The 72,089-nt window shown below is 34.9% G+C and overlaps 1 pseudogene; it reads right to left on the minus strand.

The window, feature by feature from the left end:
- Nucleotides 1–30,710: 30,710 nt before the first annotated feature.
- Nucleotides 30,711–31,733, minus strand: LOC101421698 (mitochondrial fission regulator 1-like; annotated as a pseudogene).
- Between the last annotated feature and the right edge of the window lie 40,356 nt (nt 31,734–72,089).

Genomic DNA, 72,089 nt, shown 5'->3' on the forward strand with positions numbered 1-72,089 from the left:
CACTGTTGTTAGTACTCTCTCCCACTCAATTCTGTAGGTTATGGCCATATATATAATGACCTGTATCTGTCATTGCAGTGTCACTTGGGACAATTCCAAGTCCTGAAATTGCCCCCGTATTACACCACTTTGTCCCTCTTCTTGACTTCAGCACCTCCAGTGGCCACTGTCTTCACATCAATGATATAATTTCTTCCATTGCTAAAATCAGTAAGTCCAGCAGAATACCAGTAAGTCCACTCTAGTCCATAATTGTTCACCAATCCTGAGGATTCTGGGATGGCCATGTCTGTCTTGTACTTGTTTTGAATCTTGATGAACTCCCATTCATGGTGGGTTCATTGGAATTCCATGCTCATGGGGCATTTTAAAAACTCAATGTGAATGAAACAGAGAGGAAGAGTAAACATGCATATCATGTCTCCTTAACTCACACTCAAGCTGTTACATCATAGGATTTCTTATAAAACACAGTACAGAGATAAAATTATGAAGAGTATCAAGATGGTGGCAACAGAATATGGGACCAAGAATGAGACCATTCTAAGCATGGGGACTTATGTGATTCCACAGGTTCCAAGCCCATGAACCTGGCACTAGATGAAAAATTAAACTATGTCTGTGTTAAGTTTGGAAACATAGCAAGGATATGCATTCTAACCACTTCAGTTCACTATGGCCTGGAGTTTTAGCCAGTAAAATAAGGGAAACAAAAGAAATAAAATGTATAAAGGTCATATCACATTCAATGAACAAGACATCAAAAACTTGAACACTTAAGGATACATTTAACATAATATGTGTTATTCCTTTTCACTGTAATCTTTATAACTTCACCGAGAGAAGTAAAAGAACACCTAAATAAATTGAGACATATAGCATGCTCATAGATTGGAACACAACATGTTATTATGATATTAACTCTCTCTGAATTGATCTATAGACTAAATGAAAATTCAGTCAATATACCAGGAGAATTCTCTGTGAAAATTGTCAAGTTGACTCTAAATTCTATATGGAAATTCAAAGAAAATATATCCAAAATAATTTTTAGGATGAACACAGTTGGAGGAATGATGTCTTATATTTTCAAGACTCATTATATAATAATTTTTTAGCACCAGATATCAAGACAGTGCATAACTGGACATACAGATAATGGAATGGAAGGGAAAATCTAGAAATAGGACTCGGCATATATGCTTATTTTTTTACAATGGTGATATGGTAATTCAAGGGGGGGAATAATGTTTTCAACAATTTGTGCTGGAACAATTGCAAGCACATTTGGAGGTGAAAAAAAGAAGCTACTCCTTATAACATATAAACATGTGCACACTTATACAGACCCACAAGCATAGAGGAAGAGAAGGATGATGAAAATATCAGCATCAAAGTGACTCATTTTGAGTAATCAGGAAATTTGGGCTATAGCATGCTCCACTTAAACCTATCAGATTCCTTCACCATTTGTTTGTACAAAGGATCTTTATGTGCTTCCTTTCCCAATAGCCTATACCTGCATCTCTAGCAGAAAACTATGCATAGGTGGCTAGACCCAGACTGGTCTGTACATGTGAAGAACAATAATTACAATTTTTGTCCTCTTAAAAAAATGGCAGTTGTAGGTAGAAGTATAAAGACACCAACTTCCTTGCCTTTAATAAAAAATCATGATGTATTGTCTGCTTTCCACAGACATCTTCTGGGGGACTTTAAATATCTCACTTTTTCTTGGACTCTTTCATTTACTGTCCCATTTCTCCATGTACATATCAACTTTTCCTAAGAAAACGTCATAATAAATCACAATAGTCTTAGGTCTGCCTTTGAGAAATACAAACACCACCCCATTCATTCTTGTTTGTGCAGGAGATTCGGTATTTGTGCTTATGGTCCTGTTATAATTATTAATAATTTTCCATTTCACTCAAAATTGTCCCACGTCTTATGATAACTTACATGGTTACCTTATAATGAAAGGAAGTCACAACCAAAACCTCATCCCACCTAGAAGTGAGAGTTTAGAATAACGTAAGACACTCAAAAAAAAGAAAGGGTGAGACAAGGCAGGTTGTCCTTGAAGGTTAAAAACCAAAACACGTTTTGAACATTCAAAAAACTTAGCAAATAGTCTTGAGAACATTATGGGTGTATGTGGACTCTAGGAAGAAAGAGTAATTGCCCGTCTAACAAGTAAATAAAAAGAAGAAGAGTCTTTATAAAGAATGGACTATAGGTAGTATAATTGTATAATGGCACTGACAATGTGAAAATCATTCATCAATTTAATAACACAAAATGAAAGATGGTTTTGGTAAAATAGTGGGCAGTAAAAAGTTTGCTGATTATCACATTTGGGATGGTTAGGTGCCAAAGATTATTATTTAAAGGTTACAAATCAAATAGTGAAAGATTAAATGTATGTAAGGAAACAAAAGCAAATATAAGAAAGTTGTAAACAGTTACTAAATTTGGGTGATAGTATAAGTGGGAATAAGGAAATGGACACAACTTCATTTTAATGTTTAAAATAGGGAAACAAATTAATAAAGAAAAATATATTTCACAAATATAAATTCATTAAAGTAACTTCTAAAGCAAAATTACAAACATCCCTCAATATTAGAATTGCAGAAAAAGACAGAAGAAAACAGACTCCTATACTGAAGGTTTTTACACATATTAATGTATAGATATTTTGTAGGGTTTGGCTTGCTTCGTTCAAGATTGTCATGTTGGTTAACTCCGGCATTCTATCTTTTTAAAGATTGCTTTATAGTAATCCATTTTACAAATATTTCATGGTATCAGTCTGACTATTATTAATAATGCTATGACAAACACCTATGCCAATAACCTTTGATATACATATGTACACATTTCTTTTTGTTGTATCTTTCCTTTGCCTTTAAGTCAAATCTTTTGTATCCTTATATTTTTAGTGTGTTTCTGGCAGGCAGCATATAGCTACATTTTATGTTTTCAATCTGACCATATTATTTTAAAATAGAATAATTATTCCACTTATATTTAAGATAATTAGCCTTTATTATTCTTCTTGTTTCTATATTATTTTAGTTCTTTGTTTTTTGGCATACTTATAGGTAAATTTAATACATTTATTCTTCTATTACCCTCTTCATTACCCTTGTAGTTATACATTCTTATATATACTATGTTGATTACTCAAGGGATTATACTATTTCCTTTTCTTATCAAAATTCAATGTTGGTACTTTTACCTAAAACAATAAGGTCCTCATAAAATTTTAAATTACTCTTTTCCTCCCAACTTACATGCTACTGAGTTATTACAATTGCTTATATTTTAAACATTACTAGAAATTATGACTATTATTTTATATCATTGATGTTAATTTTGAGTTTCCCACATATTTATTAATTTCATTATTCCTTCTTCCTACCCGAATTTCAGAGTTTTGGCCTGGCATCATTTTCTTCCACCTGGAAAATACCTTCTGGTACAGTTTTTGGTATAGATCTGCTAGTACAAACCCTCTCAGTTTTTATGCATCTGAAAATATCTTAATTCATTTTCATTTCTCTATGATGTTATTTTCTTTCAGCACTTAAAACATTTTCATCCCATATTCTTGTGACTTGCATTATTTTTCTGTTAAGAAATCATGCATTAATCTTAATTTTGCACTTTTGAAGGGAACAGTTTGCTGTTCGCTGTTCTGCTGGGTTTCACTGTTTTCAGCTTCTGACTTTCTCTCTGTGCTTCTGTGGTTTTCTCTCTGCATCTCTCTTTATATTCTTCCTATTTATAAAGGATTACAGTAAGATGATTAAGACATGCCTTGGGTCACACCCTACTGAAGTAATCTTATCATCTACAATAGGTTTACACCCACAGCAATGGATTAGCTCTAAAACTATGGATTTTGGGAGCTGACAAAACCCTCAAACTCTCACACTATGGCTTTTCTCTCTCTGAATTTCATTTTACTTATAAAGTGTTCTAGCAATAGGATTAAGACCCATCCTGATTGAGTTGACTATTCTTTAACTGAGATAATGTCACTAAAAGGTTCTATTTATAATGGGTTTACACACACAGGAAAGAATTAATTTAAGAACATGTGTTGTTGTTTTTTTTTCTGGAGCACATTGCTCCAAACCACCAGTCTTCTTAATTTCTTTCAGCACTGATCTGTAGATATAGTTACATGCTTAGTTAAATTTTTTCCTAGATATTTTATTATTTTCATTGTTATTTTTAAAGGATTGCCTTTTTACTTACTTTTTGGGTTCCTTGATAGTGTATTGAAATATCATTGATTTTGATTGCTGATTTTGTACCTTGCCACTGGACTGAATTGACTGAATACATTTATTAGTTTGAGTAGCTTTCCTGTACATTATTCAGGATTTTCTATATACAGGTTTTCTATATACAGATTTCCATCTGCCAATAGAGATAGTTTTACTTCTTCCTTTCCAATTTGGATGGGATTTATTTTTCTTGCCTAATTGCTTCAGCTAGCACTTCCAGTACAATTGAGTAGCAGTGGAGAGAGTGGGCATCCTTGGCTTGTTTCTGATTTTAAGAGAAAGCTTGCAGTCTTTCACCATTAAGTATGATGTTAGTTGTTTTCTTTAAAAAAAAAATTTTATTTCAACTTTGAAAACTAAAACAGACAAAAAAGGCTGCTTAAGAAATTATGAAAGCATTACTTTAAAAATCTTGTTCAGGCAATGTTATCTTATTTAATCCTAAAAACAAAACAAACACAATTGTATCTCCAGTGTTCAGCAATATGAATAAATGAACACTGACTGATTAAATGACATGACCAAGATCTCCTTGTTAAAGAAGAAAATGAAAGAAAAGCTTGATCATAGTCACATCTCATAACAGTAAATCCCATATTCTTTTTTCTTATATTTAGCATTGATATAGAATTTTCTTTGTCTCTGCTAAAAAACATTAAAATATTACTTAACTATAGTTTATAAGTTATGTTAGTCATATTTTCCCCATGTATTACCATATTCTTAACACCTTGTAATAAAGGAACATTCCTGTATTTGTCTTATTAACCACAATCCTCATCTTCCACCAAAATCACCATATTTATAGCCCCTAGATTATCCCCTAGTTATCATTCAATTAGCATTAACCTCCCTGGATTGCCCGGTCAACAGCAATCACATTTATAAATCAGGAGTGTTATACTCATTACAATATGTTACCATCAACTCTACCCATTTCCACACATTTACAATCAACCCTATTAAAAATTCTACATACATGCAGAATCAATTCCCACATCTCAGCCCACATTCTGTGTCCTAATAACATATACTCTATAATATAAATCCATAAGTTTACTAATCATATATACTTGATAATACCAGCAAGAATATATAATATTCATCCTTTTGTGACTGGATCAGTTTATTCAACATAATATCCTCAAGTTTCATCCATGTCGACGTATTTATCCCTAGTTCATTTCTTCTTAAAGCTTAATAATATTCCATCATATGTGTACAATACATTTTGTTTATACATTCATTGATTGACAGGCATATAGGTTGTTACAATGCTGCTATGAACATTGGTGTGCAAATATCTGTTCAAATTCCTGCCTTCCGCCCTTCTGAATATATTTCTAGTATCAAGATTGCTCGATCATATGGCGGTAGCATATTTAGCTGCCTGAAAAACTGCCAAACTGTCTTCCACAGATGTTGCACTACTTTACATTCCCACCCATATTGAAGGAGTATTCCTACTTCTCCACATCCTCTCCAAAACTTGCAGTTTTCTGTTTTTTTTTAATAATGACCATTCTGCAAGTGAAACATGATATCTCATTGTAGTGTTGATCTGTATTTCCCTAACAGCTAGTAATGTTGTGCATCTTTTCATGTGTTTTTTTTTTTGCCATTTGTATTTTCTTTTTGGAAAAATGTCCATTTAAATCTTTTGCTCATTTTTTAATTGGATTGCTTGTCTTTTTTAGCATTGAGTTGTGTGATCTATTTATATAACATGGAAATCATACCCTTAGTGGATGTGTGGTTTCTGAAATTTTCTCTCATTGATTATGCTGCATTTTCACCTTCTTAAAAAAACTATTTGAAGACCAAATTGTTTAATTTTGAAGAGGCCCTATTTATCTATTTTTCTTTTCTTTACTCATACTTTGGGTGTAAGGTTTAAGAAACTACCACCTACCACAAGAACTTGAAGATATTTCCCTGGATTTTCTTCTGGAAGTTTTATGGTTCTAGTTTTTATATTTAGGTCTTTTAACCCATTTTGAGTTAATTTTTGTATAAAATGTAAGATAGGGATTCTCATTGTTTCTTTGGAAATGGATATCCAGTTCTCCCAGTACCATTTGTTGAATAGACTGTTCTGAACCAAATGGGTGGGTTTGACAGCCTTGTGAAAAATCACTTGACCATAAATTTGAGGGTCTATTTCTGAACATTTGATTTGATTCCACTGGCCAATCTGACTATCTATGCCTGTACCAAGCTGTTTTTACCACTGTAGCTAAGTAATTATGCCTTAAAGTTAGGAAGAGAGAGTCCTCCAACTTCATTCTTTTTAAAAAATATTTTTGTTTATTCAAGGGCCCTTACCCTTCCAGATAAATTTGATAATTGACTTTTCTAATTCTGAAAACCAAAAAAGGCTGTTGGAATTTTTATTGGGATAGTGTTGGACCTGTAAACCAGTTTAGGTATAACTGACATCCTAGCAATATTTTGTCTTCCTATCCTTGAACAGGTAATATCCTTCCATTTACTGCCATCTTCTTCTTTCTTTTTTTTTCCTTTTGTCAATATCTGCCTCAAATTTAATGATAATGATGTTTTGCTTTCATCTCATTTATTTTTATGCTGGTGGTCTCTCTGTGGCAAACAATACCAGTCTTTCATTTAGATTGGTGACACAAGCTCTCCTTTTAAACTAAATGAATTAATTAAAAAGAATGGGGCATATGGGAATCTCCTATATTTTCTATGTGACATTTGTATAATCTAAGTATCTTTTAAAAAATAAAATTATTAAATAAGTAGAAGGTATGAATGGATTTAGAGAAAATAAGTAAATAATAGTTTAATAGGGAATTTAAGAATATAGGGAAATTGTGAAGGAGATGAACAGTGGAAAAAATTTGAGATACCAAGTTTTAAATTTCTTAAAATTTGACTTTCTGATTTTAAGATTTTTTTTATAGTTTGTAGTTCCTTTATTGGGTGGTCTAATTTTAGGTAGATTTCTTCAAAGGCAAACCTTGCTATTACTCTTTTTTTAGGAGGTACTGGTGCTCCTGAGGTTCTATGGTCATGGCAGTTGGCTCTGGAGTTCAGTGCCTTGTCAGTGGGCCCTACCTGGGATTTTGTGTTTCTGAGTTTGATGGAGTTGGACTCAGATGTAACCTTTCTACACATGCCTCTTCTGTCACTTTTACTAAACCTGTGGTTGGCACTGGGGTTGGTGTATACCCAGGAGACTTGAATCTCTGGATGGGCCATGTGCCAGCTGGGCCCTGAGCCTCAACACAGTTGCAACACCTACTCTCCAGTTTGTTGGACTTACCCAGGTCAGCTAACAGGGAGATGAAGCTGGTCAGCCACCAGAACAGGGAACCAAGAGTACCTCCAACTCCAAGCAGGAGCATCACATCCCTCAACCATGTGGGATCTAAGCCCCAACTTGGTATAGAGGTGGAGTGAACATCACCATCCCAGGGTCCACAGGATGGAGGAATAAAATATGGAGTAGAGTGGACTTACTAGTATTCTACTATAGAAATATTGTAACTAGTAATGGAAGAAACTGTAGCATTGATTTGGAGAAAGTAGCCACGGTAGTTGCTGAGGGCAGGGAGAGGGAAGAAGAGATGCAATGTGGGGGCATTTTTGGGACTTGGTGATTTGTCCTAAATGATATTACAGGGACAGATGCTGTACATTATATATCCTGCCATAACCCACTGAATGGACTGGAGAAGAGTGTAAACTACAATGTAAACTATAATCCATGCAGTACAGCAGCACTCCAAAATGTATTCACCAAATGCAATGAATATGCCACAGTGATGAAAGAGGTTGTTGATGTGGGAGGAGTGGGGGGGGGGGTGTTGGGTGTGGGGTATATGGGAACCTCTTATATTTTTTAATGTAACATTTTTTGCAATCTACATATCTTCGAAAAAATACAACAAAAAATAAATGCTCAGAAAAATAATAAAATAAAAATGGGAAAATAGTAATAGTCTGGAGCAGATATAGCTCAAGTGGTTGAGCACCTGCTTCCCATGTACTTCCATCTTCTTTGGTTTCTTTTAGCAATGCTTTGCAGTTTTCTGAATACATGTCCTACATGTCCTTGGCTAAGATTTTTCCTAACTATTTTATTTATTTCATTTCTGTAAGTACAGTAGTAATGACCCCCTTTTCATTACAGTTGTTATTTGTATTTTCTCTTTTTCTTTGTCAGTCTAGCTAAAGGTTTATTAATTTTATTGATCTTTTCAAAGAACCAACTTTTGTGCTATTTCCATTGTTTTTCTCTGTTCCCTTCCCTCTGTTCTAATCTTTATTATTTTCTTGTCTGTTCACATTAAGTTTAGTTTGCTCTTCTTTTTCTGGTTTCTCTAGTTGTGAGGTTAGAATACTCTATTGAGATCTCTTTTTCTTTTTTAATGTAAGCACCAACACTATAAATTTCCCTCTGAACACTATCTTTGCTGAACCCCATGTTTGGGTATGTTGTGTTTCCATTTCAATCATCTTAAAATATTTCCTAATTTCCCCAGGAATTTCTTTTTTTCCCAACAAGATGGGTCTGTATTTAAAATTACACATACCATATGAAAATTCACCATATATTTTACTTTTACTGAAAACAAAGTATAATCCATTTTTTAACATTTAGCCATATATCCAATACTATTGCTTTAATATTAGTCCTTGATTCAGGCTTTTATTCATAAACTTAATTTATGATATAGCTTCTTTATTTCAGTTTTGTTTATTTAAAGTAAGAACATAAATATGAAACAGAAAATGCAGAAATGTCCCTATTTTTTAAGTGATCCCTCTTAATCTTATTTCATCCCTGCCACATTTGACAGATTTATGTTTTATGTACTCCAATTTATTACTTCTATTCAAAACATGTAACTTTGACCTATGTTTTAGGGAAGGAAATTCCCTTTCATACTTTTTTTTTTATTGTAGTGCATCATTCATACATGAACAAACATAAACTATGGAGATATATCCAGAGGTTAAAATGTTTCCATAATGCAAATAAGGATACAGACCTTAGAACATTAGGTCCGTTCAGAAGGGAACATTGTCCTGCACAACCCGTAACTGTTTGCAGAAAGAAACATTCGTGCCTTGCATGGCATGGGAAATAATTGGATGTGATTACTCTGGCAGAATGTTACCAAAAAAATACAGTGACTATTCTCCTTTCCCTGAGATATTCAGTATACAGGATGTGGAAGCTTGGATAGAGGCTCTTAGTCCTTGAGACTCTGAGTCCCCTGTTCCCACCTTTTCTTTATTCTTGTGTCTCTTTCTTAAGTTCTGCGGTGACTCCCATTTGAATTGTTCCTTTGTTGAGCTGGTCTCAACAATAAACCATAGCTGTATAGTAAGAATTGTGGACTTACAAAACAAACTTGCATATCATTATATAATGCTCCCATACATCATCCCACTACCAACATATTTAAGCATATTAAAATATCATCCCTGTGTCTTTTTTTCCTCCATGGTTTCTGGTAATAAATACAGACTTAATCTTATTGAACCTTCTGTATACATGATGCATTGCTCCTCTCTTGCACCTTTCATAATTCTTTGTCTTGGGTATTCAACTGATCATAATTGGTCTCAGTGTGATTATATTTGGTCTGTGCTATTTGGAATTTATTGTGCTTCTTGAATGTATATATTCATGCCTTTGTTAAATTTGGAAAGTTTTCAGTCATTATTTCTTCAAATATTCCTTCTGCCCCTTTCTTTTTTTCTCCTTCTCAGAACACCTGAAATGTGTATATTGATATGCTTGATGGTGTCCAATAGTGCTCACAGGGTCTGTTCACTTTTCCTCATTCTTTTCTTCCTTCTCTTCATCATCCTGAATAATTTCAAATGTCTTAGTTTCAAATTCACTGATCCTTCTGCTAACTCCAGTCTGGAGATAAATTCCCATAGGCATTTTTTTTCTAAATTTCTGTTGTTATGGTCTTAGGCTATGTTTGTTTGTTTTTGGTTTTTTTTTTGAAGATTTATTTATTTATTTCTCTCCCCTTCCCCCTGCCCCAGTTGTCTGTTCTCTGTGTCTGCTTGCCACGTGTTCTTCTTTGTCCGATTCTGTTGTTGTCAGTGGCATGGGAATCTGTGTTTCTTTTTGTTGCATCATCTTGTTGTGTCAGCTCTCCATGTGTGTGGCACCATTCCTGGGCAGGCTGAACTTTCTTTCACACTGGGCGGCTCTCTTTATGGGGTGCACTCTTTGTGCATGGGGCTCCCCTATGTGGGACACCCCTGCGTGGCAGGGCACTCCCTGCGTGCATCAGCACTGTGCATGGGCCAGCTCCACACGGGTCAAGGAGGCCCCGGGGTTTGAAACACAGACCTCCCATGTGGTAGACGGACACCCTAACCACTGGGCCAAGTCCGCTTCCCGTGTTTGGTTATTTCCTAAGGTTTGTTTCACCTTATTCTCTTTTTGCTTATCTACTGCTTTTCTGATATCCTTCAGTTTCTTGTATGACCATGACCTGGAGTTCTTTATTGATGGTTTCTAATATCTTTATCTTGTTGCTTTGCATGTGCTATGTTTTAGTTGCCTAGGCTGCTCAAGTAAATACCATGATATGGGTTAAGTTAAACACTGGATTAGTTTTGAGGCAAAAAAAAAAAAAAGTCTAAATCAAAGTGTCATTTAGACAATGCTTGTTCTCGAAAACTAGCATTTTGGGGCTGGCTACTGGTGATCTTTGACTCTTTAGTTTCTTCAGGTTTCCTTTGATGTTCAATTTTGGCAGCTCCCTTTGGGGCTTTCTCTCTCTATCTGAATTTCATTCCATTATAAAGGACTCCAGTAATAGGATTAAGAATCATTTTGATTGGGTGGGCTACACCTTCACTGAAGTAACCTTATGAAAATATCCTGTTTAATATGGGTTCACACTCAAAGGAATGAATTAGATTTAAGAATGTTTCTCTGTGGTATTTAAAGCTTCAATTTACCACAGGCCTTCATTTCCTGTTTCTAATGTGTCTTCTAATTTTTTGTTACCTTCCAGACTTTTTGATATTTTAATTTACTACCTCTGGAATTGAGTTCATTGTAGCATGTACTTTAGCTTATATCCAACTAGTGTTATGAGAGAGATTTCCTTGACTACTAGGATCTCACAAACAAACAACAACAACAACAACAAAACTTTTTCAGTCTTTGCACATTATCCTTTAGGGGTTCTCTTTCAGAGCTTAGCCTCCCTAACAAGTTTAAAGAATATCTCAATGTGAAACCATTCTCTTGGAATGCTCCTATTTAATTGGATCCAAACATTTCTTTTCCCTAGGAAATAGTCCTTCCTCCCATTCCAGGGTACTTCATTGTATGTCCACAACTGGCAATTCTTTGCCCAGGTAGCTGTAATCTCATTGTTCTTCTATTACGTACTAATTGTCTATTGAGCTCCATCTATATGCCCGTCTAGTTCTAGAAGTTGAGCCTACAAAAATGTCCTACTACAATCCCTGAGGCTGCCACCAAACACAGTGGCACAGACATACATGCATTCTAATATGTGCATAAGTTACTCTGCTCCTTCTAAAGCAGGAAACTGGGATCCTTTCTGGAACACAGGCTAACACTTCCCCAAGCTGGAGGGGGGGTGAGAGAAGAACCTGCAAAGGTACCACAAAGTTTTCCTTTCATTTTAAGTTGCTTTTTAAAGATTTTATTCAGTGCTTGTCCTGTTGCTGCAATCTATTAACTGTTTCCCAGAGCTCTGAAAAAGTTGGTTCTGCCAAGTTTTGTTTGTGCTTTAAAATTTCTATTGGGAAGAATGGAACTTTGCAGTATCTCACTCCACATTCTGGGGCTTATCACCCCTGCCTTTTCAAGAGTGTTTATTTTATTGCTGATTATAGATTTTATTTCTTCTACTGGTAAACCTTAAAAATTGTTGATATAATTTTCCTATCACCAATTGCACAGTGAAAAAAATACATGAGCTCCTCAACTCTCCTTTTTAAAAAATCCCAAACCCTGAGATCGAAAATTATTAGTCTCTGAGTATTCAATCATTTATCTACATGAATATGTAAACTAGAATTTTATCTTAACCTGTAAATAAGGAAGTCCCAAAGATTCTTTATCAAGAAAAATGCCCTACAATGAATGCTATTGCAAAGACTATGATAAAGGAGCATCTTTTAAAAATCTGTTGGAGTCCTAAATATATAGTGTGTTTTAGATGCATATTCTTTAATTTGTCCTCATCTGCACTGATCCAGTGTAGTGAATACATAAGCAGAAACTATTTAGTTCACACTTAACACTATTTCTGATATATGGAAAATATCAACAAATTCTTAAACACCGCAGTAAAATCAAATAGTTATTGAGGCTGGTAAAGCAAATTGTAAATTTTAACATAGTTTTACAAACCATCTGAAAGAAGTTTCGAGGCCTGTGTGAGAAAGAAGTCAGGAAACTTGACCAGAGGTGGATTACTGTAATGACATTTAATATTCTTAGAATTTGTTTGCCTTTGTTATGTTGGTATTGTTCATATAATGATCATATAATGATTTGTTTATCCTTTTCAGCAATTTAATGTATTTTAGGTTAAAGAAAATGCATATTTATCAGAAAAATAATATTAAAAATAAGGTATAATATATAGTTCTTAATAATTTATAAATATACACTAATTATCACCAAAATTATAGTATTTGTCATGAGCAGGACTAAGAATCTTTCTTATATGTGCTAGTCATTTTATTTTTAAGATACCCTATATATGCTTTTAGAAAGTTTATTGGACTTTTTATGCAGTGTTATTTTAATAGGTCAATGGGCAATTGTACAATAAAAGTAAAAATCTTGTCATCACAATTTTCCTGATGCTAGAATCTTGTCACTTGGTGTTTTAGTTTCCTTGTCTGCTCAAGCAAATAACATGAAATGGGCTGTCTTAACAATGGGAATTTATTAGCTCATAGTTTTGAGGCTAAAAGAAAGGCCAAATCAAGGCATCATCAAGGTAATGCATTCTCCCCAAAGACTGGTGCTCTGGGCTGGCTACTGGCGACCTTTGATCCTTTGATTGTCACATGGCAATGCACATGGCAGCCTCTTCTGGAATCTCTTTTCTTCCAGGTTCTGGTTTCTCCCTCTTTGGCATTCTCTCTGTTTGTCAGAATTTAAATCCACTTACAAAGGACTCTACTAATAGGATTATGACCCCTCCTGGTTGAGGTAGACCACACCGTGACTGAAGTAACTGCATTAAAAGGTCCTACTTACAATAGGTTCACAACCAAAGGAATGGGTCAGGTTTAAGGACATATATTTCTGGGGAAATTACATCTTCAAACTACCACACTTGCTTTACTTATTGCATCAATAAAGGTTAAAATCCAGTCACCTGTTACATAGTGTTGAAATAAGAGTGTATGTATAGTATAACATTTCCAAGTACTATGTTTATCTACTGTTAAATAATAATTTGCCAAGAATTGAACATATGCAGATAAAAGTGTCATTCATACATATCTTAGTCTTGGATACATAATTGACTTCTGTACAACGTTTTAAACTGTGCCAAAGCTTTTCTTTTTTTTTTTTTTACACAAATGATAATAATAAATCAAAAGTATATATTCCCAAATCCAAAGTCAACCACTTTTAGGACATAATATCTATAATTCCTCCTACTTTGGAATCAACTTCCCCTTTGTCTTGATATCATGTCCTTTTACTTTCAGCTAGGAAAACATGCAAAAATTGCTATAAAGAGACACAAAGAAGTACAGGATGATATCATTTCTCTACTAGCTTGTGAGAGTTACAGTTTGGTGCTCATATATGTTCAAATGAACTTATTCTATGGATTGCATATATACAGATTAAAACTGAATTAATACCAATAATTATTAAATATGCTATTATCAATTTGAAGTAAGTAATATGTTTACAATGATTAGATTACAGACAGAAGGCCAAGAGAATTGGTGGACTTCAGCCTCCACCCAGGTCAGAGGAAATGTTACCAAACTTACCCACCCACTGAAAAATTTTATAAAACTTGAGAAAATTGTACAGTTCAGGAAGCTGGAAACCAAGAAGAGAGGTGACCTTACTAAACTGAGTAAGAAGACATTGAAGATTAGAGCTATTGAAGTGGCTCAAATTATAATAAACAATACTGGAGCAGAAGGAGTTGCTTGTGAGAGAGGGAAAAGTACCACAGTTATTCACAGAGTGCTGGACTGAACATACGCAGGGTGAGCATGCAAGGCCTCACACACATCATTGTCTTACGGAGCAGAATAGAGATGATACGATCACTGGGGCTCTTAAAGTTCCAGACTATCCATAGTGCAGAGAACCTGTTGGACACTGACAGCCTTTCGTGAGACTCCAACAGTGACCAACAATTTGGAGTAATGATCATGTACTAGAGTAAAAGGCACACTTTATTATATGTCAATAAATAAAATTATTTGTTTATTATAACAAATAATAAAATCAAGATACACAAAATGAAAATGTTCTAGTAGTTTTATGGTTGCCTTGCAGGGAGAAAATATTTTACAAACTCCCTGCAATGTATCATCCATAAAATGTGACCAAGAAAGCAGTCACTAGCAATATGCTAATATGATGCTGACACTGGATTCAGAAAAGACTTTTAAGTAGATATTTTAAACATGTTCCACTATTTTCACTAATGTCACTAAATTTGATAAATTTTTTACAAGGAGAAAAGATGATCTCAAACGAATGGGGGAAAGGCCTCACCCAAGAGAGGAAAGAAAAGGAACCAGTACTGTAGCTTCACTATGAAACCAACAGAGAGGCTGGGATTGGCCAGTTATGCAGTGAAATCAGGAAGGAGCGCACGTCTGAGCACTATTTGGGCTCTGCAAGTAACATCTGTGAGTGTGGTGGAAATTTCTGAAAGCTGTGGTGGGAGGAAATATGAGGCAGCAAGTTCAAATGCTGGCTCTGAGAAGAGTGAAGAGGAAAAGTAAATTAAAGTGTAAGCCAAATTTGTGACCTATGGGAACTCATCATTCAATTTTCCATACGTTATAAAACACATTCCTGAATATCTAAATTAACCTGGAATATAACATGTCTGATAAAATTTACCATTTACAAGGCAATTAGAAACTAGAAACATGGAGAAGGGCACCCACCATCCAGAAACCAGTTTTAAGAAAGAAATGATTGATTTTTAACTGAACAGAATTTTCAGATATTTCCTTTTCTGGTATAAACTAGTGCTTATCATTTATCCAAGATAAAAATGTTCTCCTTTGGATAGTAGGAAAAATAGCAAAAAAAAATAGCAACAAAAGTTTATGCATCAGATTGAATTCTGAAACCCTCTAAAAATACACTGTGTTCAGACATTTATAAACATGTTATCTGTAGCTATCTGTATCTCTGTGCTTTTTGTTGGCTTTCTGCGAGCCATAGCATCAGAGAAATGTGATTATTATTTCATTACATCTTTTGTATTTCAGCCAATATTGTGCCTTTTGTTATAATTTTACCTTGAATTTTGTTTCATTTGTATAACAGTCCCTTTTTTTAGGAACCTAACACTATATAAAATCTAACACCTTTTAAATTGTTGGCATTTTAAAAATTTGGCCACTGACTTTACTAAAAACAGGTTCATAGTCATTTTATGGATGTGCTCATGTGTTTTGTTTTTTAAATTAAAAAAAATTTTTGAAGTATATCACTCATATATAAACATACATAAACATTAAGTGTATAGTAATAGTTGTGAACATACGAAATAAACATATGTAACATCATACAGGACTCTCGTGCCTACCCTACCACCAATACCTTGCATTGTTGTAAAATATTTGTTACAAATTACAAAATTTGTTGTGAAACATTTTTAACTAATGGCTAAAGAGCATTATCAAAATATTACTACTAGTATTTTCCCCTGACCCATCCTATTATTATTATTATCTTTATATCATTTATATATGAACATACATAAACAGTAAGTATATAGTAAAAGTTGTGAACTTACAAAACAAACATGCATAACATCATACATGGGTTCCATATGTCAACCCTCTACCGACACCTTGCATTGTTGTGAGACATTTGTTATAAATTATGAAAGTATATTGTCAAAATCTTACTACCACTGATAGTTCTTATCTTACATTTGGTGCATTTTCCTCCCAACCCATCCTATTATTATTTTTAAAATATATTTTTATGACAAAAAATTATAAAACTTATAAAACAATCATGCACATGTGCAGAATTTCCAAACAACATCCTGCTATCAACATACCACATTGTGGTTAATTTATTCCTGACTATTTGAGTTTTATCTGTCATATTTTATTTTCACCACTCTTTTGACACTTTTAGTTGCTTTTATTGATATAATCTTCATTTCTAGACTCTCTTCCAGGCCTGTCTGTCCTATCTTTTCTTTTCAGGCTCTAGCACACCCTTTAGTATCTCCTGAACACCAGGTCTCTTGGTTAGAAATTCTCTCAGTTTCTGTTTTTCTGTGAATACTCTAAACCTGCCATCATTTCTGAAAGATGATCTTGCCAGATATAAGATTCTTTGCTGCAAGTTTTAATCTTGTAGTATCTTAAATATATCATACCACTGTCTTCTTGCCTCCATGGTTTCTGGTGAGAAATCAGCACTTAATCTTATTGGATATTCCTTATATGTTATGCATTGCTTTTTTCTTGCTGTTCTCAGAATTCTCTCTTTGTCATTAGCATTTGACATTCTGATTAGTATTTGTCTCAGAGTTGGTCTATTCCAATTTTTTTGGATGGGAGTATGTTTTGTTTATTGGACGTGATATATATGTCCTTCAATAGGGTTGGGAAAATTTCTACCATTGTTTCTTCAAATATTCTTTCTGCCCCCTTTTCCTTCTTTTCTCCTCTGGGACACCCATGAGACATGTTTTTGCATGTCTTTTGCTGTTATTTATTTCCCTGGGACCTTGTTCAATTTTTTTCCATTCTTTTCTTCATCTGTCCTTTTGTATGTTCACTTTCAGAGACCATTCCTTTGAGCTCACCAATCTTTTCTTCTGCCTCCTCAAATCTATTATATGATTTGTGTGTTTTTAATTTCATTTAGTGCACCATTCAGTCCCATAACATCTGCTATTTTTCTATGTATGCTTTGAAATTCTCCTTTTTGCTCATCCAATGTCTTCTTAATATCCTTAATCTCTTTAGCCATGTCATTGAATTTATTAAGGAGATTTGTTTGAGCATCTATGATTAGTTGTCTCAATCCCTTGATGTCATCTGAAGGCTTATCTTGTTCCTTTGACTGGGCCATATATTCCTGTTTCTTGGTGTGGACTGTAATTTTTTGTTGGTGGTTTGGCATCTGGGTTACTAGAGTATTTATTCTGGGTGCAGTTTTTCTCTTCAGTCTAAGGCTTCCTGCCCTTTCTCCCTTGCTGGTTTTGCATTAGAAGCCAGGATGTAGTTGGTGCTTTAAGCTATGGAGACTCAAGCTTCCCTCATTGCCCCAGGGACTGATGAATCTTCTCCCAACTTTCTCTTTTGCCAAGGGTAGGGACAGAGTCAGGGACAGCCATGTGAATAATCCAAGCCATGCAAGCTAGATTGTTGTTTCCCAAAGAGACTGATGAAGCTTCACTCCCCATTCTCTCCTGCCTGGGGTGGAGATGGAGCTGCAGATGTGGGCAGCAATCTGTGCAGTGCAGATCCAAGATGTCCGCAGCTTCCCCTGTAGACTTCCCATTATTCAGTCTGTGCCAGCCAAATGTACCTGCAGTTAGCTGGATAGGCTGGTGCAGTATTCACCACCCTCCTTCCTGTCAGAGGTGGGGCTGAAGCCTAGGCTAGGGCTGCAAACCAATTTGGGTTTAAAAAACTGTTTCCTACCTTCACTGTGATTTTTGGTCAGCCTGGTTTCCCCTCGTGTTGGGGGTGGAGTCAAAATGGCAGCCACTGGCCTCTCTCCAACATGGACATGTTCATACACTAGCTGTTCCTAGGACTCGACTCTAGTCACCTGAATTCACCAATCAATAGCTTAAATCGGTATCCAACCATCTCTTCCTCCCCCATTTTTATGAAATGGAGCTTCAAATTCCAGACACAGAATATCTTCTGGGGTGGCCTGTGCTGCCAAAGTAGGATAATCACTGCCCTCTGCTGCTTGACCAGTAATTTCCTGGAGAGGCTGGTGCAGGTCTCCGCAGCTTCCTCCCTGCCTGAGGAGGGGTTGGGAACTAGGCTAGAGCCACAATCTGACCTGGATGGAAGGAAAGAAGCTGGTCCCCACCAGCACTGTGATTTTCAGTCCACCCCAAATCCCCTCATACCAGATGTGGAATTAAGATGGCAGCTACCAGCCTCTTTCTGACTTGGATGGGTTTAAACTAAAGCTGTTCTAAGGATTATACTTTAGCCTGCTAAATTTATTCATCAGTAGCTGAAGTTGGTGACCAACTGTCACTTCCTCCCCCATTTTTTTGGGAAGTGGAGCTTCTAATTCCAGTCACAGAACAGCTCCTGGGGTGCTTATGCCTCCAATGGAGCATGGGCACTGGTCTCTGGGGCATGGAGCACTCTACTTATGAATCTTCTCGGCAAATAGTGAAGTCTCCTCCTTCCATTCCTTCAAGAATGTGGCAGGATGCTCTTCTGGGCTCCTGGAGCTCTCAAACAGGTGCTTCAGCTAGCTTCCAATAGCTCTGAGTGTTTACTAACTTCCTGGTAGCAGGAGCTGACTGTCGGAGTGCCTTACTCTGTCACCATCTTACTGGTTGTCCTGTGCCAAATTTTTTTATCTATTATGTTTTAAGAATTTGCCAAGAGAAGATAAATGCCACTATTTTGGAACATGGGAAACCTAGGTATGGTGACTAGAGTCTTTTTGTCATCTAAGGCAGTATTCTATTTTTTAATCAACTGTATTGAAATGTGTTCATAAACCATACAATCCATCCAAAGTGTACAATCAATGATATTTGGTATGATAACTGAGTTGTATATTCATCACTGATGAATAATGTTTTCATTATTTCAAAAAGGTAAAACCCTACCTATTTGTAGTCCCCTCTCAATCCCTCTATCCTTCTCCTGCCATACATTATTTCCACCTCTAAAAATCTATTTGTATTTATATTTTGTATAGGTGAAGTAAAAAAATATGTACTGCAGTGTGCCTAGTTTCTGTCCCTTAACATAATTCTTTTTTTATCATTGAGGTAAGAATATTAGTATATTACTATACCCTACAGTCCATAGTTTGCTTTGGTTATATTTTTACCCAAGTGCCTTCTTATTATTAACATTACCATATATTTGTTCTGTTACAGAGAAAAGCATTGTTATATATGCAATTTTAAACATACTCATTTTCCACATGAGGGTTTTCTATGCTATATGGAGAGTATTTTAATTTTTAGCTTTCCTTCCATACACAACCTTAGATACTCCTTTCAACTACTATCATACCCAAATATTAGTGCTGTTAATTACAAACAGTATAATGTACTTTAAACATTTCTATCCATTTCCAAATTTTGCAAACAACCCTTTTGCCAATTTTTCACTGCTTTCTGATCTCTATCTTCATTCTACCTCCTGGTGACCTATATTCTAACTTTAACTCCATGATTATGTTCATTATATTTAGTTTGTACTAGCAAAATCATATAGATTTGTCCTTTTGTGTCTGGCTTGTTTCCAACATTATTTCCTCCAGGTTTATCCAGACTTTCACATCCTTCACCACTTCATTTCTTCTTATAGCTGTATAATTTTCCATTATGTACATATACTGCAGTTAGTTTATCCATTTATTGATTGATGGACACAAGGGTTTGTTTCTGTCTTTTGGCAATTGTGAATAATGCCTCTATGACATCTGAGTGCAGATGTCTGTTTGTGTCCCTGGTCTCAGTTCTTCTAGGTATGTACCTAATAGTGGTATTGCCAGGTCATATGGTAGATTAATATTTAACTTCCTTAGGAACTGTCAGTCTTCCACAGTGGCTATACCATTCTACACTCCTACCAACAATGAATAATTGTTATTTCTCCATGTCCTCGCCAATATTTCTAGTTTTTGTTTTTTTATTTGTGGCAATTCTAACAGGTGTGAAGTGATATCTTCTTGTAGTTTAAATTTGTATTTCCCTAAGAGTGAGTGATGTTGAACATCTTTTATCTTTTCATGTTTTTTCAACATTTCCAATTCTTCTTTGGAAAAATGTCTATTCAATAATCTTGCCTATTTTTTAATTGGACAGTTTGACATTTTATGGTTGAGTTTAGGATCTCTTTATATATCATATTTTAACCTTGTTGGATATGTGATTTCCAAATATTATTTTTCCCATTGGCAAGGCTGCCTTTTAACTCTCTGAATAAAATCCTTTAAGATGCAAAAGTGTTTTATTTTGAGGAGGTCTCATTTATTTATTTATTCTTTTGTTGTTCATACTTTGAGTATGAGGTCTAAGAACCCACCTACTACCACCAAATCTTGAAGATGCTTTCCTTCATTATCTTCTATGAGTTTTATGGTCTTGACTTTGTTATTAAGGTCTTTGATCCTTTACGAGTTAATTCTTATATAGGAAATGAGATAGGGGTCATCTTTTTTTATTTGGTTATGGTTGTCCAGCACTCCCAGCATTATTTTTTGAAGAGACTTCTCTGTTCCAGTAAAGTGGATTTGGTAGGCTTGTCAAAAATCAGTTGACTGTGGAGGTGATGGTTTATTTCTGAGTGTACACTTCAAGTCCATTGATCAATATGTCTATCTTTATGCTAATACCGTGCTGTTTTGACCACTGTAGCTTTTTAATATGCTTTAAGTTCAGGAAGAACGATTCCTCCATGTTTGCTCTTCCTTTTGAGGATATTTTTTGCTATTTTGAGCCCCTTTCCCTTTCAAATAAATTTGGTAATTGAATCTTCTATTTTTGTAACATAAACTCTTGGAATTTTGATTGGGATTGTGTTGAATTTGGGTAGAATTGACATCTTAACAATGTTCAGCCTTCTAATCCATGACCATCGAATGTTCTTACATTTCTTTAGATTGATTTCTTTTAGCACTGCTCGTAGTTTTCTGAGTCCCTTATATTTCTGGCTAATTTAATTCCTAAATATTTGATTCTTTATGTTGCTATTGTAAATGAAATTTTTTTCTTGAGTTCCTCCTTAGGTTGATCATTACTGGTATATCAAAGCACTACTGATTTTTCCATGTCGATCTTGCATCCTAAACTCTTTTATTAGCTCTATAACTTTATTATAGATATTTCAGAATTTTTAAATATAGGATCATATCATCTGTGAGAAGTGAGAGTTTTGCTTCTTTTCAAATCTGGAAGCATTTTATTACTTTTTTCTTGCTTGTTTCTCTAGTTAAAGTATCTAACACAACATTGAATAACAGGGTGAGAATGGGCATCCTAGTCTTGTTCCCAACATTAGAGGGAAAGTTTTCAACACTTCCCCTTTGAGTAAAATGTTGGTTGTGGGTTGTCATACATGGTTTGTATCATGTTAAGGTATTTTCCTTCTATTCCTATCTTTCAAAGTGTTTTTATTAAGAAAGTATGCTGGATTTTGTCAAAAGCCTTTTCTGCATTAAATGAGATGACCATGTGTTTTTGTTTTCTTCAATTTGTTAATGTGCCATATTGTATTAATTGATTTTCTTGTTGATCTACTCTTCTGTATCAGGAATAAAACTGACTTGATCATGGTATATAATGCTTTTAATATTTTGTTGTTTTTGATTTACAAGTTTTCTTGACAATGTTTGTATCTATAATCATTAGAGATTGGGCTATAATTTTCTATTCTTGTAATGTTTTTTAACTGGCTTTAGTATTAGGGTGATGCTTTCTTCATAAAATAAGTTGGATAATTTTCCATCCTCTTTTATTTTTTGGAAGAATTTAAGCAGAGTTGGTATTAATTCTTCTCAAAATGCTTGGTAGAATTCACCTTTGAAAATATCTGGTCCTTGACTTTTTGTTGGGAAATTTCTGATGACTGATTCAATCTCTTTACTCAACAAATGAGTTGAGGTCCTCTATTTCTTCTAGAGTCACTGTAGCTGGTTTGAGTGTTCTAGGAATTTGTCCAGCTTGTCTAGGTTGTCTAATTTGTTAGCATAAAGTTTTTCATATTATCCACTTTTGACCCTTTTAATTTCTGTGGGGTCAGTAGTAACATCCTCCTTTTCATTCCTGATTTTATTTCTTTGCATCTTCTCTCTTACTTGTTAGTTTAGCAAATGCTTTGACAATTTCATTGATCTTCTAAAAAACAGCTTTTTGTTTGTTCCTTCTATTGTTATTTGTTGTTGCTTTTCTCAAATTTCATTTATTTCTGCTAAAAACTTGGTTATTTCTTTCCATCTGCTTACTTTGGGATTAATTTGCTGTTCTTTATCTAGCTCTTCATGGTATGAAGTTAGGCCTTTGGTTTTAGCTTTCTTCCTTTTTAATATACATGTTAGGGTTATAAATTTCTTCTCTGTACTGCCTTCACTGCATCTCATAAGTTTTGATAAATTGTGTTCTCATTTTCATTTGTCTCAAGATATTTGTTAATGTGTCTTGCAATTTCTTCTTTGACCTACTGATTGCTTAAAAATGTGCTGTTAATGACCATATATTTGCAGATTTTCCCATCCTGCCTATTATTCATTCCCAGATTTATTTCTTTATTATTAGAAAAGGTACCTTGTGTAATTTCAATGATTTTAAATTTATTGAGGCCTTTTCTGTGACCAATATATGCTATCTATCCTGGAGAATGATCCATTAGAACTTGAGAAAATGTATAACCTACTTTTATAGTATGCAATGTTCTATATATATCTGTTAGGTCTAGTTCATTTATCATCTTGTTCAAATTTTCTGGTTCCTTTTTGATTCTCTTTCTAGTTGTTCTATCTACTGAGGTGAGTGGAGTATTGAATATCCAACTATTTTTATAGACACATCTAGTTCTACTTTCAGTTTTGCCTGAATGTGCCTCATGTACTTTAGGACACACTGGTTAGGTACAGACATATTTATGATTGTTTTTTCTGCCAGGTGGATTATCCCTTTTATTTATATGTTGTGGTTTTCTGCATCTCTTATAACATTTTTGCATTTAAAGTTTTTTTGTCCAAGATTAGTGTGGCAGTTTGATATTATTTATGAATTCCAAAAAGAGATATTATGTTTGTAAACTGGTCATTTCCTCTGGGCATGATACCCTTTGATTGTATTAAATTCAAAGGTTACTTTAACTTGATTTAATTCAGATTAGGACTTTGATCTGACCATCTCAAAAGGGCACTGAGTCCCTGCCCCTTGGTGGTCAGACACACACAGAAAAAGACATGGCAGAGAAAGAGAGACAGCTCATTAGACAGGCAGTGACCCCATGAAGAATGATGAGCCTGATAGTCTACAGACGACCTTGTGAAGAGAGCAGAGCACCTGAGCTTGGAAAGAAGTGAGTCCTGGGAAGAGAGACAAGTCTTATGCCAGCCTATAGCTGAGATCAGAAGAAGTTGGGACCATGGAGCCTAAAGAGGAAGAAGGAAGCCCGAACCCTTGCAGTTGTTGCCCATGATCTTGCTTCAACTTGTGGCCAATGATTTTGAGTGAGAAAGTACTGCTTATGATACCTTGAATTGTACTCTTTAGGGCCTTATGATTGTAAGTTTCTATCCCAAAATAAATATCCTTTATAAAAGCCAACGGAGTTCTGGTACTTTGCATCAGCACTCCTTGGGCTAACTAATAATTAGTGTAGCTACCCCTACACTAATGTGGGTGGTGTGAGAAATCTTTTCCAATTTTTCACTTTCAGCCTGTTTGCATCCTTGGGTTTAAGGTGAGTTTCTTGCAAATAGTCTTTGGAGGGCTCATATTTTTCATCCATTCTGCCAGGCTGTGTCTTTTGATTGTGGAGTATAATCTGTTAATAATCAATGTTATTACTGTAATTGCATTACTTACTTCAACCATTTTATCCTTTGCCTTTCATATATCATATATTATTTTGGTCTGTCTTTTTACCCTTTGGGGTATCCTTTCTGATAATCTTCATATATACATTCTCCTCCAAGCTTCTCTTTCCTATCTTTACCTTACAGGTTGCAGAACTCCCTTTAGTAATTTTTGTAGAGCTGGCCTCTTGTTTATGAAACTTCTTAGTTTCTGTTTATCTGTGAATATTTTAAACTCATCCTCATTTTTGAAGGACAATTTTGCCAGATAAAGAATTCTTGGCTGCCAGTTTTTCTCTTTCAGTATTTTAAATATATCATACCACTGTCTTCACTCTACCATAGTTTTCAATAAGAAACCCTCACTAAGTCTTACTAGACATAATTTTTATGTGATAGATTTTTTTTCTCTTGCTGCTTTCATAATTCTCTCTTTGGCATTTGAAATGCAGAATAGTACGTGTCTCAGCATAAGTCTACTCATATTTATTCTGTTAGTAGTATGTTGTGCTTCCTGGATGCATATATTCATGTCTTTCATGAAAGCTGGGAAATTTTCAGCCATTGTTTCCTCAAAATCTCTTTCTGCTCCTTTTTCCTTCCTTCTTTTTCTGGGAATCGTATGACACATATGTTGGTGCGCTTCATGCTGTCATTCAATTCCTCGAGCCCCTGCTTAATTTTTTCCCATTCTTTTCTCTATCTTTTCTTCTGCATTTTCAATTTCAGTCATTCTGTCTTCTAATTTTCTTATTCTTTCTTTTGACATTTAAAATCTGTTGTTGTATGTCTCTAATGTATTTTTTTATTTTTGTTGTTTATTTTTTTGTAATGTATTTTTAATCTCATCCATTGTGTCTTTCATCCCCATAAGCTCTATTATTTTTCTTTTCAAGCTTCCCAATTCTTCTTTGTGCTCACACCCAGTGCCTTCTTAAAGTCTTTTATCTCTTAGCCATATTTTCCTTCAATTCTTTGAAGGATTTAGGAGATTTGTATGTACATTATTGATGAGTTGTTTCAAATCATGTGTCTCATTGGGTATTTTAATTTTTTCCTTCTCTGAGACATTTGTTCCTGTTTCTTAGTAAGTCTTGTAAATTTTGCATCTGATTATGACTGTGAATTTACTCTGATAATCAGTTTATCTCTCTTGGCCAGGGATTTAGTGTTGACTGGCTTGGGAAGGAGTGCAGGAAAGATATCAAAGAGCCTCTTTTATTTATTTTCCCCATTGGAGTGTATTTTCTTGGAATGCCAGCAGATGGTGTATTTCAGCAAACATCTCTGCTCGAACCTTAGGGAGGAATGTGTTCACTGGACCATGCACAAGTAGGTGATGCAAAAGCAGTGTCCTGGAGAGTTCCCTCTCAGGGTGGGCAATTCTGAGCCAAACCTCACAATTTAAAATTGCTGATCAGAATCTGTTCTCCCTTGAGTACAACATCCCTTTTCCCAAGGTGTAAAGAGATATTCTTACCTGTCTGTTGGCAGCAGCCAGTCCTTGTCAGTAAGGAGGCTGTTTGCTAAAGTAGATTATCTTTAGCTCTCTGCCTCATCCTGGGTAAAGGCAATGGCATGGCCATGCCTGGTCAGGAAGGGTGGGACCCGAAGGATACAGCAGACCAAAAAACCTGGATCAGCAGTGGGCTGTGACCTCCCTCTCCTCTTTCCTAATGAAATGGACCCCTTCAGCCATCTCAGCCCATAGCTGCTGGTTAGCAATCAGAGAACCTTATGCTGTCTGCACCAAGAGTGGGGTTGGGCACCAGCAGTTACAGTGGTCTGAAATAGTCATGGATTGTCCCACAAAGTCTCCTTTTCTTTGTTCCTCTTTCTTCTGGGTGCTGCACAATCTTCCCCTGGTCTCCTAAGTCCTAGAACTGTTCATCTGGACAGTTTTTGCTTGTCCTTTAGCTACTTTTCTGAGAAAGAAATGAGCCCTGCACCTCTCTAATCCTCTGTCTACACAGAAATCCACAATATTTTTATTTAATAATAATACCACTTGCTGAAACCCTGCCTTCTACCGTGTTTTTCCTTGTTAGTGAAAATTTTAAATATTGCTGTATTTTTGACACTGTGCTTTGATACTTTTATTATTACTTTTTTTTTTTTTTGCTATGGGAAAAATAAGTTGTGACTGAAAAGATTAAAAGTGAAAGCCATACTTTTTTTTTTAAGGATAGACATTGAAAGTTCAGGACAGTGACATACAGTTAAGGTTCTCAAGTCACTTGTAGTAGTTTGATATTGTTTATGAATTCCAAAATTAGATATTGGATTATGTTTGTGAACTGCTCTGTTCCTCTGGGCATATTAGATTGGACTGGATTCAGGAGTTTCACATTTACTTGATTAAATAATGATTAAGGCTTTGATTGGGCCACAGCAGTAGGACATTGAGTCCCTGCCACCAAAGGAACAAGGAACAGAAAAAGCAACATGGCAGAAGCAAGAGTTGAAGTTTTAATACTGGAACCCTGGGAAGTAAATATCCATGAAGAAGATATGTGAGGATAGAGTTAAGTCTCCATTAGAGATGGCAGAGGCCCTGGGAAGAGAGATGATCATTAGCCCAATAGTTTACAGCTTATCTTGTGGAGAGAACAGAGTGGCTGAGCCCAGAAAGAAATGAACCCCGGCAGAGAGACAAGGCTTAGCCCAGCCTACAGCTGATATTGGAAGAAGCTGAGACCATGGATCCTTAGGAGGAAGAGGAAGCATGAACTCTTGAAGACATTGGTAGCCATCTTGCTGCCGCACATGGCAACAGACTTCAGTGAGGGAAATAACTTAACCTTTATGGCATAGTAACTGTAAGCTTGTACCCCAAATAAATACCCTTTTATAAAAACCAACCAATTTCTAATATTTTGTATCAGCACCGCTTTGGCTAATAAACCACTTTTAATTGTATGTCATTGTTCTGAACTTAGTCATGCATCCACACCTAACTGCATTGAATACTGTGGAATTCCATCTTTACTTTGCATATGCCCAGCTAAAAACCCACTATCCTATTAATGCATGAGAGAATGGAAACACAAAGCAAAGGATAACTTACAGTCTCTCTCACACTCATCAGTAGAAGGAAGCCCACTACTTTCAGATAAAAATTGGGATTTTTCTCAGCTAAGTGTGAAGCAGAATAGTCGTCTTGTGTTACACTTTTGATTGTATTTTTCATATTCACAAAAGTTTCTTCTGTTTATAAGACAGAGGCCATCACAGCCATTTAATCTACCATTTCACCAAGGAAATTATTCATAATAAACTCTCTAAAAAGTTAACTGACCATGAAAGTAACATATAGAAAATATTTTTTTTAAAACAGATGAAAAGAAAGCCACTCCATAATGTCAACTTTCCAGACAATAATATCTGTTAGCATTTTGGTGTACAGCTTTCATATTCTTTCAAGTTATTTCTTTACAAACATAATAGTGTTAGCATAAAAATGAAATTATACTATATAACTCTTTTAAAATTAGTCTTCAGAATGCATCTTTTCATTATCTGATAGAACTACTTTTCCTCTTTTTTTATGTTTAAAGATAATTTAAATACAACAAAATTCACCAATTAAAAATGGTCAAAATTTTCACAAACTTTATGAAAAACATTAAATAGAACTTATATATCTAAGCAGTCCAGCTGAAGCAAGCAGGAACAACACAAAAGAGCCATGCCAAGTAATATCATAGCTAGAATTCCAGAATCCAAAGATAAAATGAAAAACACAGAAGCAACCAAGAAAGAAAAAAAAAAGTTTACATTTGGGGCAGACCATGATAATTGACATTTTATCATTAAAAGTGGAAACCAGAAAACAACGGAATAATATCATTAATGTGATAAAAGAGTAACTGGCAAAATATTCTTAAAAATAAGGACTAAATAAAATTACTTTCAGGCAAACATAAGCAAAGGTAATTTTCAGTAATAGTGAACAACATGAATTTTTAAAGATGGATGGCTTCAGTCTCAAGAAAAATGACATGGAATCAAAACTGATTGACAGAAACAATGAAGAGTATTGAAATAATAAATATATCCTAATATTTAAATATGCGTTTCTCCTCTCTTTCTTTAAAGTACAAATAATTGTAACATTGCGTTGTAGAGATATGAGACTTAGTACCATCATTTTTGGAAATAATAACACAGAGGAGATAGGTAAGTAGAATTTTATTGTTGAAAGATTTTTTTCCAGGAAAATAAAACAATTTCAGAACAGTAACTTTCTTATGTTGGCATATTGGCCAAAATTCAATACTGATACAAATATAAATTTCTTAGGAGGCCAAAATATGTATGACAGGAGAACTTTTTGAATTTCTATTTAAAGGCAGAATTTTAAAACTATGTAAAACAATTAAAATTATCAATAACGTGTAAAATAAACCACAGTTCACATTTAAGCAGAATAAACAATCTATGTAATTTCCTCAACTAATTTTTAATATTTAAAACACTATACATATTTTCAATAAAATGTAAGACAGCTAGCTCTCCACTTTCCAAGAGCACCTAAAGTTATGCTGCACAATGTAATTCAACACAATAGAATTTTTTTTTAAGATTTATTTATTTATTTAATTTCCCCCCTCCCCCGGTTGTCTGTTCTCTGTGTCTATTTGCTGCGTATTGTTTCTTTGTCCGCTTCTGTTGCCGTCAGCGGCACGGGAAGTGTGGGCGGTGCCATTCCTGGGCAGACTGCACTTTCTTTAGCGCTGGGCGGCTTCTCCTTTCCGGGCGCACTCCTTGCACGTGGGGCTCCCCTATGTGGCACGGCACTCCTTGCGCACATCAGCACTGCGCATGGGCCAGCTCCACACGTGTCAAGGAGGCCTGGGGTTTGAACCGCGGACCTCCCATGTGGTAGACGGACGCCCTAACCACTGGGCCAAGTCCGTTTCCCAACACAATAGCATTTTGACCAGAGATAGTTTATAGAAAACTCTCACCTATTCAATATTTCATTATAAAGCTAATATTTTAACCAATATTAAAATTTAAAACTCCATTATGCTGACATTTCCAGAAGTATTGTTAACTTAGCAACAAATCATTTTACCAAGCTATTTATTAAATGGGAATAAAGATGGTACATTTTGGTTTTTAATTTGAAAGGGATTTAATTGAATAATTTGATTCCTCACTACTTGACAACTACATTTTCTTCTTCAGCACTGGGTGGCACCGAGGTGAAAACCTCATCATGGTCCTCTACTTCTCTTTAAAAGCTTTCCCTTTTTTCAGCAGTGAGCATCATCTTGTTCTTGCTCAAAGCCCTCCACAAAAATGTGAGAGAAATGTAAGATGGAAGTTCTGTTCAAGGCAATAAGAGTCCAACCTCTAGTATTTCACTGCATCAGCCAATATTATACCAGCTGTTCTGTCTTTGTGTAGTAAATTAACATTGAAAACTAATGTCGACAACAGTACCCCTACTGCCATCATTACTAATTTTTTAAATTCGCTTTTTATTTATTTATTCTATTTTCTACTGTAATATTTCTTCCCCTCCCCCAACCCCTCCCCTGCTGTTTTTGCTGTCTACGTCCATTAAACTGTGTGATCTTCTGTATCTATTTCTCTTTTTTGTCCTCTCTTCTCACCTTTCTCCTCTAGGATTCACCAGGATTCGATCCTGGGAACCTCTGATACAGAGAGATTCCCTGTCATTGCATGACTTCAGTTCATGGTCTCTGCTGCACTTCACCTTGACTCTCCTCTTTTCTCTCTTTCATTTCATCATCATCCTGCTTGCTCACCATGTGGACACTTGGCTTGTTGCACAGGCATTTGGCATGCAACATGGGCACTGTGTGGGCACTGGCTCACCACGCAGAACTTATGTGGGCACTCAGCTCATCACTTGGGCACTCAGCTCACTGTGCAGACACTGGCTTGCCACGTGGGCACTGCCTCACCACACAGGCACTCACTCACCATACTGGCATGGCTTTCTCTTTTTCTTTTTTACCAGGAGGCCCCAGATCCTCCCTTATGTTAGGCGGAGGCCTTATCACTTAAGCCACATCCACTTCCAACTAATTTTCATATTAACTGTTTTATATACAAGTATATGCATATAAAACATTAGTACAGGTAAATTCATATTTAGGAATTTAAAAACCCACACTAACATGCACAAATATCCTGAGTTCTCAAATCAATACAATTGTTTTCCTGACTGGAAACCTGAGCATCCTAGCTATTCATCAAAAATATCAGAATACTGGATAGCTCATTAACTTCATGCTTTTGTTATTGCTTATACTCTTAAGTAGTTTTAAAAGAAGGCCACTGAATTGTCAGATACTTACTCAGTAAAGTTGATTTCTATTGGCCAAACTTAGTCCTAAAAACCAACAGCTGAACCAGGATGATCTTTCTCAACTCACTATTTAGAAATTTGAAACATTTTCAATTAGAGACTTCATTTTTCCTGTAGACTTCAACGTGTGTGAGACCCAAAAAACACTGTTTCTGAGGTGGTCTCTGAGGCTGACTTTGGAATTGCTTTTTCACCTTCATTTTGGGTATCGCTTTGATACTGATGAGCAAATTTCTTTTTCAGAGTCTCTGCAATGAGGGCAGCAGGGTCAGTAGGGTCCATTGGTTTAAGCTTTACATCTTACTCTGACCATTCAATAAAATGAAGTTTCACACTGTTCATATCTTTAAGAACTTCTAGCATATTTGGCATGTCCTGTTTCTTTGGACTCTTCTTAACCAATGTCTTTCTAGCATTAGCTTTTTCTCTCTCCACTCTCTAATCAGATCAATAGCAGATGTGCTTTGGTGGAGCCATGCTGGAGGGAGGGGAGGTGGTGGTGATGGCAGTAGCAGCGGTGGTGGAGGTGGGACAGAGGGTGGTGCTGTGGTAACAGATGTGGTCAAATCTAAGTCACTTGCAGTGAGATTCTGCTGATCTTGTAGGGTCACAATTTCGGCAATTTGAGCTCTGAGAGTGGCAAGTTCATTTTCAAGACCACTGATCTTTTGCAGTGCTTCCTCATTTGCCAGTGTTGTAGTCTTCAGTTGAAGCTCTTTTTGAGACAGGTTTGGTAAGGAAGTTTGCCTGTTTGGGGGCTTATCAAAGAAAGGACAGTACTCCTGAAACTGTTGCCTTGACCTGACCTCTAATCTTAATTTTTTTGAACACTTTCTATCTTTTTGGATACCCATTCAACATCAGCAAAAGATGCCACTGCATCCTTTCTTTGGTGATTAGGACTCAATTCTGTTGCAGGGCTAGTAAACTGAAACTGAACTCTTGGACACTGAATCAGAGATCAATTAGTACCAATTTTCCTTATGATACTTCATGATGAACCAAATGGCTTTCCAGATCAAAGTACCAATTGCATACTTACTCCAGCTTGTTGAAAATACATCTTAATTAGGTGCTTAATACAGCCAAGCATTCAGATGGCAAAGTCTCCCCAAATTTGCATTTCAAGTACTTCAAGTATATGTAACAGTACATGGTCCAAAAGTTCACAGGGCCACGTGGCAGCTGGTGACTTCTTCACCTCCTCTGTCTAAGCAGTTTCTGTTGGAAGTTTTTAAAATATTTTAAGTCAACTTATACAACAGTATGTCCAAGTAAAATTTCATATATATATATTTTTCCTTTTTGGAATTGTAATCCCAAGTGAGAACATTAAAAAATACAAAGCATTAGATGAATTAGTTGTGGAAAAAGAGCAATGGAGTAACTTAATGAGGATATGAAAAATTTACAAGGAAATAACTACAATGAGATGATTTTATTGAGGAATTTTATCAAATGTACAATGATGAAAATAAGATAAATCTTATGAAATTCTTTCAGAACATGAAAGAGGAGGGATGACATTCCAGCTATCTTTAGTAGGCATCATATACCTAATACTAAAGCTATATAAGTATATAACAAGAAAAGCAAACAAAGTAACAGGAGAATCCAACAATATGTAAAATAACTGTACATCTTGATTATGTTTGGAACACCACAGGAGTTCAAGTTTGATACAGTACTCTAATATCATTCAATGTAATTGACAACGTAATGAGAATAAAAGAGGAAAAGGAACAACCACATCAATACAGGTAGTAAAAGTATTTGACAAATATCACCATCTAAAATCTCTGAGCAAATTAAGAAAAAAATGCATCTTTGAAAAGCACAGATAATCTCATACTTAATTGTAAAGCTTGAATGCTATCTATAGCAGTTTGATATTTTTGATGAATTCCAAAAAAGAAATATTGGATTATGTTTGTAAATTGATCTTTTCCTCTGGGCATATGAAATTATATTGGATCCAGAGGTTTACTTGATTACTTAATCAAGTAAATCTCTTGTGTCTGTGGGGTGTTGAGTCCCCACCATTTGGTAGCTGGAGACTTGCAGATAAAACACATGGCAAAAGACAGAGTTGGAGGGTTCTAGATGTTGGAGTTTTGATGTTGGAGTTTGATGCCAAAACCTTAAACTGGAGTCCCAGAAAGTAAGCTCACAGAGGAAACAGAAGAAAGCCCCAGGAAGAGAGGAAACCTGAGCCCAGGAAGAAGCAAGCCCTGGGAAGAGAGGAACTCTGAACCCAGAGAGAAGAAAGACCTTGGAAGAGAGGAACCCAGATAGTATGAATCCTTACAGATGTCGGCAGCCATCTTGCCCCAAAACATGAAAATAGACTTGGTGTGGGAAGTAACCTATGCTTTATGGCTTGGTATCTGTAAGCTCCTACCCCAGATAAATACTCTTTATAAAAACCAACCAATTTCTGGTATTTTGCATCAGCACCCCTTTGGCTGACTAATAAAGAACTTGGTACCAGGAATGAGGTAGTGCTTTTGCAATTACCAAAATGATGGAATGGTTTTATAAATGGGTAATGGGCATTTTTTGGAGGAATTGTGAAATGCTTGATGGAAAAGGCCTAGACTGCATTGAAGAGACTATTGATAACAATATGGATTCTAAGGAGGCAATTTATGATGCCTTAGAAGTAAATGATGAAACTATTATAGGAAATGAGAGGAAAGGCAATACAGATTTTAAAGTTACAGAGAACAAGATTAACTCTTGGTGCTTTATAGGAGGCAGATTTTGAAAATGGCAAGCCTAGGCATTTAGTTGAAGAAATTTCCAAAGTAAACCTGGAGACTGCAGCTTGGCAGTGGTATGATATAGTACATTCAATGCAATCCCAATAAAAATCAACACAGCCTTCTTTAAGGAACTAGAAAAACTAACTATGAAATTTATTTGGAAAGGAAAGAGGCCCCGAGTAGCCAAAGACATTGAAAAAGAAAAAAGGAAATTGGAGGAATCACACTACCTGACTTCAAAACATACTACAAAGCTACAGTAGTGAAAACAGCATGGTAAGGAAAAGATACACAGACCAATGGAATTGAATTGAAAGTTCTGATATAGAACCTCATATATATAGCCATATAATATTCGATAAAGCCACCAAACCCTCTCAACTGGGAGAGAATGGCCTATTCAACAAATGGTACCTGGAGAACTGGATATCCATACGTAGAAGAATGAAAGAGGATTACCATCTCACACCTTATACAAAGATCAACTCAAGATGGATCAAAGACCTAAATATAAGAGCCAAGACCATAAAGACCTTGGAAAGCAGTGTAGGGAAACATCTACAGGACCTTGTAATAGGAAATGGCTTCATGAATATCACACCAAAAGCAGGAGCAGCAAAAGAACAAATAGATATATGGGACTTCCTCAAAATTAAAGCCTTCTGCACCTCAAAGGAGTTTGTCAAGAAAGTAAAAAGGGAACCTACACAATGGGAGAAAATATTTGGCAGCCATATATCTGATAAGAGACTTATAACTCGCATATATAAAGAACTCCTATATCTTGAAAATAAAAAGATAAACAACCCATTTAAAAAATGGGAAAAGTATTTAAACAGACACTTCTCCAAAGAAGAAATACAAATGGCTAAAAAGCACATGAAAAAGTGCTCCAAATCTCTAGCTATCAGGGAAATGCAAATCAAAACTACAATGAGATACCATCTTACTCCCATAAGATTGGCAGCTATGAAAAAAACAGAAGAATACAAATGCTGGAGAGGATGTGAAAAAAATGGGAATACTCATCCACTGCTGGTGGGAATGCAGAAGGATCCAACCATTCTGGAGGACAGTTTGGCAGTTTCTCAAAAAACTAACCATAGTTTTGCCATATGGCCCAGCAATTTCACTGCTGGGTATATACCCAGCAGAACTGAAAACAAGGACACAAACCGATATATGCACACCAATGTTCATAGCAGAATTGTTCACTATCGCCAAAAGTTGGAATCAACCCAAATGCCCATGAACAGATGAGTGGATCAATAAAATGTGGTATATACCCACAATGGAATACTACTCGACTTTAAGAACAAATACACTACAAACATACGTGATAACATGGATGAATCTTGAGAACCTTATGCTGAGTGAAGCAACCCAGGCATTGAGGGACAAATATTACATGACCTCAATGGTATGAAATAAGCAAGCTGCCTCAGAGAGCTAGAGACTGGAAGATAGGTTTACAGGAAATTGCAGGGTGGAGGAAGGATGTGAGCTGACGTCTGCAGGGGTGGAATCTATGATGAGCTGGCGGTAAGTATGAGCACAAAGAAGAGATAAAATGGGGGCAAGGGGGGCCTTTGGGTGGGGCTTTGCGGGTTTGAGGGGGGTTGGGGATGGGCAGATGGGTAATATTGCCCAAGAAATTGGGGGGAGGGAGGGGCAACATATGAACATAGGAGATTGTCAGGTGTTGGTTGAGAGTAAAATGCTGAGAAACCCGTATCAAAATATAATTAGGAGGGTTACTTGTTTAGGATGCTCGGAGGGGATGGTCTGACGCAGGACGGACTCCTGGGGAGTGTCTGAGTGCTCATTTTGCCAGGGTGGGTTGTACCATTGGGTAGAGACCCAAGTAGTGAGAGTGGGGGTGGACCCACATCCTGGGGAGGACTAATGCCATCAAATAGAGGGAACTGTATCTCTCGAGAGAAAGGGTGGCTCCCAGGGCATTAGGGCAGTTGAGCAAGTCAGGCCCTGAACACTGTTGCAAGTATCTCTGGATGTGGCTCCTCGGGAAATGGAGATTGGCTGTCCCTGTGGGCCCCAAGGGGAGGGGAAAATGGATGTTGAATGAATGGAACCAAGGTAAATGTGGGGGTAAGAGAGGAGTTTCACAAGAGTACACAAGGATGGATATAAAACATGTAATATTACACCAAAAACATATAGGGGACGACAGACTAATAATGTAAGCCATAATGTAAAACATAGGATAACTGAAAAATTAGGAAAACTGTATAGCCTAAAGTATGGACCACAATGTAAGCACAGATGTCACCTTGTTTGAAAGCTATTGTCTCAGAGTCTGTACATCAGTTTCAGTAAATATGATATGAATAAGTTAAAAGATTATCACTGTGGAAGGGAAAAGGTTTTATGGTGGATGTGTGGGAGTACTGTATATTGTATATATGAATTACTGTGATCTAGGGCTCTTGCGAAGAGAAGCTCAATAATTAGGAAAAAAGAAAAGAAAAAGATAGGATGTAGAATTTTTCCAAATCAATATGTATTCTATATCTAACCTTTAAACTCATCGCTATATTCCATTTTACTAGTAAGGGAACCTGACATTATACTGGACTTCACTTTTCAGGAAGTTTTGGATCACAGAGTGGTTCAACAATGGCAGCAAAGGAATACTGGTATGGGATGTTATTGACAGGCAATATATGGTTGACAGGGAGTTTTACAGGGCATGTCTCCAGGGTGCATGGAAATGTTTGGATATACTCATAGTGGAAACAATTAAAAACAACAGCTGGGGGGGGTACTGGTTTACTGGCCCGGGGGGGGGGGGTCTCTGTCATGGTCCCTAGGGGAGCAACAGCAGTCCCCCAGGTACAACAGTAAGGACCAGGAAGGAATGAGGGTCCAACAGTGAGCCCCTGATACTAATGACTATGCTTGTGAGCCTATATACCTGAAATAAGAACAAGGCATAGAGTAGCACTGTGCCTAAGAGTTCCCTCCTGGCAGCCTCCGTGTTACTCAAATGTGGCCAGTCTCGAAGCCAAAATCAGCATGTAAAGGCAATGCCTTCCCCCCAGCATGGGACATGACACCCGGGGATGAGCCTCCCCGGCACTGAGGGATCACTATCAAGTACCAGTTGATGACGTAACTAGAAAATTATCTTGAATTAAAGGTTCAACACGGACCAGCAGAATATCCCTGTCTACATATAATAACAGGAATTAAAAATGCTGTTTGACCTAAAGTAAGGGGGAAATGGAAAAGACAAATGAGTTCATATGGCTATGAGTTTCTAAAAAAAGAGTCTGGAGGTTGTCAGAAGGATTGCCCTTATGCACACCTGAGCAGAGTCTCAGAGACAGATAAAGTAGATACAACCCCAGATATTGGTCCTTTTGAGGGCTAAAGAGACCCACAGGTTCTATGATCATGGCAGATGGGGTTCACTGCCATGCCAGTTGGCCCTTCTTTGGAGCTGGTGTTTCTGCGTGATGGAGCTGGACTCAGATGGGATCTCTTTTCACAAGACTTTCATGCTACTTTACTGGAATTATAGTTGGTGCTGGGGCTTAAGATATATCTATGGGATTTGAATCTCTGGACTGACAATATGATAGCCAGGCCCTGCGCCTCAACAGACTTCAGCTCCTACACTCTGATTTATTGGACTTACTCCACTCAGCTAACATGGAGTTGAAGAATGTCAACCACCACACCATGGAGCCTAGAGTGCCTACAACTGAAAGCAGGAGGATTGCATCCAATATCCATTTGCAATCTAAACCCCCTCTTGACATAGATATGGAATGGACACAACCAAGCCAAGGTCCACAGGAAAGAGGAATACAGTAAGGATCAGAGTGGACTTAATGATATTCTATTCATGAACTATTGTGGTTAATAATCGAGAAAATGTGGCATTGATGTGGAAAAAGTGGCCATGGTGGCTGCTGGGTGCGGGGGAAGAGAGGAATGAGAGGAAGAGAAGAGATGTGGAGGCATTCTCGGGACTTGGAGTTGTCCTGGGTGGTGCCCCAGGGACAATTGCCAGATGTTGTATGTCCTCCCATGGCCCACTGGATGGAACGTGGGAAAGTGTGGGCTATGGTGTGGAACACGGGACATGGGGTGCAGCGATGCCCAGAGATGTACTCACCAGATGCAATGGATGTGACATGGTAATGGGGGAGAGTGTTACTGTGGGTGGAGTAGTGGGGTGGGGGTGGTGGGGTCGAATGGGGACCTTGTATTTTTTTAATGTAATATCTTTTTAAAAAATAAATAAATTGAGTAGAATTTGGGGGAAAAAATCAAATGTATCTCTATACATTTTCAAAGGAAAATAAAATTAGGAAATTACCAAAAATATAAAATATTTCAAGTGACTTTAATAAAAAGGTGTAACTAATCTCTACACTGAAAAAATCCAAAATAGACTGAGAAAGTGAAAAATAAAATTCAGAGTACAGAAATAATAAATCTTAAAATATCTGTTCAAATTACTTTTCACAGAATTCATCAAGGAAATTTAATGGGCAAATGGAAAGAATTATTAACAAATATTATGGAAACAAATGGATACATGTAATGATTCAATATCCAGATATATGTATTTTATATTTATCATATATTATATATTTGCCAACATAAATATATATATATATATATCTAGATCATGATCTCAACATTACATATTTTAAAAATTTAAGATATATCATAGAACTAAATGGTAATGTTAGACCTATCAGGCTTTTAGAATAAAACTTGCCATGGTCTTTTCAACATCTTGAAAACAGCGAAGTTTTCTTGGAGAAAAAAAAAGAACACAAAGTAATAACCAGAAAAGGATAATAGCTAAATTATACTTTACCCAACTTAAAATTTCTTCTCAGAAAAATGAATTGGCAAGCCACAGACTAGGATAAAATGTTCACAAAATATACATCCTACTAAGAGCTTGTATACAGAATGCATAAATAATTTTATAACTCAACAATAAAAATATAAAGAACCCAAGAAAGGGTGGGTAAACTGAAATAACACTTCACAAAGGAATATGAATAAATGTCAAATAATAAAAAAAAGGAAAAATTAGGAGCATCATTAGTCATTGAAAAATATATATTAAAACCACAATGAGATACCACTATACACCCATTAGAATGAATAAGATCTAAATGGAAATGGTTAAAATTTAAAAGTCAACTCTTGACAAAGATGTGGAGCAATGAAACTTGTTCACATTGTTTGTGGAAATGTTAAATGATGCAGTCACTTTGGAAAAAAATGGTTTGCAATTTCTTTAAAAGTAAATATGTACTCACCTTATAATCCAGCAATTTCTCTCCAACAGAAATTAAATTAAATGTCCCCAAATTATTGTATAAGCAGTTAATTCATTATAGACAAAGATGAATACATCATCAGGAAAATAGGTAAGAAATCATGGTATATTTATACAATGAGAACAGTAATAAAAAACTGAACTGTTGCAACGTGTAATACTATGGATTGTTCTCAAAAACATTATGTTGAATGAAACAAACCAAACACAAAAGACTGCATAGTGTATGATTCCATTTGGTGAGATTAAAAAACTGACAAAGCTAATTGATAATGATAGTAATTGGAACACAGATGGCATAAGCCATGGTTGAGTATAGACTGGGAAGAGTCATGAGGGAAATTTATGAGTTGATGTAATGTATACCTTGATTTGGCCATCACTTACACTAATGTTTACATTTGCCAAAAGTCATCATGTTTTACAGTTAAGATTTGTGCATTTTCCTATATATAAATTTTACTCCAATAAAATCCAAAACAAGCAATATTTGGTATAAAAGAAATTGAGATTTTAAGAACATAGATTTAGAAAGCTGTGCAGTTGTTTCCAGAGCTAGGCTCCTAGACTATAAATTCTGGTTAATTTCTCTTAATTCAAAAATCTGAGAACTAAGATTAATAATGTTCTTACACTAAAGCCCTGAGAACAATTAAAGTTCTTAAAAGGATGGGAAATAAGGAAGCAGTCTTGTAAAATGTACTCTGACTTAAGCAAATTTTGTTTAGTAGAGGGAAAATGTACTGTGCTAAGTAGTATGGAAGTTCAGGATATTTGCATATTGATTTCATTTAAAACTTGAAAGCCTTTGTCAGAATTTTATATTACCTTTAGAATGTCTCTGGTAATCATTGGAGGAAAGAGATATGTAAATGGCCAGATTTCTTCAATTTTTATGCTTTATAATTCTAGAAAGACTATCTTTCCATTAAGAACTCTGCACTCTGAGACTGATGTTCAAAAATGGTGGAAGAGACAGCTCCAAGTACCCATCCCTTCATAGAAACATCCAAAAATTAAGTAGAAACTGTCAGAAGCAACTCTGTCAGAACTCAGAAAAAGTCAAATTTTTACAGTCCTCGAATGTTGAATCAGTGGAAAGGCAACTTTAATAGTAGCAAAATTGTGTGGTGTTTTTTTTTTGCTCATATCCCACCTTTCCCTGGCTTGGCAATGGTCTTCAATGTGGCAACCTATCTTTCCATTTTGAGACCTTAGTTCCTGGCTCAAGAGAGAACTAAGAAGACCTTATTCTCAAAGAATTTTGTTCTAACCTGTCTGGAGGGTTTACCTGATGCAAACTGTTTGTTTAAATTTGTCTTTGAATTCTCATGAGGCAGAAAATCTGTGGAAATTCTTTGAAAAAAAATTGAAAGACAATCAATAGATATCTGAGACAAAAGATTATGGGCATGGAATAAAACAGAAACCTCAAACCCTGGGAGTAAAACCTGGAGATAGAGATGCTTTGGGAAATTAAGGTATTCAAAAGTGCCTGTATTTACTGGGGTATTTAGAAAACCATGCGCATGCCCAACACAGGACACGTGCTGAGAATATCATAAATATAACCTCTGGCTTAGTTCGAGGCTCATTGCAAGCAGGAAGTAAAGGTTAAGGCAGTGTTGTAAATGATCTGGGTAAGCTTTGAAGGAATGCTGCAGCACAGAAACAGTCTGCAAAGATGAGGAAATATGAGAGTATTTTTTTGCTTTGCTTTGATTTGTATATTACTTTTCTTCTATCTTTCCCCCTCTTTTTTATTTTTATGGTTCCTTGTGTTCAAGGAAGTCTATGTGAAAACACTAGCTGACCATTAAGCTAATGGAACAGAGACTTCAGAGACCACCTGTGACAAAGAATATAGACGAAAAAAGGAATTTTGTAAAGTTGCAATACAAACCAAAAAGCAACAAATATTAACTCTGTGGAAAGGAAGGGTTTAATATCCCGGTTTACCACATTATAATATTCAAAATGTCTAGTTTAAAAAAATTATGAATTATGCAAAGAATCAGGTTCAATTTATCCAAGTAATTAACAGATACTGTTCTAGAGGAAGCACAGATTTTGGACAAACTAGACAAAGTTTTTAAATTAATTAAAATCAAAGAACTATAGAAAATAAGGAAAATGAGGTGGTCAATAAACAGAGTGCTCAATAAACTGAAATCATTAAAATAAACCAGATAGAAATCTCTTGAGTTGAACAATGTCAAAATTTTCTGAAAGAGAATTCAAAACAGCACTGAACAAACAGACAAAAGAATCAGTGAATTTGAAGTTAGTTCAGTTGAATTGATCATCAGAAGAGGAGAAAGAAAAAATGAATGAAGGAAAATGAACAGAAACTAAGAGATACGTGGTACACCATCACATATGGGCAATTCATAAGAATGGAAGGAAGAGGGGCAGAAAGAATATTTGAATAAATAATGGCTACAAAATATCCTAAATTTGATAAAATATACAATTTACATGTTCAAGAAATGCAACCAACATCAAGGAGATAAATGCAGAGATCGCCATTGATGAACACTACAGCCAAATTTTTAAAAGCCAATTGTTCCACTAGAGTTCAGAAAGAAACACAGATATACAGCTCAGTAAAATGACATCAAATTCTCTTTATTAATGAAAAAAAAGAATAAGCAGAAAAATGCTTATTGTGTTCGTATCTCTCAAAACCAGCAGTTGGAATTAGTGAGATAAAAGTGCATGAAAAAAATATTTTTAGGAGTGATGTTTCCATAACTTTTTGGACTACCTTTTTCTGTTCTTTTATTTTTGTAAATTTAAAGTAAAGTTGTTAAAAAACCCACAAACGATTAAAAGCCAAGAACAAGGCAACTACAGAGACCTGAAAGAAGAAAGGTGATATTTTCAATGAAAGAAATAATGAAAATTAATTCTATATCCAGCAAGAGGCAAGGAGAAATTCTCCCTTACAGTTTTCAAATGGAATGTGGTCATGCTGATACCTTTATTTCAGACTAATACCCTCCAAAAGTATGAAAAATTTCTGTTGTTTAAACCGTCTACTTTGTGGTACTCTGTTATGGCAGTGTTAGGAAAGTAAGGAATATTTGCTATCAAGACTAAGGGATACTCCTTCCTTGCCTCTTCTTACTTTTGGTATTTGCTGGCAATCATTTGTGTTCTGTGCCTTGAAGAAGCATCACAGTGGTCTCCGCCTCATCCATCTTCACATAACCTACTTCACTGTGTCTGTCTGTGTCCATATTTTCTCTTCTTATAAGGACATCAGTTTTACCAGATTATGCTCATCCTAATTCAGTTTGACCTCATGTTAACAAGTCACATCTTCAAAGACCTTATTTCTAAATAAGATCAAAATCAAGGGTTATGACCTGAACATGACCTTTTAGAGGGGCACAATTCAACCCATAATAGGTTCTGCGACCACTGATTTTGGAAAAAATAGTCCCTTATCAAATGGTGTTGCAATACTTGGAACAACAGTCTTTACACAAAAGAATGAAGTCTGACCCCTACCTCTCACTTTATACAAAAATTAAGTAAAAATGATCAATGAAATAAATATAAGAATTAAAACATTTGAATTCTTAGAAGAAAATGTAGTGGTAAATCCTAATGACCTTGTATTTGGCAATGGAATCTTAGCTATGACACCAAAAGAAAAAAATAGTAAATTGTACTCTATAAAGATATAAAAAATAGTGCAGGTGCTGCAGGGACAATTACCGGACATTGTATTTCCTCCCATGGCCCACTGGATGAAATGTGGGAGAGTGTGGGCAATGATGTGGTGCTCAGAGATGTGTTCACCAAATGCAATGAATGTCTCATGATGATGGAGGAGATTGTTGCTATGGGGGGAGGAGTGGGGTGAGGGGGGTGAGGGGTATATGGGGACCTCATATTTTCTGAATGTAATAAAAATAAATAAATAAAAAAGAAATTGAAAAAATAATCTACATGATGGAAGAAAATATTTGCAATTCATATATATGATAAGGATCCAATATCCAGATATGTAAGGAACTCTTACAACTCAACAACAAAAAGACAAATAACCCAATTAGAAGAGAACAAAGGACTTGAATAGACATTTCTCCAAGGAATATACCCAAAGGGCCAGGAGGTACATGCAAAGGTGCTCAATATCATTAGCCATTAAGAAAATGCCAATCAAAGCCACAATGAGATACTGCTTCACATCCACAATGATAGTTACAATAATAATAAAATAAAAGTAAATATGATAAAGACTATAGTTAGTAGTAAGAATTTGACAATATTCTTTCATAATTTGTAACAAACAGTGCAATGTGGTGGTGGAGGGTTGACATATGGAATCCCTTTATGACTTTATACATGTTTGCTTTGTAAATCCACAACTTTTACTATACTGTTATTGTTTTTTATGTATAAATTATATAAAATAATAATAATAGAGTGAGTTGGGGGAAAATATTTTTGTTATTCGGAATGTTTTGGGAATTCTTTTTCATCATTAGTTAAAATATTACACAGCAATGCAAGATATTGGTGATAGGGTGAGGTATGAGAGCTCTCTATGACGATACAGATGTTTGTTTTATGTGTTCACAACTATTACTATAAACTCATTGCTTATGTAAGTTTATTTGTGTTTATGTATGACTGATATACTTCAATAATTTTTTCTAATGTAAAAAAAAAGTGAATATAAAAAGCATTAGTGAAGCTGTAGAGAAATTTGAAGCCTTATATATCGCTGGTAGGAATGTAAAACAGTACAACTGTTGAGGAAAACTTTGGTGTTTCCTCAAAAGGTTAAACATAGTATTATCATATGACCCAGAAATTCCATTTCTAGGCATATTCCCAAAAGAATTGAAAATGGTACTTAAAAAATGTATGTAATGCATGATTCTCATTAGCAAAAATATAGAAACAACCCAAATATCCATCAACGGACCAATGAGCAAACAAATTATGATATATACATGTTATACAATATTATTAAGTCATAAAAATGAATGAAAGGAATGAAGTATTGATATGTGCTACAATGTATACAAACTTCAAAAACATTAGCCTAAAGTGAAAGTAGCAGAAAAAAGTCGCGTACTTGTGTGATTCCTTTTCTTTGAATATACAGAATAGGTGAATAAATGGTAACAGAACACAGATTGATGATCACTAGGAGCTGAGGTGAAGAATGATGAGCTACTGTTTAACGGATAGTGGGTTTCCCTTTTGGACTGATGAAAATGTTTTGGAAATAGAAATGGTGGTTCCAAATACCTGTGAATATACTTAATACTATGGAAATTTTCACCTTGAAATGGTTAATCTTTTGTTATGCCAATTTCACATCAATGACACATTTGATTTTTGACAACTTCATTATATAGGAACAGTAAGCTTAATTGGTATCTAATTTTTATTTTATATTTCAATATTCACAATATTTTTTTGGAAATATTTTTATTGTGTCAAATTTCCTAAGAAAATAAATTGTATGCTCCTTGTGGAACTAATTTTAAAATAATTAGAGAGAGAAAGAGAAAAAAAAGTATGTCATGCATGTTATCCTAAAATTAAAATTCAATTTTAGCTTTATGAAATTTAATTTTATGTTTGTTTCTTCATTATGCTGTGTAAAAGGGAAAAATATGCAAAAAGGTGTTCAGGGCTGGGAACACATTCTGCATTTGGAGGAAACTAATGTTTATCTTCTTCCAGACATTTATGTGTAGTCAATAAATCACTTAATCTCCTTTAAATTATTTTGCACAATAGTGCCTAACTAATGTAGGGCCAAGGTTAAACCTTCTATTGACAAGTAGTAAGCCCTCTCATTAAACTTAATCTATTATACTGTAAATGTCACTCCCCCAGGCTCTTCTGCTAATCAATACCATTACTATCTTTCCTTGTCAGATGAGATACAGTTTGCTTATGTGATAGTATTGACTCCACTGCTATTAGAAGATAATAACATTCACATTGAACATTTTGCTATTTCCTTTTAACAAAAACAGATGAATATATTATTTAATTATTTTAAATCAGAAATTCATGACTTGTAAAGATATGAAGGGCTCTATTTTGGCCTTATTAACAAGCATAATAACATTTTTTGAGGAGGGCTCTACTTTCTCTCTCTTTCTTGAGTGTCCTTGTCCAAACATGTACTATAATTTAAAACACAGTCACACTTTCAAAAGTGTCCCTCTATGAATGTAAGCGGTGTGACTCTGGATTTGGTACATGGAGTGGACCAAATTGAAATATGCAGAAAATCTTTATTGTTTGTATTAAGTCCTGCTGGCTTGGTCTAAAAGAAATGCAGACATCTCAAAATATGAAAGGACTTCTAGGCCTCCTGCTTTCACATCAAGAAGTAGTCTGAAAAATATGGTGTATCCAAAAAGGGTATTTTTCTAGTACCTTCTTTAGAAATGGCCAAAGAGAATGAGAGATATAAGAATATATTACAAGTCATGGAAAAAGAAAAAAATAGACCGAAGGGGCAATCCCAGGAAAGAGAAGAAAGGATATTTAATGATTTTCTGTCTTTAGAATAAGGCAAGGTTTCTCAAAAATTGGCTCTATTGATAATTTGGTCTGGATGACATTTTGTTTAGAGAAGTTGTCCTGTGTTTTCCAGCATATTAGCAGCATTCCTGTCATCTATAAACAATAATCTATAGCATATAGTCCCTCAATTTTGACAGCAAAATTACCCCAGACATTGCCAAATATCCTTGGGGAGCAAAATCATCCTGGCTGAGAACTAGTAGAATAGGAATTTACTGTGCAGGAATAAATAACTGTGGCCAAGATAGCAGAATTTAGTACATTCCATTACTGAACCCCAAATTTTCATTTGCCATGGGACTTTTCAATCCTTCTTGCAACAGATGTAATATCTTTGGGCCCAAAAATTTGGCCGTGTTTGGCCAATACAATAAGGCTAAAGGGACCATGGCCAGTTTTGAGGGGACACATTGCAGGGCCTGGAGTAGGGGATCAGAGCCCAAGCTGAGTACAGAGGGGTGGAACTCTTTCATTTATAGTCATCTAATAGATTTCTAGCTTTGACATAGACACATATCCATGATGATGAAATAAGAAATTGAGAAGTGGACTTGGCCCAATGAATAGGCTGTCCGCCTACCACATGGGAGGTCCGGTTCAAACCCCAGGCCTCCTTGACCCGTGTGGAGCTGGCCCATGCGCAGCGCTGATGCGTGCAAGGAGTGCCCTGCCACGCAGGGGTGTCCCCGGCATAGGGGAGCCCCACGCACAAGGAGTGCACCCTGTAAGGATCGCCACTCAGTACGAAAGAAAGTGCAGCCTGCCCAAGAATGGCGCAGCACACACGGCGAGCTGACACAACAAGATGATGCAACAAAATGAGATACATTTTCCTGGTGCCGTTGATAAGGATAGAAGCAGTCACAGAGGAATATGCAGCAAATGGACACAGAGAGCAGACAACTGGGAGGGGGGGCGGAGAGAAATTAAAAAAAAGAAAATGATGTAAAGTATTTTAAATAAATGGATATGAGAAATTTGCCTCTTGTGTTCAGCTTGTGAGCCAGTCACTGCAAGTGTTAAGTGTTTGTATTTGTTTTGAAATAGGAATTGTTACTTTATTTTAGCTGATGGTTTCTTAACATCTGTCAAGATGATAGATACCATGGAAAACAATGGGCTTAAAGAACAAGAAGATATTCCTGGGAGCTGCAGTAAAAAAAAAAGTTATGAGTATACAAGGGCTCCCTGATTTAGTCTATTTCATGACAATTTGCTCCATAAATAGTGACCTTATTCAATAAAGGATATAATGTAACTAATTATAACTGAAGCTGGCTTAAGCACTAGAACAGAGTCCTGGAGATGCCCTAATGGGCCAAGAATTAATCATTCAGTTGATGGATTGTGGAGGCGTCTAAGTAATCCCAGGGATACAGCAAAGGCAGCTGTCTTGAGGCAGAGCAATGGTGTGCATCAACTACTTACCAAATATATGTTTAGATAAGTTTATTATAAGCCCTTTATCTATAAATAAATGATTAAAATTACATTTGCATAATTGTTTATAGATGAACAATTAAATTATTCACAGCTAAAATAGTGGGAATAGTTATGAACCAGGCGCTGCTGTAGATGAATTAATCCTTCTCTTTTATCTTTATTGAATTATCATATTTTTTCGATGCTGCTCTCATATCTATTTGAGGATATATCATATTAATCTCTCCCTGGATATCTAAAATTAATTTTAAATGATCATATTTCATCATTGAGTATCAAAGATATATATTTATAAATCACAAGTTGAAATTTATCTATTATTATTTATGTTCTATTAATTGCATTTGATAAATAGTTATTGTTCAGAATCTCACTAGCATTAAAATTCTGAGTGTCAGCTTCAGAGGTTCTCAATTAGGGGCATTAGAGCCATACTATGCTGCATTTGGAAATAAAGGGAAATATTTGTGATTGTCACAGTGATTGAAAGATGAGTGGAGGTCAGGAATGCTAAACATTTTTCAATACATAGTTTTGTCCACAAAGAAGCATTGTCCAATTCAAATACAAAGAATGTTCTCTTTGAGATCTACTGATCCATTGTTCTTGGAGCTATGCAAAGATTCAGATGAAGGAATGTAGCATGTTGAAAGATGGACTTCAGTGTCAAATGAGTGTATAATGTTTGCAAGTCGTTTGGTGTATTATTAAATTTAAGCATTTAATCCACTAAATTTTATTTATTTTTCAATGAACAAGATTACTTGTATATAATAATTATTTCATAAATTATACATTGTTTTTACTAAGAATTTAAGTATCTGACACAGCAAAGGAAAAATCTGTTATCTATCTACACATCTAGCTAGCCTTCTTTCTTTTCTACATAACTACAACTCTAACTGTAATCAGTACAGTAAGGTAATGGAATATAATTAGACAAATGTAGGAGAGTTGAAAACTCAGGAACAGCTTCCAGTATAAATGATAAAAAGGGAATTTACTATATTGCAATGTTAGTAGTTCCATTCCATTTAGAAATGACTGTTTAATAAATTGTGGTGGTATAAAGCACTAAACATGTAGAAAAAATAAATCTGAATCTGCACATTATATCATAATCACTAATGCATTGTACATGCATTACAGTCTCTGTATCACTAGGGTATCATCAATTCAGGCCTCACAATGTTTGAGAGAGAAATTTTTGCAGGTAACTTTTTTTTCCCAATTTCTCTACTTTGGAGAATTGATATGCTTGCTGCTTCCTAGAACTGATGGGAGAAATTTTTTCTAGCCCTTAGTGACGCCCTACTATTTGGGGTAGCTTGGTTCCATTGAACTAAGCACAAGCAAACAGGTTTTACAGGTTTTTATTCTGCATAAACTCCAGGGTTTTACCAAAAACTTGTATCAGTATCCCTGCTTCCCTTATGAGACTTTAGACTTCATTTCTTCTTGAATACTCTGATACTGAATTCCTTCTTTGTTTTTTTCACTGATGTGTTCTCTCTGTTAGTTACAAGTATGGCATTATATTAATATTAAAATGTGTGTGTGTGTATCTGAAGCAGATAGGCAGTTCCTGCATCACTCAGTCCATATTGATAAAAAGTCAACTATATGCTAATCTGTTTATATATTGTTCCTATAATAGCTATTCATTGGAAATAGGAAAGGGTTGCAATGTGTCTTAAGTGCCAATTTCAGAGTATTCTATTAGTTTTTAGTCATTTATTTGGGTACAAGTAGCAACTGTAAACTGTGCAAGAAAATAAAAGCTTAAAATTGAGAACATTACATCCATTGATTATGAGAATTGCGAAAACGCAATCCTTAGGATACTCTAGGGAAGTGAAAACTCACCTTAGCTCACAGGATATCTGTTTTTTCTGAAAGAAATGGTCGAGAATCACTGCATAGCAATTTATAGTTTATAAGCCCTTTATATAGATATATATATAATATCTTTTGTTCTTCACATTAATCTGTTGACACACACATATAATCACTTTTGTTCTTCACAATAATCTGTTGACATAAGTATTATTCCTTCAAATTCCAACTATAATAGAATGTGGCATAAAAGAAAGAGGCTTATTGTAGACTGTATTGCCAATAAGCAGCAGAGCCATCATTCAGACCCAGGAGGTTTCCTGATACTAAACTTATGATCTTTCCACTATAGCACACTACTTCCCAGATAAATCACACTGCGGGCTTCCCTTCTCTCCCTCCCTTCCTTTCTTTCCTTCTTCCTCTTCTCTTACTTTTCCTTTGGTAGCCCTTAACTTGGGCAATTATCCTTTAGAGGAAGTTAGATGACTTTCTAATAGAAATAGAATAGAGCTGAAGTTTGCTGAACTGGTAGTAAATTAACAGCAAGCTTTAATGCTCCAAGACTTAACTAGGTATTAATGAGTACAAATTGTATCCATTCAATAGAATATACAAAAGGGACCACATTTTCATTCCTCTTCAATCAATATACATAACATAAAAATATTATTGGTCAGTAAGAATGAATTTAGTGTATTTATTTTAGAGTATTTTCCGTTTAATAAGCATCTTTTCAGCATTCTGCTGGCAAGTACATGACTTTTTTTCTCAAATTCTGTTCTTCAAGCAATACATCTTTTAATTCTTAAAAGAGAAAGTGCCTGTTCAAATTTAAAAAAATTGCTGCACATCATTTTGAAAGTATAAAAGGATAGCAAATATTTAAAAGACTAAATAGTGTTCCTTTCTGAAAAAATATCTGATTGTTCTTTTCTGTGGTTGATTAATGACATAAAACATGATTAGGTCTAATGTTGTATTGATGTATCACAGTTTTAGGCAGAGTTAATGGTATAGTTAGCTTGAGCCTGCCTTTCTTTCTTTGCTCATTTTCCAAGCTGCAGTGTGGCATAGCCCTCAGTCAATACAGCAGCTCCCACATACACAAGCATTAAATTGAACAGATGAATGGCAGCATTTTAAAGCAGATCTGATAACCCAGGCATGCTTGTGGGTTTCAAAGAGGCCATATCAGATAAAAAGAATTACCAGACACTTGTGGGTTGACATATTCTTCTAAAAAAGAATGTTGAGAAATTATTTGAGCCATAAAGAATGTTCTCCAGAAGACCAAATACTGCAAAAGAATATTTCTGTTTCTCTATAGCATCACACAGTATTTAGTGTTTATTTCAAAATACTCAAATGGATTCATTCATACAATAGTTTCATGTAATAAGATTTTGGCCTGGTATATTAGTCAGCCAAAGGGGTGCTGATGCAAAATACCAGAAGCCTGTTGACTTTTACAAAAGGTATTTATTTGGGATAGGAGATTACAAACACCAGGCTATAAAGCATAGGCTACTTCCCTCACCAAAGTCTATTTCCACATGTTGGAGCAAGATGGTTGCCAACATCTGCCAGGGTTCAGGCTTCCTGGGTTCCTCTGGGCTCAGCTCCTCTATTTTCTCCACAAGGTCAGTTGTAGACTATGATGCTCTCTAGGCTTTTCCTCTCTTCACAAGTTCAGCTGTAGATGAACAGCTCTGTCTCTCCTCTGGGGTTCCAACTTAAGACTTCAGCATCAAACTCCAACATCTAGTTCCAACATTTAAAGCCCTTGCATCAAAAGCTCCAACTCTGTCCTTTGCCATCCCTTTTATCTTTATCATGCTCCTTGGTGGGTGGGGACTCAACACCCTAATGATGTGACCCAAACAAAGCCCCAGTCATAACTCAATCACACCCAGGTACAGACCAGATCACAAAAATAATCCAATATTTATTTTTGGAATTCATATCCACATCAAACTACTACACCTAATATGTCTAAAAATGACTTAAATCTCCCACATTTGGTCAGCAATTAAAGACTTTAATCCTAAAAAATATATTTTAAAAATATTTTCTCTTGTAGAAGGTACTAAAGGAAAATGCGCTGTTCAAAAAATGAGTTCATAAATCATTTAATTATTCACTATTCAAAGAATGACACAGAATTACCTGAAGGCTGTCTGAATTGTTTGTGTGTATGTGTGTGTGTAGGTGTGTGAAAAAGAGAGAGAGATAAGCTAGAGAGATACAGAGAGAGAGAGATGGATAGATGGAAACAGTGGAGAGTCTTGTATACCTGAAAATAGAAATGCTACTCTAGACTTTGATGATTAGCTGAACATAACATCAACCATCATCTGATTTTGGAAGGGAAGAAATTCTTTAATGACACTGATCTTTTTAATCCAACACTTCATGTTAAAACACTTCAAATTAATATCAAGAACTGAGTTGAACTTTTTCTTTTGAAATTAAAACTTAGCCTAGTGTATATATATACACTATATAGTGTATATATATATATAACCTAAAAGTTACCTCCTGAGGGCATCCTTGTTGCTCAAATGTGGTCTCTCTCTAAGCCAAACTAAGCATATAAATGCATAACTTTTCCCTGCCCCTTCTCAGGATGAGCCTCCCTGGCACTGAGGGCTTATTACCAAGCACCAACTAGCAATGCAACTGGAAAAAGACCTTAACCAAAAGGGGGAAAGGGTAATATGAATGAGTTTGTATTGCTAAGAGATTTCAAAGTGAGTCAGGAGGTCATTCCAAAAGTTATGCTTATTCATGTCTCAGCAGGTTCTCATTGACTGCTACAGCAAATATTGCTTCAAGTAGTAGGACTCCTGAGGGCTCTAGAGACATCCAAACACGATAGGTGGGACTGACAGCTCAGAAGTTTGGTGCCCTGCCAGTGGGCCCTACTTTGGAATTTATGTTCCCAAGTGTGACAGAGTTGGAATCATTTGTGGTTTCCCTACACTCTTCTGTCCCTTCTACTTGAACCTATACTTAGTACTATACTTGATAGGTATATGTCTAAGAAACAAATCCTGGGTGCCAGTAGGGCCCTGAATTACAGCAGAGTTGCAACACCTACTCTTCACTTCATTGGATTCAACCAGGATAACTAAAAAGGAGATGATGTTGGAAAACAACCATCCCAAGAGACAGAGAGGGTCTGTAACTGCAAGTAAGACATTTTCATCCATCTTCCTCATGGTATCTAAGCTCCCTCTCACTTAAAAATAGAGTGGGCATCACCAACCTCAAATCATCAAGATTGGGGAATGAACAATGGACTAAAATAGACTTATTGTTATTCTATTGTGGACTTATTATTATTCTAGCAGTAAAAGAACTTGTATCATTGCTATAAAGGCAGTGGCCACGAAAGGATCTGAGGAAAAGGAGACAGATGAATAAATGTAATATGGGGACATTTTTGGGACATTGGAATTGTCCTGTATGGCACTGCAATGATGGATGCAGGCTATTATATATTTTGTCATGAGTTACAAAATTTTGCGGGACAGATTGTAAACTATAAAGTAAACTATAATCCACAGTGGCAATGCTTCAATTTGTGTTCATCAATAGTAACAAATGTACTACACTACTGAAAAATGTTGCTAGTATGGGAAAATGTGGGAGGGGGAGAGAGTGGGGCATACAGGAATCCCCTGTTTTTAAAGTAGCAGCTATGTAATCTACATTATCTTCTAAAATTTTTTTTAAAAATATATTTTAAAAAAGAACTAAGCTGGGCTGAGAGAGCAGAGCTGAGTAGTCAGATGTTGAGAGTAGTATATGAAGACAATCAAAGGCAAAATGGAAGTAGCAATAAAGCCTTTAATCACTTACAGCTTTGGTATAAGCAAGAGGTTAATCCAGAGTGAAAGCACTGACTCCCCTCTGTTCCCCTGCCCACCAAAGAACAGTACCACCACTAAAGGGGCAGATGAATCAGGACAGACATGGAGGATGTCTCATTGCAGCAGTACACTCAATGAACAAAAGGCTCCTACAGTTTAATGGACCTATGAGAGAGGAGAAGGAGGGGACTAGGAGTGGAGAAATAATGAATATTGAGTTAAGAGGTAGAGTTAAAAGGTAGAGAAAATTGTTATCAAGGTCTCCCCATTCTCTGCCAATAAGATTTCAGCAAAGGTACCTGAGAAAGGTTTTGGCCTAGGAGTGCAGATATGTGTGAGACAACGGGCAACCAGCTAAGGGCTCTGAACCCTTCACTGCAACTTCCCTCAGAGACTGCAAAGCAGTGGCTAGGCACCAATATGTATGGGAAGGACAGATTTTCCAACCAAAGGTTTTGTAAATGCCTATGGTTATGTCTGAAAAATCAGACATAAAATTTTGGTCAGGAGATGAATACCTCAATTAGAAATATATTTTTCATTATTGAAATAAAATATACCTATCAATGAATTTACCACATATGCTCATTACATTAAAACATTATTATGATTCTCTTTTATTAAAAACCTACATTGGAAGATGGCATTGCAATAGGTCAGTAAGTCTCAACTCTCTTATAAAAAAATGGAAGAAGGGCAAAAACTGTCTACTGCTCTTGTAGACCAAGAGAGTGATGTGTGCATCATCCAGGAGGGAGAGAGATGAAGAAGCTGAAGTGAAAATTTTGAGTTACCCCCACAGCTGGGAACAGTGTACATCCAACACCACTGAGTGAATAGTCTTGGTTAAATCCATAGGTGATTATCCAATTGAGAGGGGAATGGACACTTTCATCCCTGGGAAGATGGAGGGTGCAGCCGTGGGCTGAGAGTGGTTTCTTTTCAGTGAGATTGGACAGCAGGGCCCTACACTGAATCATGGCTCTAGCTGGCCCAGAAAAACAAGTCAGTATAGGTTAAGAGTCCCCTCCTTGGAAAGGATTACTGAGGAGTATCATCTGCTGGCAGGCCAGAAAAGTGAGAGAGAACAAAAGCTCTGGAGTCTCTGGGAATCCTGAAGTAACCCTTCTCCATTATTCCCCCCATTGCACCTCTCTAGGAAGCCAGAGGTCACCCTTCTTTATGGTCTCCCTCCATGCAACTCTCTGGGAAGCCAATGTCAGCCCTTCTCTATGGTTCGATTACCATCACCACCACAACCATCACCATCACCACCACCCTTCATGTCCCTATGACCCTTTGGATCTGGTGTGCACACTGTTAGTGTGTCCCTAATCATGTTAAGATAACTTAAACAGGGGAATTTTAAAGACTTCACTTAAGTGGAACCAAAACTGAGAAGAAAAGCTGTGAAACAAAACCACTAGACAAGAGAGAGAGATTGACCATCAGAGTAAATTCACCAACATAGTCAGATGCCTAAACTTCAACAAAACATTACAAGCCATAAGAAGAAACAGGAATATGACCCAGTCAAAGGGACAAACTAAAAATCCTAGTGAGACACAGGAATTAAGACAACTAATCAATGATATTCACACAAATAAATTAATTCAAGAAGTTGAAGAAAAATATGGCTAAAGAGAGAAAAGATATTAAGAAAACACTGGATATGCATAAAGAAGAATTTGAAAGCTTGCAAAGAAAAGTAACTTATCTTACAATAATTAAAGTCATAATGGATGATATTAAACATTCATTAGAGGTATGTAATAGCAGATTTGAAATGGTAGAAGAATAAATAAGTGAAATGGAGAGCATGACATCTGAACTTGAAAAAATGGGAATAAAGACATAGAAATAATGGGAAAAAATAAAAGTTTCTTAGGAAATTGAGTGACAGTGTGTGACACATATACATAATCGTTCTGGACTTCCTGGAAGGAGAAGAAAATGGAAAAGGGGAAGAAAGAATATTGAGGAAATAATTACCCCCAAATTCCCAACCTTTATGGAAAATATACTCTCAATATTCAGGGACAACAAACTCTAAAGAGAATAAATCCAAATAGAATTACTCAGAGACCTCTACCATTCAGAATGTCAAATGCCAGAGATGAGGAGAGTATTCTGAAAGCAGCAAGAGGAAAGCAATTTATTACATACAAGGGACACTCAATATGATTAAGTGCCAATTTCTCATCAGAAACCATTGAAGCAAGAAGGCAGTGGTATGATATATTTAAGATATTGAAAAAGAAAAGACTTGCAAGTCAAGAATTCTTCATCTGGCAAAACAGTTCTTCAAAAATGAGAGTGAGTTTAAAGTCATCACAGATAAGCATAAACTGAAAGAGATTGTCATCAAGAGGCTGGACTTACAAGACATTCTAAAGGGAGTGCTCCAGCCTAAAAATTAAAGATAGGAGAGAGAGGCATGTAGAAGGGCATATAAATAACGTAAATAAAAGGTAAAAAGACCTGCAATAATAAGAAAATGGGAAGCTAAAACATAAAATGGAAAAAGTAAGTTATGCCTTTACAGTAACAACATTGAATGTTAATGCATCAAACTCTGCAATCAAAAGACATAGACTGGAAGTGTATATTAAAAAATGGGCTATCTATATGCTGTCTACAAGAGACTCACCTTAGATGCATGGACACAAATAGGCTGTAACTGAAAGAATGGAAAAACTATTCCATGCAAATAGTAACTAAAAAAAAGCTATAAGATCTATAATAATATAGAACATAATAGATTTTAAAAGCAAACTGTTGTAAGAGGCAAAGAAGGTCACTATTATTAAGAAAATGGACAATTCACCAAGATGAAATAACAATAATAAATATTTATGTACATAACCTGGGTGCCTCAAAATATATGAGACAAACACTGACAAAAAAAAATTAAAATAGACATCTCTACAATAATATTTGGACACTTCAATACACCACTCTTACCATTGGATAGAACATCAGAACAGAAGATAAATAAGGAAACATAAAGCTTAAATAATATGATAAGTAAGCTGTACCTAACAGACATATATACAACTTTGCACCCCAGAACAGCAGGATATACATTCTTCTCAAGTGCTCTTAGATCTTTCTCCAGGAAAGACCATATATTGTGTCACAAAACAGGTTTCAGTAAAATTAGAAAGATTTAATTATATAAAACATCTCCTGGGGGAAACTGGAAATCAATAACACATGGAAAAGGGAAAATTCACAAATATAGAGATTAAATAACACACTCAAACAATCAGTGAGCCAAATAAGAAATTGCGAGAGAAATCAGTAAATATCTCAAGACAAATGAAAATGAGAATACAACATATCAAAACAGATAGGATTCAATGAAAGCAGTGATGAGAAGGAAATTTATAGCCCTCAATGCTTACATGAAAAAAGAAAAAAAAAGCTAAAATAGAAGACCTAACTGCAAACCTGGGTTACTAGAAAAATAAGAGTGAACTACTCTACAAGCAAAGAGAAGGAAAGAAGTAACAAACATTAGAACAGAAATAAATGAAATTGAGATGAAATTAAGAACAATGAGAGAGAGAGAATTAACACAACCAAAAGTAGATTTATTGAGAAGATCGACTGACAAAGAGAAAAAGTAAGAAGATTCAAATAAATAAAATCAGAAATGGAAAGGAGAGACATTACTATTGACCACACAGAAATGAGAGTGATCATAAAAGTATACTATGAACAACCATATGCCAACTACTAGGCAAGTTAGACAAAATAGACAAATCCCTAGAAAGACTCTAACAATCTACATTGACCCTAGAAGAAATAGAACACCTCAACAAACCAATCACAAGTAAAGAGATTGAAACAGTCAAAAAAAAAAAAAAAAACAAACCAAAAAACTCCCAAAGATGAAAAGTTCAGGACCAGATGGCTTCATGGGTGAATTCTACCAATCATTCAAAGAAGATTTAATACTCATCTTGCCAAATCTTCCAAAAAACATTGAATAGGAGGGAATGCTAACAAACTCATTCTAAGAAGTCAAAATCACCCTAATATCAAACCTATATAAAGATAATATGAAAAAAGAAAATTACAGGTCAATTTCTCTGAGGAATATAGATGCAAAAGTCCTCAACAAATTACTTACTAATTGAATCCAAAAGCACATTAGAAGAATTATGCATCATGATCAAGTGGGTTTTATCCCAGGTATGCAAGTGTGGTTCCAACAAAGGAAAAACACTTAATGTTATAAAGTTCATTAATAGATCAAAGGAAAAATACACAATCAATTTGAATGATGAAGAAAAGGCATTTGACAAAATACCACATCCTTTCTTGGTTAAAAACAATCCAAAAGATAGGAATGTAAGGGAACTTTCTCAACATGATAAAATGCATATATGAAAAATCCAAAGGTAACATTGCATTCAATAGTGAAAGACTGAAAGCTTTCCCACTGTGATTAGGAAAAAGAAAAGGATACTCACTCTCACCCCTCTTATTCAATATTGTGGTAGAGGTTCTAGCTAGAACAATAAGGCAAGAAAAAGAAACAAAATCACCCAAATAGGAAAGAAATAAGTAAATTTTTTTGCTATTTACTGATATGACCCTATACCTAGAAATTCCTGAAAAATCCACAACAAAGCTAATAGAAGTAATAACCAAGTTCAGCAAAGTGACATGATGTAAGAGTAATATGCAAAAAAATCAGTAGCATTTGTATACATTACTAATGAGCAAGCTGAAGAGGAAATTAGGGAAAAAATTCCATTTAAAATAGCTACTAAAGGAATCAAATATTTAGGCATAAACCTAATATAGGAACACACATGGCCTGTACTCAGAAAACTACAAAATATTGCTAAAAGAAACCAAAGAATACTTGCATAAATGGAAGGATATTTCATATCTATGGACTGGTAGACTAAACATTATTAAGATGTCAATTCTACCCAAATTGATTTACTGATTCAATGCAAGCCTGATAAAAAACTCCAACAGTCTTTTTTGCAGAAATCAAAAAGCCAGTTATCAAATTTATTTGGAAGGGTAAAGGGGCCCCAAATAGCCAAAAATATCTTACAAAAGAGGAAGTTAGAGATTTCTCACTTTCTGACTTTAAAGCATATTACTCAGCTATAGTGGTAAAAAACAAAACAAAACAAAAAAACCCAACTTGGTACTGGCACTAAAAATAGGCATATTGACCAATGTAATTGAATTGAAAGTTTAAAAATAGACTCACATCTATGGTTAATGATTTTTCACAAGATTGTCAAAATATCCAGCTGTGTCAGAAAAGTCTATTTAAAAAAATGGCACTGGAAGAACTGACTATCCATAGCCAAAAGAAAGAGCCCTATCTCACACCTTATACAAAAATCAAATAAAAATGCATCAAAGACATAAATATAAGAACTACTACTATAAAATTCCTAGGAGAAAACAGGGAGGCAACAGTTTCTTACACTTTACACTGAAAGCCCTAGCAAGAAAAGAAAAAAGATATGAATATGACCCCATCAAAATAAACCAAAATTTTTTCTCAAAGGACTTTATCACGAGTTTCTCAGCATTTCAAGTTGTTGTTGGTGGGGTGACGTATGATGTATGATGTTATGCATGTTTATTTTGTAAATTCATAACTTTTCCTATATACTTATTGTTTATGTATGTTCATGTATGAGTAATATACTTCAGTAAAATTTTAAGAAAAGACAACATACCTGATGGGAAAAAATATTTGGAAACTATATATTGTATAAAATATTAATATCCAATACAAATAAAGAAATCCTTCAACTTCAAAACAAAAAGATAAAGACCCAATTTAAAAACAGGCAAAAGACTTAAATAGACATTATTTCCAAAGAGGAAATACAAATGGCCAAAAGCACATAAAATGATATTCAATATCACTAGCTAATAGGAAAATGCTAATCAAAACTACGAGTTATCATTTCACAACTTAGAGAATGGATGTTATTATAAAAACAAAAACTACAAGTGTTGGAGAGGATGTGTATTAAAAGGAACATTCCTTCACTGTTGGTGGGAGTATTGAATGATGCTGACTCTCTGGAAGACAATTTGGTGGCTTCTCAGGAAGCTACATATAGATCTGTCCTATGACACAGAAATCCCACTACTAGGAAAATACTCAGAAGAACTGAAAGCAGGGATGTGAACTGATATTTGATCACTGATGTTCATAGCAACATCATTCACAATTACCAAAAGAAGGAAACAACAAAAGTGTCCATCAATCAATGAATGGATAAACAAAATACAGTATATACATATGATGGTATACTATTCAGCTGGAGGAAGAAATGAAGTTGAGATGCAACTCTCATGGGTGAACCTTGAGAACACTATGTTGTGGGAAATAAGCCAGACACAAAAGTACAAATACTGTATGGTCTCCTTAATATGAAATAAATACAATGACTAAACTCATGGAGTTAAACTCTAGAGTATAGATTACTAGGAGATGACTTAATGTATGTAAAAATTTTAATAAGGTTGATTGTAAATGTATGGACATGGATAGAGTTGATGCTAACACATTATATCAAGTATAACACTGCTGATGTTATAGACGTGATTGTGGCTGAAACGGTTAGTCTTGGAATATAATTGTCAATTGAAAGGAATCCAGAGGCAAATCTAGGGGTTATATAACATAGTGGTGGATGAGGACTGTAAATAGAACAAATAGAAGAATGTTCCAAGAATAGAACAGATGTATGTCTTTATTACAAGACGTTAAGAATATGGTGGTACATGTGAAAATACAGCTACTGTAACTTACGGACTATTGTTAGAAGTATTGTAATATATTTGCAGTAATGGCAAAGAAGGTGCTATAGCAATGCTAAGGGTAAAAAAATAGGGGCATAATGGGGTATAATACCTTTCCTTTTTGAGTAATGAAAATGATCTAAAATTGACTGAGGTGATGGCAGTACAGTGCTGTGATAAAACTGAGAACAACTGAGTGCACACTTTGGATGGATTGTATAAGGCATGACGGCATATAATACAGCAAACCCTGTGGTAGATGACGGAATGTGATTTACGGTACAAATATGAGAACATTCTCTCATGAAATATAACAAATATATAATATTCCCACAATATAGGGTGGATTGGGGGAAAAATATACCAAATGTAAGCTCTGGACTATAGTTAGCAGTTACATTTTCATATTTTTCCATCATTTGTAACAAGTGTTCCACAACAATGCAAGGTGTTTGTTGGTGCGGTGATGTATGGGAATCCTATATGTTATGCAAGATTATTTTGTAAACTCGTAATTTTTCTAATAATTTTTTTTTACAAAACTACATTGTATCTAAGGAACTAAAGGAATGAACCTTAAAAGTGAGGGAAGCGAGGAAGGAATGAGCCTAAACATCACACCATCACAGTAAGAACAGAGGTGTTTTCAACAACAGTTGATCAATAAAAGTAAGTTTAATGAATAAATGGTTATTATAAAAGTTATTATGTGAAAGGTATAGTAATAATAAAGAAAATGTTCTTATTCAAGTACTTTTTTAAAATTCTTCCTTTCATCCATGTAATAATATGAGATTGTTTTCCCAATGTTACATTTCAATCCATCCAGTTCCCCTAACATTCTCTGCATCTCTTCCTCCCTTTCTTTCTTGTATCTTTGCTCCTTCTACTCAAATTTGTTTAACTTTCCATTACAGTATCTAATTACCCCATTCTCTCACACACAAATAAAACCTCAGGGATTTAATACAAAGATGATTCTGTAACCCAATTTTCAGCTCAAGAATAACACACAAAATAGGTATGCCGTTAGTGGGCCTTACCTTGGAAAATATGATAACCCATCTTCCCCAATACAGGAGTTAGACTCCTTTATAGTTTTCCTCTGCATGGTTCTTCTATCCCATTTATTTTAGCCTATAATTAACACTATACTAGTTAAACATATGCCCCAGAGATTTACATCTTCTGGCTGTTCATATGCTGGGTAAGCCCTGAATCTTAGCAGAGTTGCAGCCAATACATACTCACCAGTTCATCAGACTCACCCGGACAACTTACAAAAGGATGATGATGGGCTAACCCCCAACTCAATAAGCAGAGAGTGTCTTCAACTGAAAGCAAGATATTTCCATCCATCTGCCCCATGAAATCTAAGCCCCCTCGTAATGTGAATCAGAGTTGGGCATCACCATCCCCAAATCCTCAAGATAGAGGAACGAACAAATATACGATGCAAATGCAACTATGAAGTCAAGTAGACTTATTATTATTCTAGCAATGGAAAAACTTTAGTATTGATATAAAGACAGTGGTTACCAGAGGTTCTGAGGGGACTGAGAGGGAACAATAAGTGTTTCCTATGAGGCATTTTTGAGATATTGGAATCATTCAGTTTGATATTACAATGATGGATGCCAACCATTATAAATTTTGTCAAAACCTATAAAATTGTGCTGTGCAAAGTGTATCACATAATGTAAACTATAGACCATGGTAAATAGCAATAATTCAATATGTGTTCATCAGTTGTAACAAATGTACCACACTAATGAAAGATGCTTCATTGGGGAAAATGTGGAAGGCAGTGGTGGGGTATTTGGAGTCCCCTATATTTTCAATTTAACATGTATTTAATCTAAAGCTCCTTTAAAAATAAAAGTTAATTTTTTAAGTTGCCAACCTTGTTTGCTGATTCAAGGATGGTTTAATTATTTGGAATTTATTTTTATCTTATTATATCATTCATGTTTGTTATTATATCTTCTGATCTGAATTATTTGCTTATTTAATATGTTGCACATTGGGTTTAATTTCTGGGCTGTACTTTCTTATTGTAAGAGTTCTGTGTTTCCCTCACAGCCATGAGTAAGTGGTTTCAATTCTTACTTCCCCTGAAGTTAACTAGGGTACCAATTCCTAAACTTCTTGTTAAAAATTCATAATTTGATATCATGATTTTGTTTAAAAATGAAAGATCATAATTTATTTGCCATAAAATATGAGCAATGTATTCAGGAAATATTAATTGAAATTGTTACCTGATAAGAATATATGAAGCAAGTGTTAAGACATACTTCTGTTCAAAAATTTTGGTTATTTACTATGCTTAAAAAACAAAGAAGAATTGAATGGGAAGAAATAAAAGGTTGTGCATAATGATAGTAGAATAAATATGAAGCTAACTAAGGTTATTATTTTTTATAGTTTATCTTATCCTCTTTGAATGATTATTCAAAATCTGGCTTAACAATCAGCTGATATGCAAACTATTGTTTTGATGATTATCATCGGAAGAAAACTAAGAGAGAAGGAAAGGTCCAGAGAAAAATATTGATAAAAACATTGGGTACATAAAAAAATCACTCTGGTTGTATTGATTTAATTCATTTTTCTATGCTTGACCGAGAACAATCAATAATCAAAATCATCCATTTATTATTTTGACATTGCCGTTTGGAAGGTAATTAACAATACTAATTTATGTAATTTACTTAGCCCACCAGGAAGTTTCATAACTCACATATGCTGTTGAACATCTGTGTATTTTAACTTTACAGCTATGGATGCATTTTATTTACATTTTAGGCATGGGTACTATTATTAGTAAAATATTTTAAGGTACTACAAAACAGATATGAGTTTCTTTTTGAGTTTTTTTATTTGAAGAAGCTTAAAAAGTATTTTCATATTTTAAGTGAAGTTAATGAGTTTTTCTTCTTCTAAGATAACATATGTAAGGCTATATCTTGCAAGCAATGGAGCCATAGAATTTAATGGAGATTAGGTTGAAGAAAAATCTTTGGAAGGTCTAGAGCAATATTATCCATTAGCAATACAGTACAATCAAGTTAAGTAAGTTTATATTGTCTAGAAGCAACATTAAGGCATAGTAAGAAATGGGTAAAATTAATTTTATATTTTTATAACCCAATATATTAATATTATTATATATAAACCTGTAATCAATATAAAATATAAATTAGACAGTTTACATTTTTTGAACAGTCTTTGAAATTGATGTGATTTCACACTTACATTACATCTCAATTCATAGCAGCCATAATTCAAGTGCTCAACTGCCACACGTAGGAGGCTCTTGATCACCATACTGTACAGCATGGGGCTGGGCCAGCTGACTCTCCAGGAACAACTCCTAGAACAACTCAGATCTGGTTCACCAAGAAAAAAATTTACCTTTGTCAAAATCAGGAAGCTAGGCTAGCAGGAATCTTCTTTGCCAATTTGATTTGAGAATAACACAACTTTAAACACAATCCAGATATCAGGGGAAAACCAGTTAACCTGGTGGCTGTGGCATGCACTCCTTTAGTGGCAATCCAGAGGCTAAAAACTACTGCCAGATCTGTTAGATTTACCATGTTAATACTGCTTCCACCTCCTGTTTCCCAGATGGTCAGTTCCAAATTGTAATTCTCTTCTTGCACTGATTAGTCAATGGTTGATCATAAATTCCATCCAGAACTTTATTTGAAAATACTTATGAAAATGTACTATTTGCCTAGTTGTCCATGCACACACATAAGAATTTTATTAATATGGAATAAAGGGAGAATGGAAGGGAGAGCAAGAGTTAATCTCTGCTTCCAGTTCACCCCTCTAACAACTCAAATATTCATGCACACCCACCCTTCCTGATATACACTTACATCCTTTCCTAAGGTAGGCAACCCAAATGCCCATCTGCTATTGCATTCCACTTACCATCCAGGAGCTCAGTCATGTCTGAATACAGCTTTTCCTAATTTGGTGGCCTAAAAAATAATAAACACATTTTATATGTTCTATTTCCCAATATAAACACTCTACACAATATTGGAGTAGAGAAAAAAGTATTAGTAATAAAATATCTTTTAGAACCCTCAAATTCAGAAAATGTGAAATGCACACGAGTCATTATAAATTATTACTTATAAACATTATCAAATCCTGATGGGCAGGATGGGAAATAAGTCCCTTGCTTGGGCCATCTGGCTGCCTTGAATTTGCTCTTTGAAATAGAGTGCCTTTGTTCATTGTCCTCTGTGGTTTTGGCTTTACCATTGAGTCCTTCTTCCAGGTCAATTATCTTCCATAGTTTCATCTGAAGTAAGTAATGAAGTGAGTGGCTTTTGAAGTATTGAACAGTATTGGGAATTGAAGAATTATTTTATGATTTCTTTGACATCCAGCTACTGAATTTTGTCAGTTCCAGTTTTAATGATTACTGTTTATCATCTTGTTTAAATATTCTTTCAAAACGTGAAGATCAATATTTACTTACTAATATCTATATTCTACCCAATAAGGTGACCAACTACCCTCCTCGCTCCTACCCCCACCCCAGAGTTTCCCCGTGGCACACCTAGTTTTAAAACAAAGTCTCCTGGAAGCCCCTCAGCAAAATGGAATACTTGGTCACCTTACTGCCCATGCCCCTTTCTTTGTTGACGCCATCTGAAATCATGAATGTTTTAGTGTGTTGGCTGCCAATACAAAAATACTATAAGTGGGTTTGCTTTTATAGTGGGAATTTATTAGGCTAAACCTTACAGTTCTGAGGCTGAGAAAATTTCCAAATCAAGGCATCTCACTAAAGTTCTGCTGTTTTACTGATCCTGGAGTCCTGACACGTGGCAAGGAAAAATGGTGGCCAATCTATGCCTTCTCTTCCACGCTCAATTTCTCCCGAAGTTCGGGTGTGGGTAATCAGACATATGGCTCTTATTTCCCAGGGTTTCCTCCTTTCAGCTTCAGGTTGCTCTGTTGATTTCAATCTCTGGCTCTCTTTAAGCCTCTTGGGGTTTCTCTGTCTTTCTGTGGCTGTAGGTCATCCTGGAGTCCTCACTCACATGGTAGGATAAAAATGGCTTTATCTGTGGCTTTTTTTTTCTGAATGTTGCTCCCATTTATAAAAGACTCTTGCAAGAGGGCCAAAACAGATTTTTTTTTTAAGGTATAAGGGACATTAGTTTACTAACCTCCAACATCTGGGTCCTCAGTGTAGGATACCTGATTAAGCTATGCCACGTGCTTAATTTATAATATTCTATATCTAGCAGATGTAGGGTGCCTTAGTCTACTAGCCTATTATAACAAATTACCACAAAGTGGATACCTTAAAACAACAAAAAGGTATTATCTCATAGAATGGGGGGTTGAAGTCTGAAATCAAGGTGTTGGCAGAACCATTCCCCTTCTAATGTGTGTTGGATACTTCTGAAGGGGGTTTGCTTCTAGCTTCTGGTGGTTTGTCAGCAAGTTGGGGGTTCCTTGGCTTGCAGTGTAGCTTGCCAATCTGCTTTGGTCTTCATATAGCCATCTTCTTTAGTGTTTCTATGTGTCTTCTTCCCTTCCTGTAAGGACAGCAGTCATATTGGATTGGGAGCCCATCTTATTCTAGTATGAACTCATCTTAATTTAATTAATTCAGTGGAAAGGACCCTATTTTGAAATAAAATCATATGGGGAGGTATTGAGGGTTGGGGCTTCAACTTATCCTTTGGGATACCCAATTGAACTTATTCATTTCCAGGTAGTACAGACATGGCTTACAAAGAAAAGTGATGGGCATACTACATTTACATGATTTTATTTAGTGATTTGTTTGCTCAAGTGGAAAGTTTTTACTCTTCTGGTTGATAGTATAAAAGCTGTTATCCTAGGGATACTGGAAAGTCAATCTGTGGCTAAATACTTTTCCAACTTTGAAGTTTGAAGTACTCAAAAATAAGCAGTGTAAATCTGAAGATTTAGGTGATGAAAATTTTAATCTGTAATGATTATAGTTCCCCAAAACTGTGACTGATATGTTAAAGGAAGCTGATAATTATGCAGTTTTCCCTCTCCATTTAGTCTTCTTATGATACAAAATAAGTAAAATATGTGCCCTCCAAATTGCTCATATAAGAACAATCATTTTACCAATTTATATGATTCTAGATCTTACCAATCAGAATGTAGCAAGTATTCATCTCTGTCACAAAACCATGTGTGCCTCCCCTTCCCACTGCCCCCAACAAAGGGCACCTGGGGAAACTGTTTTATTCTAGAGAAAACTTCATTTACCAAAGAGATCACAGTCTAACCATACGGTAAAAGACATACTGAAAAAATAAGTTTTCTTTATAGATATACTTCATGAAAAGTATAACTGGATAATGTTTGAGATAGTCATGTATCTTTTTATAGGGCTTCATGTATGCTGCACAGATGCCACCTCAGGCTGGGGTAAGGAGTGAGAAGCCTATAGGTTTTGATTCTATAAGAGTAGTCCTGCTCCCTGAAAGCTCCCAGGAAAGATGACGTGGACTCTGAGAAAGATAGGTTTATGCTGTCATTGGAAGAAGAGTCATAGGCAGAATCAAAAGATTTCTAGGTTCCAAGCATGGCCCAGGAGCAGACTTGGAAGGATTGAAAATATGCAAGTGATGATCAGTTATCAAATGAAATATGATGACAGATGAGAGGGCTACCACTTCAGATGCTGTAGAACTTTTTAAACTAGATTGTAATATATGTCTATATTATCCTGATGGCTGGGGGAGGAAGAACCTCAAATTTTCTGAGTCCAGCAGGGTAGGACATCTGAGTTGAAATTTATATGTTTTTAGAAATGATTTTGAGGCCTGGGAGCCACAGAGGTGGGGATTCCACTACAAGACAGATGTGTCATGTAACTTCTTTTCCTCAGTATTGCATAGTATTTTCTTCTGAATGCTGGACCTTGCTTTGCAGCTCTGGAAAGACCAATCCATTCTAGCTCAGCATGAAATGGTTCTGGAGTCTCTGTGTAAACAAAGCCCAGGGCAAGGTGAGCGTTTTAAAAGAGGCTGCAATCATTTTGAATTATTTTAATACTTGTTTCCAAGGCAATTCAGTGCAACGAAACACATTAAAACATGCTTTACACAAACTGTGTGTACAACTCCCAATTTCTAGACACTTGTGCCTGAATATTCAGAATGTCAACAGAATTCGGTATATGGCATGGCTGCCAACCTCATTTCTTACATGGTTCTTACATAGTTAGCACATCAGGGGATTCAAAGGGGAGACAGATTAGAAAAGAGCTAAAATAAGGGGGAAACACTATCTTCTGCATGCATCCAAGTGTTGTTTCAAAATTAATCAAAATTGAGATACTTGTTCTGAATTGGTCTGTGTTTACAGATTCATAATTACATATTTTACTTGTCAAATGTGCATGAAGTTGAGTGGCTTTAATACAAATGTACTTTAGAAACTGACAGGTTAGATTTTATTAATAGTTATCAGTTCTCAGTCATTTTCCTTTTAATTCAAGGTATTATTTAATTTATCTGATATTTAAGGAATAATACTCCCTGATATGATACTTTATAAATATAGTATATATTACATATCACATATTGTATACTATATCATATTTAGATTGGCTTATATATATCATGTATAATATACTATATTGCATATTTTATAATACATACTATGTGCTATATACTAATACTGTATACTATATATCATATAATATATATTATAGTTTATATAATATATATTTATATTTATACAGATAATGTACAGTACTCTAATATTGCATGAATCCTGCTATCCTGCTAATGGTATAATATATAACAATTGCACATTTATGAGCTCACAAATAGGAAAACAGTTTATAATTTCTATTATCAAATCAAAACTTCTCTTTGATAAATAAGATTTTAAGAAATAGACATGGAAGAAAATTTGGCTACTAATAATATAAACCTACAATTCTTCTGAGTGTTAAAGGTTAATTATGAACTTGATCAAATGTATTCTTTCTTTAATCTTAATAGTTTTACCTTTAAATTCTTACTGAGATATAACTTGTTTTTCATTTGGGATGTTTTTTGTTTCTTCATTATATGAGGCAAATTGCTCAACATTAGAAATGATTTATAAAACTATTTGCCTTTATCTCAACATTATTATAGTGTAGGCACAATTTTGTTTCTTTTATCCAATTCTTTGTTAATACTTTGCCATATCTAAAGTTTGTTCTTTATAATCATTTAAAATATTAATTTAAACCTATGTATCCCTATAGTTTTCTATGTCCTTTTCCATGATGCTATTTTCATATGCAGTTTATTATATTAAATCCAATTAAATAATTTATTAATTTCAGTTATTTTGACCATTTTCATATGGCAACAATTAATGAAAAAACTCAATATCCTAATTATTATTCAATGTCAATTCAAATTAAAATGGCAACGTAACAGACTGTAGCCCCCAAAGATACCCAAGTTCTAATCAAGAAACCAGTGAATGCTAATTTATATTGCAAAAAATTCTTAAATTAGAATCTTGAAATGGGGAGATTATCTTAAATTATCCAGGTGGGCCCAAGTACATGCATTCTTCTATGAGGTTGTCTGAGGGAAATTTTACCTCACTCAAGAGGGGGAGGCAATGTGGTCACAGAAGCAGGTATTGGAGTTGCTGCAGCCACAAGCCAAGCCATGCATTTTATAGTTATTTTCATTTGTTGACAGTAAAACAATTTTCTGATATATGGCTTCGTTTAAACCAAAATACACTGTGATATTTTTCTTCAGCAAAGGCAACTTCTTTTTCTCTATAACATGGTCTTATCTTGCAAAGAAAAATCATTAAAATGAAAATATATAAGCAGAACGGCTCCCTAATATTTATACTAATGAAAGATCAATATTTTAAAATATTCATTGTTAATTTTATTTTCAAATTCTATTAATTGTTTTGTTTCTGAAATAAATCATAATTTTATGGACTATAAAAGAAATTATAAAATGTATTTTTTACTTCCAGGAATGATATGATATGTTAACAGGATATATACATTTATATAATAATGATGGGCTTGAAAATATAGGATGCCATAAGAAGTTCACTGGATTTTTATCCAGAGATAGACTTGAAAACAAGTTTAGCATTGATTAACTGAAAGTCCATGAGAAAATATTTTAAATTTCTTCAAACATTGTTTGGGCATCTGGAAAATGAGAATAGTTATATTTGCCAAACATTTTGGCTTCCTAAAAGATTAAACAAAACATAGCTGTGGAATTTCCATGAAAGCACTTCTACAATGTAAAACACACTAGGTATGTCTGGATATTAATTAAATTAGACAAATTCAATTTCACATTTGTTATTGTAATCTTGATGTTTGGAAGGCCAAGGGGATGACATTAATAAATAAATAAAAAGCAATCAAAATGTGAAAGCTAACAAAGCATACGAGCATACAAATAAATGATGAGTCTTATATAAAGCAAAATGACAGCTCAAATTTATATATTTATTCTCCTTGAAATGCATTTTTTTATCTTCCAGTTAGGCTATTAAAATGACTATTTTTAATTACTAGCATTAATAAGAAAATCTAGAAAGCGTATAAGATATATATGAAAAAACTAATATTGCTCTCTATACTACTAAAGTTCTGGAAATGCAAATGATGAAATATGCACTTTCTGATAAGAATGGAACAATAATACACTTAGGAATAAATGAAATTAACAAGGCATAAGGTCTAAATATGGAACTATAACATATCACTAAAAAGCACAATGGAAGACTGGTAGAAAGATAAACTATCATTTGTAGGCAGATGTATTGTTATAAAAGTACCTATTCTCTAAAAATTAAGATACATTATATGAAATTCTAATTGATATCTAGTTGTATGAGAGGAAGTTTTAACATCATAATCTTAAAGTAATTTTAGAATAGTGTAGAAATGTATTGAAAAGTAAAATAACAGTAATAAATTCTATAACATAAGTAATATATTCTAATGTTGTGATAACCAAACCAGGGTTGTATTGACAGATTTAGGTGGCTAAATCAGTACAAATAAGCCAGAGAATTAGGAAATAGATCTATGCATACATGTAAATTTAATATATGAAATGCGGGCATTTCAATTCATGGGAAAGGTTAGTTTTATAAATTTTTCAGGCATATCTAGGTATTCATCTGGAGTAAAATAGAATGTTGCAACTGAAACACAAATATACTTTATATGACTTAAAGTCTCAATCACAAAGTAACAAACAAAGCAAACAAACCATTATTAGAAGTTCTAAAACTCTATATGTAAAATGTAGGCATGAGTGAAAGCTTTTAAACCATGTTTAGGAAAATACAAACATTTGTATTATTAAAACTTTAAAAAATCAGAGCAGAGAAAAGTAAAGTGCATAGAAGTAAAAATATGATATATTTGAAAGACTGTATTAAAATTAGAGATTAAATATTAACCTCCATAACAAATAATGAGTGCTTACAAATTGCTAGAGGAAAAATCAACCTAATTTAAAAATTAGAGGAACAGATTATACAAATTGGCATCTAGATGAATAATTCTAAATTACCTGTGAATGTTAGAAAATATTCTTACAGTGGCTGTTTTTAAGTAGGAAACTAGCCCTATTCCCCCAGGCCCCGCCCCCCCCAAAATAACAAAACAATATAAATAAACAACAATGTGGTACTGCTTCAACTATAAAACTGAAAAAAAGTTAGACGAAAAAATCTTATGGTCACATTAGGTAGCAAAAACAAGATTCTCTTTCACTACTGGTTAAAATGTGAATGGTCCAAACTTTCGAAAGAATTTATTTAAGAACATATATTAAAATTTGTAATGCACATATACTTTTTATTTACTAAGTTTAATCTTATGCTTCTATCCCTTAGAACTAAACTCACTTTTATGTGTAAGGATATGTAATGCTGCATTTTCTATAATGAAGAAAAGAAGGAAAAATGCAATAGAACTCTCAATTTGAAATGGATATAAAGTAGACTTCAAGATTCCTAGATGTCATTCATTTTGAATCTCATTTTAGCACAAACAATTGGTTTGGAAGAAACAACTGTTTTTAAAATCATTCTATTCATTATTACACTTAAAACCTGTTAGAGTATTAAAGTGTGAGAAAACAAAACAATTATAGCAAAATATTTGTACAATATGAATATTATGTTTGTTGAATATTTTGCAACTATAAGGTATTCAATAGGACGACATAATAATTGTAAGTATAATTACATGGTTTGAGAATACCTGGGTAATACATGTTTTAATCAATTTATTTCATAAGTCTCTACAGGTAGATTTCTATGTCCCTGCTTTTGCCTTGTGGTTGTTAATAACAATAAAAGTGACTTCATTTAAAATTGCATAGTATTTCATAGATTTGGAAAGTGTCCTGTTACATATGCATGTAACATTTAACAGATAAACATGGGAAAGTATTTGAGTGGTACTTGTTTACACAGTGGAAATTTCTGTGTTTGTAAAGATTAATTTCTCAGCAGAGAGTCTTTAGGGCAGGGATCTTCCTGAACTAATCTACTCCTTTGTAAAAGTAGGTGATTCATCCATAGGTATATTTTTAGTTCAGCTTGTGTGCATATGCCAATGAATAGCTGAAATCATCAATAACTACGGAAAGTACCCTAGGGAAATGTTAAACATGTTCACTTGAAGGCATAAATAATAATAGCAAATCAAGTAACAAGTGACCTCTTCTTCACTCAAAAAGTGACTTGTATGTAGCTTATGAGGAAGTAAGTTATTGTTTTGCATGCAATTTTCTCATCCAGCCATTTTCACATTTTAGGTTTCTAAGCACTAAAGCTCAAAAAAGGTTATATTATTTGGGTCTATAGGAAATGATATAAGTAAAAAAGGTAAAAGATTTAAAAAATATTTTTCTTGTGACCTGAGCAAAATATGATCATTACAGAATATTTAGAAAATGTTGCTTACCTAGGAAGAAACTTATGATCTTCTGTGTCCCTATTCCCTCAAGCAAAAGTGACCACCAGAATGATTTATGTCAAATATTGTGCAGTTATCCAGTTATTTCAACCTTTTTTTCTATTTCAAAATCTTTCCAATGTATATAGAAAGTATATATATATGCAATACATATATATGTATAAAAAACATATGTTTTAATTTTAAAATGCTTGTGATTTTATTTTGTATACATAGTAGAAGAAATGGAATGACAGTCTAGCTGATTAACAGTAATGACACACAAAATGCCCCTTCTTTAGTTTACTAACCAATCAATAAAAATCAAAATTTTTGAACTAGAAAATGATAATATAAAGTTAGTTTAAGTGGCTTTGAAAGATATTGGGGAATCATTTGGAAAAAATGTATAAAAAGTTACAACTTCATCGGGTCATTCACAAATATATTATTGAAACAGATTATCCCCAGAAAGGAAGTGGAAATGGATGGATTTTTTTCTCATAGTTTAAACACTTGTGTTTTCAAGGTGAAGGGAAAAATAATGCACTCTGTAAACAAAGTTTTAGTTTGAATATGCCATTGTATTGTAATTTAAAATTATTCCACATTAAATCAATCTGATAATCTTCTTAGTTTCTGTCTTGTTAACAAATTCATGTCCATTGCACGGTTCCATCTCTCTCTTCAGCTTTTCTGTCTCCCATGCTTATCTACCAAGTACATCCTCATGTAATATTTGAGAAATATGTATATTAAAAATTATGTATCATTTATCTTAAATTAAAATTTAACTATGCATTTTATGTCTTACATTTTTATC

This window comes from Dasypus novemcinctus, chromosome 4, assembly GCF_030445035.2.
Source record: "Dasypus novemcinctus isolate mDasNov1 chromosome 4, mDasNov1.1.hap2, whole genome shotgun sequence".
NCBI classification, from domain to species: Eukaryota; Metazoa; Chordata; class Mammalia; order Cingulata; family Dasypodidae; genus Dasypus; species Dasypus novemcinctus.